Source organism: Bos taurus, chromosome 13, assembly GCF_002263795.3.
Source record: "Bos taurus isolate L1 Dominette 01449 registration number 42190680 breed Hereford chromosome 13, ARS-UCD2.0, whole genome shotgun sequence".
Lineage (NCBI taxonomy): Eukaryota > Metazoa > Chordata > Mammalia > Artiodactyla > Bovidae > Bos > Bos taurus.
This window is the reverse complement of record NC_037340.1, coordinates 3,223,489-3,295,577: the sequence shown is the minus strand read 5'-3', so window position 1 is coordinate 3,295,577 and position 72,089 is coordinate 3,223,489. Positions and strand designations below refer to the sequence as shown.

The 72,089-nt window shown below is 40.0% G+C and overlaps 1 protein-coding gene across 2 annotated transcripts; it reads right to left on the bottom strand.

Moving 5' to 3' along the window:
• Nucleotides 1–15,824: 15,824 nt before the first annotated feature.
• Nucleotides 15,825–43,422, bottom strand: ANKEF1 (ankyrin repeat and EF-hand domain containing 1). Of its 2 annotated transcripts, XM_059892872.1 has the most exons (11): nucleotides 43,185–43,422; nucleotides 40,003–40,538; nucleotides 38,142–38,532; nucleotides 33,742–33,941; nucleotides 32,843–32,992; nucleotides 31,153–31,276; nucleotides 24,125–24,947; nucleotides 20,931–21,157; nucleotides 19,605–19,768; nucleotides 17,179–17,316; nucleotides 15,825–16,140 (listed from the first exon to the last, which is right to left on the bottom strand). In XM_059892872.1, exons 2-11 carry the CDS (start codon nucleotides 40,051–40,053, stop codon nucleotides 15,982–15,984), a joined length of 2,427 nt encoding a protein of 808 aa, XP_059748855.1. In that variant the 5' UTR covers nucleotides 40,054–40,538; nucleotides 43,185–43,422; the 3' UTR covers nucleotides 15,825–15,981. The 2 variants fall into 2 exon arrangements, with proteins under 2 accessions (XP_059748855.1, XP_002692084.1); XM_002692038.6 differs by lacking the exon at nucleotides 40,003–40,538.
• Between the last annotated feature and the right edge of the window lie 28,667 nt (nucleotides 43,423–72,089).

Genomic DNA, 72,089 nt, shown 5'->3' with positions numbered 1-72,089 from the left:
AGTCATTCAGTCATGTCCGACCCCATGGACTGTAGCTAACCTCTGTCCTTGAGGATTCTCCAGGCAAGAATACTGAAGTGGGTTGCCACACCCTCCTTCAGGGGATCTTTCCAACCCAGGGATCAAACCCAGGTCTCCCACACTGCAGGTGGATTCTTTACAATCTGAGCCACCAGGGAAGCCCACGAATACTGGAGTAGGTAGCCTATCCCTTCTCCAGCAGATCTTCCAGACCCAGGAATCGAACTGGGGTCTCCTGCATTGCAGGTAGATTCTTTACCAGCTGAGCTACATACACAGGAGGCCCCTACAGTCTTCTTTACACACTTTCAAAATGGGACTCTTGATCTCAGATGTGCATCCTTCTTAGATGCCTTCCTCACTCTGACTATACAATGCAGTCTCTCCAATTTGTATAAGCCAGAAATCTGGGAAGTGTTCTCCATGCTCAAACCCCATCCACAAGTCCAAGCCTTACTCACATCTCTTTTAGTCTGCCTCCAAATACACTTCAAATCCACCCTCTTCCTTATGTATCCACAACAATGAATAAATTAGTCACTTCTTGTTGCATGATGCATGGCCCTAAAACTTAACACCTTAAAACAATGATGAAGATTTTATAGCTCATATAAATTTTATGAATCTAGATTATGGGAGTGGTGTAGCTACACGATTCTGAGTAGGGGTCTCTCTTGAGTGTTCATGAACTATGGGCCAGGGCTATAGCAATCTGAAAGCTTAACCAGGGCTACAAGATCTGCTTCCCATGTGGCTCACTCACGCGTTTGGAGAGTTTGCCCTGGTTGTTGGCAGGACACTTAAGTTCCTCCCTGCAAGGAATTCTCCAGAGGGCTGCTTGAGCATCCTCACACCATGGCAGCTGCTACCCCATGAGAGTAGTCCATGAGAGAGAAAATAGGAGGCTGCACTGTCCCTTTGGCTTACCTTTGGAAGACACACAGCATCATTTTTGCATGACCTTATCGATTACACAGATCAGCCCTATTTAATGTCGGAGGGAACTACACCAGGATGTGAAAACCAGGTGGAGAGGCTCAGTGGGGCAAATACGGAGACTGGTGGACACAACAACCAACACTAAATATGCCACAATGATTTCTCACCTAGAATATTCCAACATGCTGGTTAATAACTTCACTTCTAACTCTGTTCTTATCTCAGCATTTTCCACAAAGCTGACAGAATGATCTTTTAATAAAGAGAATTGTATCATGTCATTTTTCAGCTTCAATCTTTAATGTCATGATATTGGACTTGGATAGAAATTCCAGGCAAGGTCTTCAAAAGCTAGTCCTAGCCTCCCATTCAGCTCTCTCCTCCTGGCTGCGTTCTTTGTTCAAGCCACTTCAGTCTCACCAAGCCAGGTTCTTTCCCACTAAAGGGTTTTTGCAGGTCCTACTTCTCTGTGTGTAAATTGCGTCCCTCCACTCCATCCTTCAGTCTGGAAGTTTCTGCTCATTCTTTAGGTCTCTGACTAGCTACTCACTCAGAGAGGCCCTCCCAGCCTCCCAAACTAAAACTTCACCCTGTATTTTTCCATGATAATTCATCACAATTTATAGTGAAATTTTGCATTTATTACTGTCTCACCACTATGGTGGAGAAGGAAATGGCAACCCACTCCAGTACTCTTGCCTGGAAAATTCCATGGATGGAGGAGACTGGTAGGCTACAGTCAATGGGGTCGGAAAGAGTCCGACACGACTGAGCTACTTTACTTTCTTTCTTTCTTTCTATAATTCCTTTTGGAAAAGGACATGGCAACCCACTCCAATGTTCTTGCCTGGAGAATCCCATAGACAGAGGGTCCTGGTGGGCTATGGTCTATGGGTTGCAAAGAGTTGGACGTGACTAAGCAACTAACATACACACACACATGCGAGCATGTACACACAAACACACCACTATGGTGGCAAGATCCCAGGAAACAGCAGCTCTGCTTTGTTTAGCATTCTCCACCAAGCACCTAGGATGCTGATGGGAACATAGAAGATCCTCAATATTTATTGAATAAAATGAATGAATGGTTGGGTAGATGGGTGGATGACTAGCAATCTTTAAGAGGATTTCACTTGAGCTCCCCAAATTTTAATGTATGTTTCTCTTAAGCTTTGCCAACACTCTCAATGCTAGAGATGAGAAAGCCAGAAACAACCAGAAAAGTTTAGTTTAAAATAGAACTATTTCTCATTGTATGACATCCCTTATATGTGGAATCTAAAAAGAAATGACACAAATGAATTTACTTACAAAAGACAGACAGACAGAGAGGGAACTTACAGTTTCCTGGGGGTGGGAGCAAAAGACTGGTGGAAAGGATAGTTAGGGGGTCTGGGATCCACATGTACACACTGCCATATTTAAAATGGCTAACCATCAAGGACCAGGTCTATAGCACAGGGAGCTCTGCTCAATGCTATGTGACAACGTGGATGGGAGGTGAGTTTGCAGGAGAATTGATACATGTGTATGTATGGCTGAGTCTCTTCACTGTTCACCTCAAACGATTGCAACATTGTTAATTGGTTATACCACAATACAAAATAAAAGTTTTTGAAAAGTGGAACTATTTCTCCTCTCTATTCTGATCATTTTTTCCCCAAAAAATTTGAAAAGGGTTAAACTTTTTGGACTATTGATTTTTAGAATGAGATTTGAAGTTGTTGTTGTTGTTGTTGTTGTTGTTGTTGTTATTGGTATTGTTGTTTGGCTGGAGTATTTTATTTTATTTTATTTTATTTTTTTCATTTTTTAAAAATTTTATTTTTAAATTTTACATAATTGTATTAGTTTTGCCAAATATCAAAATGAATCCGCCACAGGTATACATGTGCTCCCCACCCTGAACCCTCTTCCCTCCTCCCTCCCCTACCATCCCTCTGGGTCGTCCCAGTGCACCAGCCCCAAGCATCCAGTATCGTGCATCGAACCTGGACTGGCACCTCGTTTCATACATGATATTTTACATGTTTCAATGCCATTCTCCCAAATCTTCCCACCCTCTCCCTCTCCCACAGAGTCCACAAGACTGTTCTATACATCAGTGTCTCTTTTGCTGTCTCGTACACAGGGTTATTGTTACCATCTTTCTAAATTCAATTTTAAGAACATTGTGCTCTACTCCTATAAGCAGAAAAGATGATATAGAAAACCACCAAATTAATGATTGCTTTGAATCAATAAAAATATTTTATATTTTTTGTCAGACATTTCTTACTGATTTATTTGACTGAATAGCTTAGATAATATCACCTGCTCTAGTTTTTTGTGTGTGTGCATTTCTACTCACACACATCAAATGAAAATCCAAAGGCCTCACGAAACAAAGAATTTTGTTGTCAACCAGTTTGTGTTGCTGCAATCCTGTGGGTCCATGAGCCAGAGTAAGATGTAAGGCAATGTGCTCTCATTTGCATCACAAAACACATGGTACATTTAGAGATTAGCACAGCAAGGGTAATTTTAATGCTCCAGAACACATTTATTCGCTGTTGTGTGGTCTCTGCGTACAGTATTTTCATCCTGTCTGCTCTACATCCCATCTTACCTTCTAAAAAGAAAAACTCTTGCAGGGTCATTTGCGAAGAGTTTTTGAGACCATTTGCTTCTTGCTTATTTGACAATAATTCTGAAGAAGTAATGGGATTGCAATTTTTATGAATCTTGGGCCCTGAAATGAAGTTGAGACTCAACTAGGAAGCAACGGGGTAAGGGAGCCCTGCTACCAGTGAGAACTGACTAGAAGCTTCACATGAATAGCTATGTTTTGAGTGGCAAAATAGAAAGCTAATATAGCCTAGTAGGAAGAAACATTCTAAAGAACAGATGCAACAACTCAGAAGTATAACTGTCAGGGACGAATTAGCACAAGAGCAAACTTCTCTCTACATGTGACTAGGCACTAAGATAGCACATGCACACTTTTTAGTCTGTACAATGACTAATTTTAAAATAATTTAAGTTTAGATGATGTTATATTTCAACACAGCAGGAAAATCCCTGAAGGGGCTGTTAAGATAATCATATGGATTTGGGGAACTGATGGTCTTCTACTTGATTCTTCTGATTCCTCCACCATGCTAGGAATCTCCTTGACTTTAGTAATGCTACAGTTCCTGGTAATTCTCAATATCCTTTGTATTTCTTTTTTTATTAGGACTTTTAATGTAATAAGAAGAATAGATTTGACTCCAGATTAGATCTGTTTTGGACAAGGGAATGGCAAATCACTTCAGTATTCTTGCCTTGAGAACCCCATGAACAGTATGAATAGGCAAAAAGATAGGACACTGAAAGATGAACTCGCCAGGTCGGTAGGTGCCCAATATGCTACTGGAGGTCAGTGGAGAAATAACTCCAGAAAGAATGAAGAGACTGAGCCAAAGTAAGTTTTGCCAAGAGAACGCACTGGTCTTGGCAAATACCCTCTTCTAACAACACAAGACTCTACATATGGACATCACCAGATGGTCAATACTGAAATCAGATTGATTATATTCTTTGCAGCCAAAGATGGAGAAGCTCTATACAGTCAGCATAAATAAGACTGAGAGCTGACTATGGCTCAGATCATGAACTTCTTATTGCCAAATTCAAACTTAAATTGTAGAAAGTAGGGAAAGTCACTAGACCAGTTCAGTTCAGTCACTCAGTCATGTCTGAATCTTTGCGACCTCATGGACTGCAGCACACCAGGCCTCATTGTCCATCACCAACTTCTGGAGTTTACTCAAACTCATGTCCATTGAGTCAGTGATGCCATCCAACCATCTCATCCGCTGTCATCCCCTTTTCCTCCTGCCATCAACCTTTCCCAGCATCAGCGTCTTTTCAAATGAATCAGCTCTTTGCATCAGGTATGACCTAAATCAGGCACAGACCATTTAGGTATGACCTAAATCAAATCCCTTAAGATTATACAATGGAAGTGACAAATAGATTCAAGAGACTAGATCTGATAGAGTGCCTGATGAACTATGGATGGAGGATCATGACATTGTACAGGAGACAGGAATCAAGACCGTCCCCAAGAAAAACAAATGCAAAAAAGCAAAATGGCTGTCTGAGGAGGCCTTACAAATAGCTGTGAAAAGAAGGGAAGCAAAAAGCAAAGGTGAAAAGGAAAGATATACCTATTTGAATGCAGATTTCCAAAGAATAGCAAAGAGAGATCAGAAAGCCTTCCTCAGTAATCAGTGTAAGGAAATAGAGGAAAACAATAGAATGGGAAAGACTAGAGATCTCTTCAAGAAAATTAGAGACACCAAGGGAACATTTCATGCAAAGACGTGCTCAATAAAGGACAGAAATGGTATGGACCTAATAGAAGCAGAAGATATTAAGAAGAGGTGGCAAGAATACACAGAAGAACTGTACAAATTTCATGACCAAGATAATCACGATGGTGTGATCACTCACCTAGAGCCAGACATCCTGGAATCTGAAGGCAAGTGGACCTTAGGAAGCATCACTATGAACAAAGCTAGTGGAGGTGATGGAATTCCAGTTGAGCTATTTCAGATCCTGAAAGATGATGCTGTGAAAATGCTGCACTCAAGATGCCAGCAAATTTGGAAAACTCTGCAGTGGCCAAAGGACTGGAAAAGGTCAGTTTTCATTCCAATCCCAAAGAAAGGCAATGATAAAGAATGCTCAAACTACCGCACAATTGCACTCATCTCACACGCTAGTGAAGTAATGCTCAAAATTCTCCAAGCCAGGCTTCAGCAATACGTGAATCGTGAACTTTCAGATGTTCAAGCTGGTTTTAGAAAAGGCAGAGTAACCAGAGATCAAATTGCCCACATCCGCTGGATCATGGAAAAAGCAAGAGAGTTCCAGAAAAGCATCTATTTCTGCTTTATTGACTATGCCAAAGCCTTTGATTGTGTGGATCACAATAAACTGTGGAAAATTCTGAAAGAGATGGGAATACCAGACCACCTGACCTGCCTCTTGAGAAATCTGTATGCAGGTCAGGAAGCAACAGTTAGAACTGGACGTGGAAAAACAGATTGGTTCCAAATCAGGAAAGGAGTACATAGAGGCTGTATATTGTCACCCTGCTTATTTAACTTCTATGCAGAGTACATCACGAGAAATGCTGCGCTGGATGAAGCGCAAGCTGAAATCAAGATTGCAGAGAGAAATATTAATAACCTCAGATATGCAGATGATACCACCTTTATGGCAGAAAGTGAAGAGGAACTGAAGAGCCTCTTGATGAAAGTGAAAGAGGAGAGTGAAAAAGTTGGCTTAAAGCTCAACATTCAGAAAACGAAGATCATGGCATCCAGTCCCATCACTTCATGGGAAATAGATGGGGAAACAGTGGAAACAGTGGTAGACTTTATTTTTTTGGACTCCAAAATCACTGCAGGTGGTAATTGTAGGCATGAAATTAAAAGACGCTTACTCCTTGGAAGAAAAGTTATGACCAACCTAGATAGAGTATTAAAAAGCAGAGACATTACTTTGCCAACAAAGGTTCATCTAGTCAAGGGTTTGGTTTTTCCAGTAGTCATGTATGGATGTGAGAGTTGGACTATAAAGAAAGCCGAGCGTAGAAGAATTGATGCTTTTGAACTGTGGAGAAGACTCTTGAGAGTCCCTTGGACTGCAAGGAGATCCAACCAGTCCATTCTAAAGCAAATCAGGCCTGAATGTTCATTGGAAGAATTGATGTTAAAGCTGAAACTCCAACCTTTGGCCACCTGATGGGAAAATCTGACTGATTTGAAAAGACTCTAATGCTGGGAAAGATTGAAAGCAGGAACAGAAGGGGATATCAGTGGATGAGATGGTTGGATGGCATCACCGACTCAATGCACAGGAGTTTGTGTAAACTCCTGGAGTTGGTGATGGACAGGGAGGTCTGGCGTGCTGCAGTCCATGGGGTCGCAAAGAGACATGACTGAGCAGCTGAACTGAATGGACTAGATTTGTTTGCCATTCCCTTCTCCAGGGGATTTCCCTGACCCGGGATCGAACCCAGGTCTCCCTCATTGCAAGTAGATTCTTTACCATCTGAGCCACCAGGGAAGCCCTCTGTTGCTTTAATGTTTGTATTCTGCTGCTTTTGCTACAAGAATATTTCCTATAGCCTGAAATAAACAGTATTGAACATTCTTGAGGCTCTGACCTTTAAGGGTATAGCATTTTCCCTTCCAAATAAAGATTTAAAGTTGCAGAAGAGAATAACATTTGTCTTGCTGGAGGTTTACAGGAACATTGTAACCTGACCTAGGTGAATAGCTACAAGAACAAAGGATTCCTACACCAAGAAGTTTGCAATAATCAACCATCACTCACCTTGACTTTAAAAAGGGCTTGCTGAAACCCTTTGGGAAATTGGGGCTTTTGGAGGGCATGAGCCACCTGCTCTCCTTGCATGGCCCTACAATAAAGCTTCCTCTGCTCCAAACTCCAATATTCTTGTATTGTTTGGCCTTCCTGTGCATCAGGCACAGAAATCTGCATTCATTCACAGTAACAAAAACCAATTTAATAAAAAGAGAATGTGATGACTCCTAAAGCTTAGAATTTCAGGAGGTGGACTGAGCAAGTTTGGATCTGAGACAGAACTGTTCTCTCTGCTGCGCTTGCTGGCATTCTCCTCCAGCTCCTTGCTCTATCAGCTCTGCTGTCATTTGTGTGAGCTCCAACCTCAGCTGGAGTGTCCCCATAAGGTAACAAAACTGTCCACCAGCAGCTCCAGTCTTACATCCTACTGAAATCCCAAACAAAGAGTGAATCTCTTCTCCAACTGGTCCAGTAAGAACTCTACTAGAAGTCTCAGTAGACCTAGCTTTGACCTCTTCCCCTGCCAAAATTTCTATTTAATGTTTTAATCACACTGCCTTTTTTCCATTTGTTGGATTGGGTCTTTCCTGCAAAATGCTGTTCTTTCCACTAGACTCTTCCCTTCCATCAGGGCCAATTTAATTTTTTCCTCATCCTTCAGATTTCTGCTAAAATGCTATTGCATTTCCCTGATTCTGGAGCACACACTGTAAGTTTACACGTTATGTAAGGAAAGGGTTAATCTTGCAGCTATACAGGGTAACTCTGTACTTATCTCCTGGGATAAGTCTGGTCAAGGGAAGAATGAAATATACTAGCTACAACTTTATAGTGTGTGTTTAAAGTCTGAAATTCCCCTAGAGGCAACCTGTATTGGTTTGTCTGCATGTTTTAGGGATGCACACATTGGCAGTTTGTATCTGGTTTGGCAGGTGATCCAGCCTGGGTTTTTACGGAGCCAGTGCTATAAAATAGCCCTCAACAAATGTGCACCTGGGCTCAGAGTTATCTTGCTGGTGTATAATCTGAAGATGAAGTGTGCCCTGTTCTGAGAAACTAAGAAATGACATCAGGGAGTTATACCTAGAAGTCTTAGACCCAAATACACCCTCTGTTCTACTATATCATTTACTTGTATTAGAGACTTCCTTAAGTATATCCTGTGGAATCTTTTGAATCTTGTGATAATCTTCAATTATCTAAATGTGTGATAGTCACATATGTATTTTGTGATTATTCTATTAATCATTATTTATAAAGGATGAGATGATTGGATGGCATCACCAATGCAATGGACATGAACTTGGGCAAATTGTGGGAGATGGTGAGGGACAGGGAAGCCTGGCATGCTGCAGTCTATGGGGTCATGAAGAGTTGGACATGGCTTGGCAACTGAACAACAAAAAAATCAGGGTCCAACCAGGGAAGCAAAAACCACTCTGAATTCTTCAGAAAGGAAGTTAATGCAAGGATTTGGTGTACAGATGATAAAAAAGTTTGAGGAGTCAACCAGGGCACGGTGAGGTAGCCCAGACATTAACAAAAACAAAGGAAGTTGGTATCAGGCTAAAGTGACAGAGGGAGGAGGTGGTGCCACCAGAGCAGAGGGGCCAGGGTCAGACAGTGGGAGCTGGAACCAGGGCAGGATAGTCAGTTGGCAACTGGATCCATGGGGGAGACAGACACAGCAATCACCTGGGATGCTGTCAAGGCAAAGAGTGAAAAGGAGAACTAGCCTGGCTTCTCCTCTTCTTACTACGACCAAAGCTGGTGGAGGTGATGGAATTCCAGGTGAGCTATTTAAAATCCTAAAGGATGATGCTGTTAAAGTGCTGCACTCAACATGCAAGCAAATATGGAAAACTCAGCAGTGGCCACAAGACTGGAAAAAGTCAGTTTTCATTCCAGTCCCAAAGAAAGGTAGTGCCAAAGGATGTTCAAACTACCACACAATAGTACTTATTTCGCATGCTAGCAAGGTAATGCTCAAAATCCTTCAAGTTAGGCTTCAACAGTATGTGAACCAGGAACTGATGTTCAAATTGGATTTAGAAAAGGCAGAGGATCCTGAGATCAAATTGCCAACATTTATTGGATCACAGAAAAAATGGGAATTCCAAGGAAACATCTACTTCTGCTCCACTGACTACACTAAAACCTTTGACTGTGTGGATCACAACAAACTCTGGAAAATTATTAAAGATGTGGGAATACCAGACTACCTTACTTGCCTCCTGAGAAACCTGTATGCAGGTCAAGAAGCAACAATTAGAACTGGACATGGAATAACGGACTGGTTCAAAATTGGGAAAGGAGTATGTCAAGGCTGTATATTGTCACCCTGCTTATTTAACTTTTATGTAGAGTACATCATGCGAAATGCTGGGCTGGATGAAGTTCAAACTGGAATCAAGATTGCCGGGAGGAATTTCAACAACCTCAGATATGCAGATTACAACATCCTATGGCAGAAAGTGAAGAGGAACTAAAGAACCTGTTGATGAAAGTGAAAGAAGAGAGTAAAAAAAAAGCTGGCTTAAAACTCAACACACACAAAAATAAGATCATGGCATCTGGTCCGATCACTTCATGACAAATAGATGGGGAAAAATGGAAACAGTGAGAGACTTTATCTTCTTGCACTCCAAAATTACTGCAGATGGTGACTGCACACATGAAATTAAAAGATGCTTGCTCCTTGAAAGAAAAGCTATGACAAACCTAGACAGCATATTAAAAAGCAGACACATTATTTTGCTGACAAAAGTCTACCTAGTCAAAGCTATGGTTTTTCCAGTAGTCATGTATGGATGTGAGAATTGGACCATAAAGAAGGCTAAGTGCTGAAGATCTTATGCTTTCAAACTGTGGTGCTGGAGTATATTCTTGAGAGTCCCTTGGACTGCAAGGAGATCAAGCCAGTCAATCTTAAAGGAAATCAACCTTGAATATTCATTGAAAGGACTGATGAAGCTGAAGCCCCAATACTTTGGCCACCTGATGTGAAGAACTGACTCATTGGAAAAGACCAATGCTGGGAGAGATTGAGGGCAGGAAAGAAGGGGACGACAAAGGATGAGATGGTTGGATGGCATCACCGACTCAACGGACATGAGTTTGAGCAAGCTCTGAGAGATAGTGAAGGGCAAGGAATCCTGGTGTGCTGCAGTCCATGGGGTCACAAAGAGTCAGTTACGACTCTTGTTTCAGCTGAACAACTCCTCTCCTTCCTTTCCATTCCTATCTCTTACCAGCATCTGCCATTGTCCTAATCTACCTGGAAGCCAGATTATGCTGAAAACATGGACAATCTGAATGGGTCACAGTCCAGGGAGACACCACAGAAGAGGAGCAAGGAACAACCCCAGGAGTGTCATTATCAGTGCTCAGCAGATACACTGAATGAATTAAAGCAAACTGTGTATAGAACAAGTATCACTGGTTGATTCAAAACTGGTGATGCCAGCCTGGAAAGGCCTAGATCTATAACAAAACACGTGTGTTACACAGACCAGAGGTCCCTGCCCAGAGGAGAACCTGGAGAGACACAGTCAGGTGGCCTGGCTGCTGTCATTTAGGGATGATTCTGTTACTGATCAATCCTCCTCCTGGCTAAGCCTTTCCTTAGCTTTGCAACACACGGCTTTAGCTAGGGATGAATTACTGGTAAATCTTTATCAGTGATCTTCTGTCTATTGGCCATTTCATTTGTTCTGTGTTGACTTCAGAATTTACTTTTTATGAGGTGAGGAAATACTTATCTTACTTCCAACTCTCTTAGGAGGGAAATACACTGGAGCCTGTGTGTCCCAATAACAAAGAATATAATAATCTCCCAAATGTAAAGAATACATGGATATTTCACCTCATCTTGTAAAAAACTAAATCAATGGAAATTAAATTGTCTTTAGTGTATTAGCTCCTCTTCAAAGTCTTTTTTGCTGAAGATACAGAGGAAAGACAATTATTCTAAATTCTAAATAAAACACATACACCACATAATACTCAACTATTTATCTAGGATTAAAAAAATCTTCAGTGACTTCTAGAATGTTAACAGAATATTACGTTCTTCCTTATTGCCCAGATAAAATTCATGATATGGTAACAATTACCTAATGATCTAAGTATATTAGCATGAGCTTATTTGATTTTCACAAATGCCCCATCTACTTTCATTTGTAAATTTCCCCCAGGATCCATTGTTACATAAACACAATTTCAGAAAAAATATATACCTTAGGCAAATATATGGAAAATAATAATGCAGTACAGATGACTATTTACTTCAAATTTATGCCTTTTTGTAGAAGCCTGAATTCTCTTTTCATACTGCTTACTTAAAAACACAGTATTGGCTCAGTGGTTCTCTTGGGGACCTTCATGCTCATAGTGAATCTGCCTAGTTGTCAATTCAATAAAAATTGCTAAGCTGACAGCACTGGGGTGGGTTCATTTGTACCAATTAGACATGACCATATCCTGAGCATGAGGTTGAATACATATTTCTGTCTTTCCTGTTTATAATTTTCAGTGACTGATAATACCAACTCAAGTGTGAAGAATGAGACACTGCCAGTGGGATATGTGAGCTTTCTCTTTTTAAGTTGCTGCTGAATTGGCTCTCACTGCTATTCTTTCTTGTTCTTCGTAATTAAGAATGATTTAGACAAGTTTTCTCCTTTATTTTTAAGGAGAAAGCATGTAGTACAAAATGAACCTCAAGGCATCACCATCTAAAACTTTGTGGACAAAAGCATGCCATTTACAGCATATGCTACAGAGCTACCCAGATTTCCTCTAACTCCTGGAGTAACCATTGCTCAGCTACTACGGTTGGTGGTTGCTTTTAGCTCAGAGTAACCCTCTCCTCGATAAAGAACAGAAATGGTTTGGACCTAACAGAAGCAGAAGATATTAAGAAGAGATGGCAAGAATACACAGAAGAACTGTACAAAAAAGATCTTCATGACCCAGAAAATCACAATGGTGTGATCACTGACCTAGAGCCAGACATCCTGGAATGTGAAGTCACGTGGGCCTTAGAAAGCATCACTATGAACAAAGCTAGTGGATGTAACAGAATTCCAGTTAAGCTATTCCAAATTCTGAAAGATGATGCTGTGAAAGTGCTGCACTCAATATGCCGGCAAATTTGGAAAAGTCAGCAGTGGCCACAGGACTGGAAAAGGTCAGTTTTCATTCCAATCCCAAAGAAAGGCAATGCCAAAGAATGCTCAAACTACTGCACAATTGCACTCATCTCATACACTAGTAAAGTAATGCTCAAAATTCTCCAAGCCAGGCTTTAGCAATATGTGAACCGTGAACTTCCTGATGTTCAAGCTGGTTTTAGAAAAGGCAGAGGAACCAGAGATCAAATTGCCCACATCCACTGGATCATGGAAAAAGCAAGAGAGTTCCAGAAAAACATCTATTTCTGCTTTATTGACTATGCCAAAGCCTTTGACTGTGTGGATCACAATAAACTGTGGAAAATTCTGAAAGAGATGGGAATACCAGACTTGATCTGCCTCTTGAGAAATCTGTATGCAGGTCAGGAAGCAACAGTTAGAACTGGACATGGAACAACAGACTGGTTCCAAATAGGAAAAGGAGTACGTCAAGGCTGTATATTGTCACCCTGCTTATTTAACTTCTATGCAGAGTACATCATGAGAAATGCTGAACTCGAAGAAACACAAGCTGGAATCAAGATTGCTTGGAGAAATATCAATAACCTCAGATATGCAGATGACACCACCCTTATGGCAGAAAGTGAAGAGGAACTCAAAAGCCTGTTGATGAAAGTGAAAGTGGAGAGTGAAAAGTTGGCTTGAAGCTCAACATTCAGAAAACAAAGATCATGGCATATGGTCCCATCACTTCATGGGAAATAGATGGGGACACAGTGGAAACAGTGTCAGACTTTATTTTTCTAGGCTCCAAAATCACTGCAGATGGTGACTGCAGCCATGAAATTAAAAGACGCTTACTCCTTGGAAGGAAAGTTATGACCAACCTAGATAGCATATTTAAAAGCAGAGACATTACTTTGCCAACAAAGGTTCGTCTAGTCAAGGCTATGGTTTTTCCTGTGGTCATGTATGGATGTGAGAGTTGGACTGTGAAGAAGGCTGAGAGCCGAAGAATTAATGCTTTTGAACTGTGGTGTTGGAGAAGACTCTTTAGAGTCCCTTGGACTGCAAGGAGATCCAACCAGTCCATTCTGAAGGAGATCAGCCCTGGGATTTCTTTGGAAGGAATGATGCTAAAGCTGAAACTCCAGTACTTTGGCCACCTAATGCGAAGAGTTGACTCATTGGAAAAGACTCTGGTGCTGGGAGGGATTGGGGGCAGGAGAAGGGGACGACAGAGGATGAGATGGCTGGATGGCATCACTGACTCGAGGGACGTCTCAGTGAACTCCGGGAGTTGGTGATGGATAGGGAGGCCTGGCATGCTGCGATTCATGGGGTTGCAAAGAGTCAGACATGACTGAGCAACTGATCTGATCTGACCCTTTCCTCGGGAGGATTGCCCTTGGTTGATTGGAGGCAACTTGTCAGTGAGCAAGGTGAAAAATCTGAGGTTTCTAATTGCTAGCCTCCTTCCTTCTGGGCAGGGCAAACTCTGTGCTATAATTCATCCTCCAGAGCTCTCCATGGAATCAGGCTAGGGCTAGCTTTCTGTTTTTTAGGTCCTCCTTCTGTTTTATCCTGCTCCCATCATCTCTTACAAGTTTCTCGGGAACACTCCCTCAATAAGACACATGCAAGAGTCTTCAGCTCCCTGTTTCTAGGGAGCTCAGCCTAAGACACTACTTTCATTAGCTAATTGTTCAGCTATATAAAAATTCGATTAGGCTCTCAAGACCGAAAAAATGAACACTGGTTCACTATCCACTAGAATGACTATGACTAAGAATTAATAACTATTTCCATAGCAAATGTGCACTGTTCATCTTTGTCTGATTATCAAAAAATAGACAAAATGTACAGGTTTAAGTCACTTTAGTCAACAGCCTGAAAGTGAATCTTTTACTCTTCTGATTGCCTAGGTTGGGATCCACATCCCTGTGCCTCCTTTTGTTTACTTTGCAGCCAAGATTGAAAGAAGTTTAAAAACAAATCACTTATGGAGCATGAACCACGCAGAGACACAAAACTGGAAACCTTATAGATGTTATTCCATTTGATTCTCACAACAGTTTATTAAAGGGCATATTATTATCCTTTCTTTGCAGATGATGAAATTGAGGCTCAGAGACAATTTGTAACTTGATCCAAAGACATGAAACTAGTAAATGGCAGAGTGAGGATTCAAACATACTAACTACAAAACCACACTCTTAACCAGTTCAGCCAAGTGTACATTTCAAGGTCAGTAGAGAGGAGGGTGGGCTTCCCAGGTGGAGTTAGTTGTAAAGAATCCACCTGCCAATGCAGGAGACACAGGAGACACAGGTTCAAACCTTGGGTTGGGAATATCCCCTGGAGTAGAAAGTGGCAACCCATTCTAGTATTCTTGCCTGGAAGATCTCACAGACAGAGGAGCCTGACAGGCTACAGTCCACGGGCTGGCAAAGACTTGGACATGACCGAGTGACTGAGCACATAGAAGAGGGTATAGAGAACAGTATTTCCCCCTCAATTTCAGCTCCTGTGTATACATTCCTGTAGCACATTCTGTTGGTGACCATCTGGAATCCTGGGTTTCTTTTCCTATGTTGTACACCCAACCCAGCTACTTCCCACTTTCCAGCCAGTCGTTCACACCGTGACCCACCAATTCAATTCGTGGGGCTGCCCTTGAGCACTGGAATCGCCTCACAAGCACTCCCTCTAGTCTGTAACTGATTGGCCTGGGAATCCAGAAGCCCGGCACCTTTCCCTGGCACTCCACAGCTCCCCAAGGGCTCCATGGAAGCTGGGGTTTCATCAGAAAGCTCCCCTGTGCTTGGCTTATTTTCCCTTCCTGGCCTGCTTCCCTCATCTGGCCCCCCAGGAACCAAACCACCTATATCTGAATTTTCTTAACAAACCACTTGTACCTGAATTCTTGGCTCAGTGTTTCTTTTTAAAAAAGTTTTATTTTATTTTTTTAGGGTATAGTTGCTTTACAATGTTGCATTAGTTTCTGCTGTACAGCAAAGTGTACAGGAGAAATGGGTGAAGTGTCAACAGTGTCTACTGGAGGCATCAGTGTTTATTTGACCCCAAGTATCTAATGCATATCATTTATGATAATGTGTGAGAAGAAAACTGCTCCCTTAGTGTATTAAAAAGGGCTTCTCTTCCCTAATATTAAATAGCTTTCATTCAGTTCCACTAAAAGGATATCTTTAACATAATGATGTGCATCTTGTAAATTCTTTGATGATGACACTATGTTTATAACCAAAAATGCCATTGTTGTAAAATATTCTTGAGGAAGATTGAGGAATTTATCCAGAATGGCATGCAATTCCATTGCAAAATAACACATGACTTCTCTAGACAGCTCAGAATATTTATAGTTGTTAAAGCAAAGACAAATATTTTGTTACAATGCTTAACTTGTGAGTTGCTTTGACTTTGATGGGAATCTACTTTCTCCAACATTTGGTCCCTGGGCCTCAAAATGTTGTTTATTCTGAAATGCAACCGCTGTGATTTACATCTTGAAGCTAGCTTCCACTGCTTGTGCTCTCTCTGTGATGTGCTTCTGAAAGGGCATCATGAAGTCATCAAAATCTACCTCATATGTCAACCTCTCCCGGCGCAGTTCCCTCATTCTGATCAGCTCTGCTGTCGTGGCTTCAGGACTCCAGATCTTAAACAAACAACCACATCCAGAGTGAATGTTAGCATGGCAGCCAATAAACATGCCAATATCCAGACAACCTTCAATCTGGTCAATTTAAAACTATCCAATTTACTTCTGGCAAGAGGAGAAGGGATGACAGAGGATGAGATGGTTGGATGGCATCACTGACTCAATGGACATGAGTTTGAGCAAGCTCTGGGAGATGGTGAAAAACAGGGAAGGCTGGTGTGCTGCAGTCCATGGGGTCACAAAGAGACACAACTGAGTGACTGAACAACAACAACAACAAATTTACTTCTAAGTCTATTTTAACTTTTATCTCTTACATGACATTAGTGGTTACATGGCCATCACTCTTTCTGATGGTGACTATTTGAACAACTGAAATACCCTTCAGTTACCTCTCTGATGGCCCTGAGGCCAGCTGCTGTTCATTCTCAGGAGGTCAAAACCAGGAAGCAATGGAATTAATAGACAGCCTTTACATCTTGTGGGGAAGTCAAAATTATTTTCACAGTAGGGGGCAAAAGGAGCTGGTGGTCTATTATTCAGCATGGTTTGATGAGCATTAGCAAGACCACTCTTGTTCTCCAAATATGTCTTCACCTCTTTACTTGTAGATGTTTAAGGAAGCTATTTAATAGATCCAGTCTTGATCAGTATAAAACTCCCAAGTGAGATGGCGATAGTGTGTACAAAGAGGAAGTGTTGGACTTTAAGAAGTACCCAGAGAAAATATCTATAAAATTCAGTGACTACATGGCTACAAGGAATGGCACTGACCAAAGACAACTTCAACTATTTAAGGAAAATTAAGAAGTCAATACAGAAAATAAAAAGACAACATATCAGAAGCTATACAAATTGGACTTACTTAGTTGTAAGCAGGATCTAGAAAAAGGAGAACGTCAAATAACAACTTATCAAAAACACAGCTTATCAAAAGATAAGCTTTGGACAGTTGTTTGGGTGCTCTGCATAAAAAGTATTTGAAAAAAGGCATTAGGAGTTTATACCATGTTACAATCTTTCTAAAGTACTTACCCTCTGTGGGATAAATGTGATATCCACTTTCTTGGTATAACCACTGGTAATCAATGAATTAAGATAAACTACATTATCTTTACGCATCTTCTTGTCCTCCACTATGGCTGGTACAGTGTATATTGCTGAAAGTGTTTCCTGGAAATGAGCAAAAACCCCAAAAATAACTATCAATTTCAAAAACCTGTGTATACTTTCTAATACTCTGAAGTTTAAAAAAAGCTACTATATAAATTATGATTTGAAATGAAATAGAATATTATTATAACTTTGGGTGGGGAGAGATAACTCTTTTGCCTTGTTTAACTTAATTAGTATTAGTGACAGATCACAAAAGTCTTCAAGATCCATCCTTGATCTGTGGCCGTTATTAATCAGAAGGATGTATTCCTACTAAAATGATAATGGTGCATGTGTTAGGAGCTGTAACTGATCAATCTTCCTTCACCTCTAGCTATCCTTCCTCTCTTCCTCCATGCTTGTTACTCTCTACTGTCTGCCGATCATCCCTTCAACTCTGTCTGCTTTCTATCACCTCTCAGTTCAGTTCAGTTCAGTCGCTCAGTCGTGTCCGACTCTTTGCGACCCCATGAATCGCAGCACACCAGGCCTCCCTGTCCATCACCGACTCCCGGAGTTCACTCAGACTCACGTCCATCGAGTCAGTGATGCCATTCAGCCATCTCATCCTCTGTTGTCCCCTTCTCCTCCTGCCCCCAATCCCTCCCAGCATCAGAGTCTTTTCCAATGAGTCAACTCTTCGCATTAGGTGGCCAAAGTACTGGAGTTTCAGCTTTAGCATCATTCCTTCCAAAGAAATCCCAGGGCCGATCTCCTTCAGAATGGACTGGTTGGATCTCCTTGCAGTCCAAGGAACTCGCAAGAGACTTCTCCAAGACCACTGTTCAAAAGCATCAATTCTTCGGCGCTCAGCCTCCTTCACAGTCCAACTCTCACATCCATACATGACCACAGGAAAAACCATAGCCTTGACTAGACGAACCTTTGTTGACAAAGTAATGTCTCTGCTTTTGAATATGCTATCTAAGTTGGTCATAACTTTCCTTCCAAGGAGTAAGCGTCTTTTAATTTCATGGTTGCAGTCACAATCTGCAGTGATTTTGGAGCCCCCAAAAATAAAGTCTGACACTGTTTCCACTGTGTCCCCATCTATTTCCCATGAAGTGATGGGACTGGATGCCATGATCTTCATTTTCTGAATGTTGAGCTTTAAGCCAACTTTTTCACTCTCCACTTTCACTTTCATCAAGAGGCTTTTTAGTTCCTCTTCACTTTCTGCCATAAGGGTGGTGTCATCTGCATATCTGAGGTTATTGATATTACTCCCGGCAATCTTGATTTCAGCTTGTGCTTCTTCCAGTCCAGCGTTTCTCATGATGTACTCTGCATATAAGTTAAATAAGCAGAGTGACAATATACAGCCTTGACGTACTCCTTTTCCTATTTGGAACCAGTCTGTTGTTCCATGTCCAGTTGCAACTGTTGCTTCCTGACCTGGATACAGATTTCTCAAGAGGCAGATCAGGTCTGGTATTCCCATCTCTTTCAGAATTTTCCACAGTTTATTGTGATCCACACAGTCAAAGGCTTTGGCATAGTCAATAAAGCAGAAATAGATGTTTTTCTGGAACTCTCTTGCTTTTTCCATGATCCAGCAGATGTGGGCAATTTGATCTCTGGTTCCTCTGCCTTTTGATAATGTTAAAACTTTTCCTTCCTGAACTTCATACCCTATCCTGTGTCCGCCAAAGATCTTGAGGGATCCATCTGTTTCCCTAAAAGAAGCTTCCGGCCTAGAAATGTACTTAGAGCTTCCTGCTAAGGACAAATTCTTGATGTCTGGGAAACCCCCATAAACAACAATCTTCTGCTGATAATTTAGAGGGACCCAAACCACTCCAGATTACCTGGAACAATTTGGCATCTTTAAAGCCTTCTAGAGTCATTTTTCAGGATTATCCAAGTTACATATCCTAGGGTTCATAATTAAAAAAAAAAATTCCTTGGGAGTTGGGTGGTAAGGTAGGTAGTGAAAGATTATAAAATCAAAATGAATGAAAATCATGCTTTACTTCTTTTCTCATAAATGTTACCCTACACTTCCCTTTTGGGACATCTCATCAAATCTGTATAATTCAGGTCTAAGTGTATACACTTCTAATATAAGTTCTTTTTTCAACATTCTAACGGTATTTGGTTCAACCAACTTGTTCTTTGTGTGGATTCTGTTTGCCAAGACAACTTTTTAGACTTTTCAGTAATAGTAAATTTCTTGCTAGGTATTTCTTTAGAACTATAGGTACTGAAAACATGGACTACATATTATTTGCCCATGAACTGTAACAATAAGTAAATGGTGCTGCAGCCGCACCAGGTACTCATGAGGGGTCAGCTGCTTTTCATACCTCTTCCTTCTTAATCTCGGGGCCTTCAGTCTTCGCTTTGGGTTGTGGCTTGCCTTTTGGTTTTTGATTTTCTGCTGGTTTGGGCAAGTTATCCAGCTTTTCTTTAATCAAACCAATTATTCTACTGTCAGCATAAGCTTTTGCAACATCCATGGCACTATGCCCTGTTTAAAACATAAATTTAGAGTTTCATTAAACAGATTAATAATAAACAATGTAGCAAAATATCAGCTCTAAGTATGTGGTACTAAGGGTGATTACTGAAGCCAGTGATACGTATAAAAGTCACAGATTGGTTCAGATATTCTCTAAAGTGGTCCCAGCTCAAAAATTTTATCATTTAAAGTGTCATTTACCAGCAAGACCATTTCTTCTTGTTAATTATTTTGAGCATGTTTGATAGGAAAGAATGGTAGATTACATTTTGAATATCTGAGTGCTAGTTCTCTTCCCACAGTGTGCACATTCCTTCATGTGTGACAATTTTATGCTTTCCTCCTTCCTGTTGAGGAAGGAGGTATATTCAAAAAGTCTGGGGAAGCTGGAAGTCACAAGTACTCTATGCAGATGGCTGGATATTATGACCCCTGTTACATCCGCAGGCAGGCCTAACAATACTACCTGTGACTCAGAGGCAGCCTGAAGCAGCCAAAGTTATTAAAGCTCCTTCAGATTAAAAAGAAGCAATGAGTCCCACTCTCAAAACACCTTCACTTTTTCATGAAGAAAATTTATGACATAAAGTAGGCTTCCCATTTACTTCCTAGAAGGAGTATTTCAGGAATTACTGTTTAGCTGTAGAAGGAATCTAAAGTCTACAGGGCTTCAAACTATGCCAATTATTAGAAATTGACAGCTAAAACACTGTGATGACTCAAAATGTGATTTGCATACTGGTGTCAGTCTACATATTAATGGTATGGGCTCACAGTGAAGTAAGTATAGGAATTAAAGAGTAAATGTTTAGAAATTTGTATAGCAATTTTATAGAATTTTTGTCATTTGAATCCAAAGATTTTTAAAAGTTTGGGCTTGTATTTCATAGGGTTCTTTTTCCTCTTCATTTTTCTAGTAAATCATTTTTCATTGTGTTTTACAAAAGTCTCAGTCTATAATGAATTACCAACATAGAGAACTGATTCTTTAACACTAGTGATTTGAGAAGCACTAAGTATAAGATAAAGTTCCATAACATTTAACTCAGGTTAGTTTTTGCAACAGTAACTTAAGGGAAAACGTGGTCCTGCAAGAAAAGATTTAGAAGGCTTGGGAATCTAACATAAATCCTCCTTTTCTAGCCCTAATCACCTATAGTTAAACTCATACCTTTCCTATTCTCCAACTGGAATTTAGCACCGATGTCAAGTAGGTATTTTACAGTATCCAGTCTGCAGCTCTCAATGGCTCTACTTAAGGGAGTTGAGTTGTTGATTGAGAGGGCATCTACCACGGCTCCAGATTTAACAAGAAGCTCAACAATATCCTGTTGGCCAGCATGGCATGCAAAATGGAGTGGAGTCCACAGAAAATTATCTGTTGCATTAACATTAGCCCTGTAAAATGAGATAGATACAGAAGCTAAAAATACGGGTTGATTCAAGCACTGGAGGCTAAAAATTCTAAGATTTCATAGCTTTATTAAGTTGTTCAACTGTAAACCAAGAAAGATTTGGGTCAAGCTAAACTCTGTGCCATAATTTTTCTTGAACTGTGTTCTGCATCTGATAGTCAACTTTCTTTGTGTATATATACATTTTGTTTAGTTTAGAAGCTGCTTGGATCCTAGGGGCTACAATTTTTGTTAGATGTTAATATTGGGGAAAATTATAAAACTGGATCCAGTGAAGATCAAAGTTGACAGGAAATAGAAAAGCTACATTATTTCATTTTGTATCTACTTCCTCTGTATGTTATGAATTTATAAATACACCATCATTGTTAAAATTCTAAGCAATAAAATCTATCAAAAATTTTGTATCAAAAATGGTACAAATGAACTTATTTACAAAACATAAACAGACTCATCAGTTCATTTCAGTCGCTCAGTTGTGTCTAACTCTTTGTGACCCCATGAACTGCAGCACTCCAGGCCTCCCTGTCAATCACCAACTCCCAGAGTCCACCCAAATCCATGTCCATCGAGTCGGTGATGCCATCCAACCATCTCATCCTCTGTCGTCCCCTTCTCCTCCTGCCCTCAGTCTTTCCCAGCATCAGGGTCTTTTCCAATGAGTCAGCTCTTCGCATCATGTGGCCAAAGTACTGCAGTTTCAGCTTCAACATCAGTCCTTCCAAAGAACACCCAGGGGTGATCTCCTTTAGGATGGACTGGTTGGATCTTCTTGCAGTCCAATGAACTCTCAAGAGTCTTCTCCAATACCATAGTTCAAAAGCATCAATTCTTCAGTGCTCAGCTTTCTTTATAGTCCAACTCTCACATCCATATATGACTGCTGGAAAAACCATAGCCTTGACTAGACAGACTTTTATTGGCAAAGTAATGTCTCTGCTTTTTAATATGCTGTCTGGGTTGGTCATAACTTTCCTTCCAAGTAGTAAGCATCTTTTAATTTCATGGCTGCAATCACCTTCTGCAGTGATTTTGGAGCCTAGAAAAATAAAGTCAGCCACTGTTTCCACTGTTACCCCATCTATTTCCCATGAAGTGATGGGACCAGATGCCATGATCTTTGTTTTCTGAATGTTGGGCTTTAAGCCAACTTTTTCACTCTCCTCTTTCACTTTCATCAAGAGGCCCTTTAGTTCTTCTTCACTTTCTGCCATAAGGGTGGTGTCATCTGCATATCTGAGGTGATTGATATTTCTCCCGGCAATCTTGATTCCAGCTTGTGCTTCTCCCAGTCCAGCGTTTCTCATGATGTACTCTGCATATAAGTTAAATAAGTAGGGTGGCAATATACAGCCTTGATGTACTCCTCATAGACTCATAGACTTCAAAAACAAACTTCTGGTTGCCAAAGGAGAATGGATAAATTGGAAGTTTGGGATTAATATATATATATTACTATATATAAAATAGATAATCAGTAAGGACCTACTGTTTAGCATAGGGAACACCACTCAATATTCTGTAATAATCTATATGGAAAAAGAATATGAAAAAGAATGATACATGTGTGTATATAACTGAATTTCTTTTCTGTACATCTGAAACTAGCACAACACTGTAAATCAACTATGTTCCAATACAAAATAAAGATTAAATGAAAAAATAAAAAGCAAAAAAAAGAAAATTAATTTTCATTAAAAGCAATTTATCATTCAGAAACTATAAAAAGAAAATAAAATTTCAGTCCCATTTAAAATTCACTGCCCAAAACTTCAAATTATCATTAGTTGCTTTATGTTACCACTTGATAATAAACACATTTAAATCTTTCTTTGACATTAAACATTATAGTAATAATAACAATATCTTTTTGTCAAGTCTGCAACTACTGGGCTACTAAGTGCTTTACATATTTAACTCATTTAATCTTCAAGAAATTCTATGAGCTGAGTTCCATTATAGCCCCATTATTAAAGTGAGAAAACTGAGGCACAAAAAGGTTTAGAAAGTTACACCAGGTTATTCAGGAATGGTAAAAAAGAAGGACTTAAACCAGAGAAATTGCTTCTGATTAAAAAGTTAAATAAAATGTCATGCTTTGTTATCTTAAAGATATTTACAAATGAACCAAGGAAAAGGGAATGAAACAAGCCTACTCATTTAGTCGTTATGTACATGCTAAGTCGCTGCAGTCATGTCTGACTCTTTGCAACCCTATGGACATTGCCTGCCAGGCTCCTCTGTCCATGGGATTCTCCAAGCAAGAGTACTGGAGTGAGTTGCCATGCCCTCCTCCAGGGGATCTTCCCAACCCAGGGATTCAACTGAGTCTCTTATGTCTCCTGTACTGACAGGCGGGTCTTTTCCACTAGAGCCACCTGGGAAGCCCACTTAGTCTTATGGCCACCATCAAATTATTTGATTTGTTGGGATGCCCTCAAAAACAAAACAAAACAAAAAAGCAGATTTAAAAATGACTCCATGTAAAATTAATACATTCTAAAGATCTGCTCTACAATATTGTGATCATAGTTGACAATATTGCACCGTACACTTAAAATTTGTTAAGAGGGTAGATCACATGCTATTTTTGACCACAGTAAATATTTTTAATTTAAAATAAAATAAAAGGCACTCCACATCATCTAGGTAAAGCTCTGAGACCAAATTAAAATTGTTTTGGGAGGCCGGGGATACCGGATCATAAGGCTTCTTCCACCCCTAGAGTGAAAACTTCTCAGCTTTCACTTTGGCATTGTGGTACATGCTCTTAATGTTCCCATTAGCCTGGTTCGCAGTATAAAGTCTATTTGTGGTCTAGACTTCAGGAATGAAGCCCTTTCTTGCCACTATTTAAATTCTAGAGTTAAATGTTTCTTAGTCTTCCTTTCACTTTCTTGAAATGTGAAGGCTCCCAAAAATCTAAATCGCACTCAAGCAAAAGACATACCCTTTTTCAAGAAGAAACTTGACTGCATCAATGTTTCCAGTGGCACATGCAGTCATTAGCGGTGTCTTGTAGTAATTATCCTTCATATCCACAGGTATTCCTGATTCAAAAGCCTTTTTCAGAGAAGCCAGGTCTCCCGCCTTGGTGATAAAATTAATGTTTGAAAAGACCTTCCCTGGATCATCAATATACCAAGCAGAGTCATCCTGAATGGGATGTTCTGGGGGGTGATCTCTGTTAAAGCGGTTGCAATCAGTTACATTCTTGTAGGTTTCGATCATGTAATAGGGCGGCCCACCATCACTGCGGCGTGGAAACACGTGGTCGGGGATGATACAGATGGGGAGGGGGAAAACAAACTTGCCCACTCTGGCTCTTTTGGCCATCCCTTTTTTCTTTTTCTTAGGCCCATAGGATCCCAAGACATAAGACTTACTTAAATATCTGGTCCCTTTAAAGAACTCGTTAATATTGACCCCTCCACCCCGGACTTTTTCGTGAAGTTGCGCTATAGCAGCCAGCTGCTCTGAGTTCACAAAATCTTGCCTCTCCTCCAGGGTCAGCACAAAGTCCTCCTTGGTGACTGTCCCATCGCCCCTGTCCACAAACGAGAAGGCTTCCCGAAGGAAAGTCTCATGTTCTACTGACCAATCGTGAAGTCTCAGGAACAAGTGCGGATTCGGATTTTTGACCCCTGGCCTGGCCAGTTTATTAGCGATTTGCTCCGCCCGCCGTATTTCTTTGCTGGCTGCCTTGAAGCCGCCTTCCTTAGCCAAGTTCCTGGGCGTTTTATGCTCCAGATTCTTCCATTTTAGGTCACATCCTAAAACAGGAAACGTCATGATTATAAATGGTGCTGGGGCATCTGCCTGAGTTCACAAATGACATGCATCTGTTGTTGTTGTTTAAATTTCCAGCAAATAGTCAAAAGTCGGTCCCCAAATTATTTGTATATAGAGGTGAGCAGTTATTATAATTACAGAATTAATCTATGATTACTCTGCTCAAGGTTATGTGGCAACCTGGCTGGAGGGGAGTTTGGGGGAAAATAGATAATACATTTATATGTATGGCTGAGTCCCTTTGCAGTACATCTGAAACTATGATAACATTATTAATAGGCTGTACTCTAATATAAAAGTGATTCCCTGTGGCTCAGTGGTAAAGAATCTGCCTGCCAGTGCAGGAGATGCAAGGGACTTGGGCTGGATCCTTGGGTCTGGAAGATCTCCTGGAGAAGGAAATGGCAACCCATTCCAGTGTCCTTGCCTGGAAAATTCCATGGACAGAGGAGCCTGGTAGACTGTAGTCTGTGGGGTCACAAGAGTTGGACAGGACTGAGCATACACACACTCAACACATATATAAATTTAAAACTTTTTAAAAATTTAATAAATAATTATTATTAACTTATATGCAGAGTACATCATGCAAAATGTCAGGTTAGATGAAGCACAAGCTGGAATTAAGATTACAGGGAGAAATATCAATAACCTCAGATATGCAGATGATACCACCCTTATGGCAGAAAGCAAAGAGGATCTAAAGAGCCTCTTGATGAAGGTGAAAGAGGAGAGTGAAAAAGCTAGCTTAAAACTCAACATTCAAAAAACTAAGATCATGGCATCCAGTCCCATAACTTCATGGCAAATAGATTGGGAAACAATGGAAACAGTGACAGACTTTATTTTCTTGGGCTCCAAAATCACTGCAGAAGGTGATTGCAGCCATGAAATTAAAAGATGCTTGCTCCTTGGAAGAAAAGCTATGACAAATCTAGACAGCATATTAAAAAGCAGAAACATTACTTTGCTGGAAAAGTCTGTCTAGTCAAAGCTATGGTTTTTCCAGTAGTCATGTCTGGATGTGAGAGTTGGACCATAAAGAATGCTGAGCACTGAAGAATTGCTGCTTTTGAACTGTGGTGTTGGAGAAGACTCTTGAGAGTCCCTTGGACCACAAGGAGATCAAACCAGTCAATCCTAAATAAAACCAACCTTGAATATGCATTAGAAGGACTGATGAAGCTGAAGCCTCAATACTTTGACCACCTGATGCAAAGAGCCGACTCATTGGAAAAGACCTTGATGCTGGGGAAGATTGAAGGCAGGAGGAGAAGGGGATGACAGAGGATGAGATGGTTGGATGGCATCACCAAATCAAGGAACATGAGTTTGAGTAAGCTCTGGGAGATGGTGAAGGACAGGGAAGCCTGGCGTGCTGCACTCTGTGGGTCATATAGAATCAGACACGACTGAGCAACATTGTGAACACAAAAACTTAAGCTATAAATTTTTTCTTTCTGTGAGCTTCAGTTTGGTGAATTTTGAGGAAGATATTTTTCCAGTGAATAGTATCCATCCCCAATGGATTAAGAAATCAGTCCCTGTAGATATTTGAAACAAATATCATATTAGAATACTTGCTGAAGAGGCTTCATGCCAAGTGGGAAAGAGTACAGATGGTATTTAAATTTGGAAAGAACCTGGATTCAAACAGCTTAAGCAGGACTTTAGGCATCTAAGATGCTAACTGACTCTTGTTTCTTTTGAACGATTATGACTGTCCATCTGTGTAAAATCTTAAACTATGTTTTATCTGTATTTTCCATGAAATTCATGTAATTTATATTGACCTGCTGTTTTGCAGTAAGGTCATATGAACAGCCTGTAAAAGTAATCTGCTCATCAAATCTGAAAGAATTTCAGTATAAGAGTTGTGCAATAAGGCATTAAAATTCATTTTCCTTTTTTAGTCTCTGACTTAAAATGATGAGACCAACATTATATGTAAGCATTCTCCAAATAAATAAGCTTTTCTGAATGCATCAGGAAGTCTACTTAGTGGTATAAAGAAGGCTGTGTTGTCTGTAATAAGTGTCTTGAGACACTAAAAACCCATTATAAGTCAGACTATGAAGATATTCGTTCTAGTGTTTTGAATCTATGAGGCTCTTTTGTTGCCCTGCCAATATCACATAATCAAAAAAGATTGTCTAGCAATCAGTATCTCTAGCATCCAAAATGTAAAGGCAGCTGCATGTGAAAATATAACATCCCCCTCTAACACTTTATAATTTTATTCCTTATCAAAAAGAAAAATGATTTCAGCATTAATACTTCTGGCATTGCCAAAAATTAAAATTTTATATGAAGGCTGGTATATTTACTAGTGATAGGAAAACTCAAAAAGATTACTTGGGACAAAAAAAATTCTATAATTTTTATATTGGACAGTTTGAAGAATAGTGTGACTTATTGGGAAAAGGACCTGAGCCTTGTCTCCACAGTATAAAAACTCAATAGTGTAATTCCATAGTCATCTTGAGTATGCTACTTTTACTTAGCTTTTTCACTTGCTCGGGATGTCTGGAGGTTTATCTGCCATCTCCCAGTTCACTCGTGTACTCACCCCAGCACCAAGGATCAAAGGGTTTTAAAACTGCTTTATCTTGCCACCTTCTGCTCCTAGTTTCCTCCCAGTTAGCAATTCTGTGTGGAATAAAGACTCCCACATCCCAGCTTAAAGATATGAAGGCATTTTCCCATACTTTTGATTTTGTCTTCTTTTTTATCGTTAGTAAATACAGATCCATTCATGCCCTCTGTGATTTACACTCCTCTGTCGCTGAGATACGTGACTTTCGGCTGACTGCTGTCAAAAGCCCCATGAGGAGATCCCTCCATGGGGTCTTGAAGAGAGCTAATCTAAACTCCCCACCACTCCCCTGGACATGGCCTCACACTGCCTATAGGGAGATGTAAATTACTCCAGGGACAAGATCAGGAACAAAAGTGGAGAGTATTGAGGAAGTAGTAGTAGGAAGTAGTGGGAGAAGAATCCAGCCTTCATATTTAAGGATAGAAGAGGCTACACCCAGGGAGTTTACTCAGAAATGAGCATTTCGTGGCTAACGGTTTCCAGGTGCTCTGACTGCCTTAGATCAAGATTCTAAAGGTGGAAGTATAACTGATAGCACTCCCCTGTGGAACTAGGCCACCCATATAGCCCTGGTGAAGCAGTTGTACTTCCAAAGATGCTAGGGAACTCAAAACATTTTCAGACATTCGTTTCAGAAACAGTCTAGTCTTATGAGTCTGCCAGGAGGATCAGTCTTTTCTGCATCACCAGGCAAGGCCTTTGGCAATCTTTGGCCCTGTACATCTCAATTTGCTTTCTCTGACTTTATCCCAGGAGGACATAAATGGTAGACTATATATTGAGGGACGGAGAAGGCAATGGCACTCCACTCCAGTACTCTTGCCTGGAGAATCCCATGGACAGAGGAGCCTGGTAGGCTGCAGTCCATGGGTCGCTAAGAGTCGGATACGACTGAGCAACTTCACTTTCACTTTTCACTTTCATGCATTGGAGAAGGAAATGGCAACCCACTCCAGTGTTCTTGCCTGGAGAATCCCAGGGACGGGGGAGCCTGGTGGGCTGCTGTCTATGGGGTTGTACAGAGTCAGACACGACTGAGGTGACTTAGCAGCAGCAGCATATATTGAGGGATGTTTGTCCCAATAAGAAAAGAGTCAGCATGTTAAAGTTGAAGAAGCTTGTCTCAATCTGGGCAGATCTCTAGTTTTTAGAAATACACAATGTGAAAAATGAAGTATCAGAATAATCTGCTGGGGGTGAGAGATTTGGAAACAAGATTTGAAAACTGTCTCTTCAGAGACAGTTGATGAGGGCAAAAATTGCATGTGGTACATTTTCCATTATCTCTTTATTTTAGGGGGATGGGGAAAGAATGTGAGCTTTGTTATAAGGTAAAAAAAAATATCAAAGTGAATCAGTTACTACACCATTAGTTATGCAGGCATGTTAGTCTTATTTATAATGTTAGTGACTTCAAAATTTCTATGCCTGCTTAGAAGACAGGAAAATGAAAGTACTTTTTCTGCTCTATTATAGAGCTGCTGAACTTTAAGTTTCTATTTCTCATAAACTGGAAAAAAATAACTCACTACCATAACATTCAGCAGCATGCAGTTCCCTCTCTAACAAAGAGTTAATAACTTTGAATGTCCGTTTAATTCAGTTCAGTTCAGTCGCTCAGTCGTGTCCAACTCTTGTGACCCCATGGACTGCATCGTGCCAGGCCTCCCTGTCCATCAACAACTCCCGGAGGTTACTCAAACTCATGTCCATTGAGTCGGTGATGCCTTCCAACCATCTCATTCTCTGTCAACACCCTTCTCCTCCCGCCTTCAATCTTTTCCAGCATCAGGGTCTTTTCAAATGAGTCAGTTCTTTTAATCAGGTGACCAAAGTATTGGAGTTTCAGCTTCAACATCAGTCCTTCCAATGAATATTCAAGACTGATTTCCTTAAGGCATGTAATTAACACAAAATTAGTAAAAATATTTAAACTTAATTGGCTAATATTGCTATTTAAAATTTTTAAAAATATTACTATTTTAAGGAATTGTTGCTGTTTAGTTGCGTCATGTCTGACTCTTTTGTTACCCCATGGACTGTGGCCCGCCATCAAGGTATTTTCCCAGCAAGAATGCTCGAGTGGATTGCCATTTCCTTCTCCAGGGGATCTGCCCAGTGCAGGTATTGAACCTGTGTCTCCTGCTTGACAGGTGGGTTCTTTACCACTGAGCCACACGAGAAGCCCTTTTTAAGGAATACATTAAGCTATGCATAATATAAAGGAACGGAGAAGGCAATGGCACCCCACTCCAGTACTTGGCCTGGAAAATCCCATGGATGGAGGAGCCTGGTAGGTTGCAGTCCATGGGGTCACTAAGAGTCGACACGACTGAGCGACTTCACTTTGACTTTTCACTTTCATGCATTGGAGAAGGAAATGGCAACCCACTCCAATGTTCTTGCCTGGAAAATCCCAGGGATGGGGGAGCCTGGTGGCTGCTGTCATAGAGTCGGACACGACTGAAGTGACTTAGCAGCAGCAATATAAAGGAAGCCCCAGTGGCTCAGTGGTAAAGAATCTGCCTGCAATGCAGGAGGCACAGGAGACCCGAGTTCAATCCCTGAGTTGGGGAGATCCCCTGAAAGAGGAAATGGCAATCTATTCCAGTATCACATGGACAGAGGAGCCTGGCAGGCTACAGTCCATAGCGTCTCAGAGTCAGACATGACTGAGCAACTGAGCACACACAACATACATAACATAGTTTATATTCTCAAATTAACAGTTATTTAAAATATACAGAAAAATCTAAAGTAATAAATATTACTTTATTTATTCAAATATTTATTCAAAATATTACTTTGAAATATTATATTTCAAATGTTCCATTAAAGTTTTAATTTTATTTAATGCTTTTTAAATTTTATTTAATGCTTCTCCCACAAATATTTCCCCCATAATTTAAAATTACCCAAAATGTTATCTTTGCACTTGACGTGATAGTATATTTTCAAAAATAAAATAATTAAGAATTTGGACTAAAGACATGGTTTCTAGTGTTTGTCCTTTTTTAGATTGATGCTGCTGCTGCTGCTAAGTCACTTCAGTTGTGTCCAACTCTGTCCGACCCCACAGACAGCAGCCCACCAGGCTCCTCTGTCCCTGGGATTCTCCATGCAAGAATACTGGAGTGGGTTGCCATTTCCTTCTCCAATGCATGCATGCATGCTAAGTCGCTTCAGTCATGTCCGACTCTGTGCGACCCCATCGACAGTAGCCCACCAGGCAACTCTGTCCACGGGATTATTCTCCAGGCAAGAATACTGGAGTGGGCTGACATTTGCTTTTCCATTTTAGATTGATATTTACATTTTAAAAAATAAGCATCTGAGTAATTGGTTGACTCATAAATAATTCTCTTTAGATTTTTAATAATAATCTAAAAATACTTGAGAAATGGATTTGTATTACTTTCTAGGTCAGATTTATGTTTTAACAGACGGTAAATAAGAAAAAAATGTAATTTTCTTTCTACATATATATGTGAGATAAGCAACTGATGTTGACATGCTGAAATTCTCTGCTTGTCTACAATGTGGGAAAATCATAAGTTCTTTAGACATGAAATTGGGAGACCATTTACCTCGCTGAGCTATATATTTACAGCAATCTGCGAAACCACCCATGGCAGCATAATGAAGTGGTGTGTTGCCATTCATTGCAATCAACCCCATGTCTCCGTTGTATGCAAAAAGAAGCTTCAATATCTGCAAAATAAATAGTGGATATTGTAGAGGAATAAGAATGTACGTTTACCGGCTGAAAACTCAGGCCTAGACCTGCTATCCAGAGTGTCAGCTTGAATTAAATTGAGAGGAATTAAATAGAAAACAAATTTTAAAAATTCAGTTCCTTACTTCCCTAGCCATAGTTTAAGGACTCAAAAACCAAATATGGTACTGTAATTGTACCATATCGTACAGCCAGATGCAGAACATTTCCATCACTGTCAGAAGTTCAGGGCAGGGATCCTCAGCCTGCAGGATCTAACGCCTGATGATCTGAGGTGGAGTTGATGTAACAATAATAGAAATAAAGTGCACAATAAATGTAAAATGCTTGAATTACCTTGAAACCACAGCCACCCCCTGCTCCTCCCACAAGTCCGTGGAAAATCTGTCTTCCATGAAAGCGGTCCCTGGTGCCCAAAAGGTTGGGGACCATCTATCTGGAGTATAGAAAACTCTATACTCAGATGGGCACTACCATTTTGGTAAATTTAGGCAACTTTAGAATGCATCTGCTGCTGCTGCTGCTGCTAAGTCTCTTCAGACGTGTCTGACTCTGTGCGACCCCATAGACGGCAGCCCACCAGGCTCCCCCGTCCCTGGGATTCTCCAGGCAAGAACACGCAGACTGTGGCAAATCAGGGGAGCAAATTCTTTACCAGACAGATGTGATTTCTACTGTCATTTATACTTTTATTGCAGGTAAGAGACCCAGTGACAAAAGTAAAGATAATGTTAGAACTCAGAAAAGAAATTTTAGATATAATTCAGAATTTTTAAAAATAGGATAGCATTGACTTCTAGTTTGTTTCTGCAGTATCACTATATGTATGAGATATCTTTTGTTGATATATCCAGATAATCAGAATACTTAACAGTTAAAAACTTAGGTGAGTCATTAGATGTACTTGAACATCAAAGAGATGAGATTAGGCCTTGTTCTCCCCCAAATTAGATCATACTGTATTGTAAAAATTCTCATATGTAATGGAGTCATAAAACAGAGTAGTAGTATGTGGCAAAACTTTTCAGTTGTTATAACTGAAAGAAAAAAGTGAAAGTGTTAGTCCCTCAGTTGTGTCTGACTCTTTGCAACCCCATGGGCTGTAGCCTGCCAGGCTCCTCTGTCCATGGAATTCTCTAGGCAAGAATATTAGAATAGGTTGCCATTTCCTTCTACAGGGGATCTTCCTGACCCAGGGCTCAAACCCAGGTCTCCCACATTGCAGGCAGATTCTTTAGGGTCTGAGCCACTAGGGAAGCCCAGTTAAGAATATAGAAAAACAAAACAAAACAAAAAAAAAGAATATAGAAAAACATTATTAGTAATATTAAGAGTAAATTAGCAAACAGATCAAACTGAATAAAGAGCTAAAATAAGCCTTGAAGGATAATATCTGGTATGAAATACAATTCTGGAATTATTTTGGAAAATCAAAATGCAGAAAAAAATCTTATCAGTGTAACTTACACTATATTTTAAGATGCTGAGGAAAAGGAGAATATTTTTAGCAACAAATTTTAAAGAATATAGTAGATTATTACATCAAAAAAGCCTCCTTTGGCGGCAAAATGTGCAGCATGATGTCTGTCATTGTCAAATGCATTCACGTCCCCTCCTCTTTCCAATATCCCTCGAACTAGTTCTGTCACTCCCTCTCTTGATGCTTCCATTAAAGCCGTGCGACCTGTGGACTGGACACGAAACAGACCAGATGCTGTTTATCCCTGTTATACTACATGACACATTCAGTATAGACATGGTCTAAATCCATTTGGCCTTAGAGTCACACTGACATTTTCAGTTTTGTACAGTTTTATTGGTTTCATGTAACAAACAGGAAACATGAAGTCAGTAAAATGGGTCAATGTACAAAATGTGGAATTCTATAATCAGAGTCAAGGTCACACCAGATTTTCCTATGAGAACATCATGCTAAAAAGTGCAGTTTCTTGCCAAGAAAGTAGAGCAAAAAGGGAGAAAAGAGGGTAAAACATACGCTAAAATTAGGCTACAGGTGTTTTCTAATGAGAAGACAATCTATTTTTATTGTTGGGAAATGACAATTAAAAGAAAACTCAATAAAATTAGCCAAGTGAGGAGAGGGAGCAAAATAATTAAGGGAAACAGCAGAGCTACCTATTTTCTTCAGATGATAAATTTTTATTAGGCATCAGGAATATCTTTTCTATTTCCTGTAATGATCTTTTAATATTGTACATAATAAATACCAATTTTTCAAACATAATTAGGAAAACAGGCCATAGAATCATGGCCATGCCATATAAAGATAAGGAAAGTCTATGATTTTAAAGCATTTTGAACAGAAATGAAAAGTCTGTAAGCTAACACGATAATTTTACCACATTCAAGTGAAAAAATACAATAACAGGATTCTGTAATTGAAAAAAAGGAATATTTATAATCAGAGAAATAGTCTTACTGTGTTGATAGCATTTGGATTGGCTCCTTTTTCCAAAAACGTCAGGCACACATCCTTAACATCATGTGCTTCTTCACAAGCTCTAAGGAATATTGGCTTTCCTTCACAGGTACAATTGTTGACATCCGCACCATGTTCCAAGGCAATCAGTGCACACCGATAATGCCGTTTAGTAGGTAAAATGCAGTAAAACAAAATACCTGCAGAAAAATAGAATCCCCAAAGAACAGTTAACTAGTAGTCTCTCTACATTTGAAGCAGATAGGAAGGAACAAAGAATAATTTTAAAATTCATAATTAGCTAGTTGAAGGTGAGATAGAGCAAAGGCATTTATGCCTTGGTTTTCTGTCTGAAATAAACTGAAACACCAAGACAGAGAAACCAAAAAGGAACCCCAACCTCTGATAAGAGCTAGAAAACAGTCATAACCAAAATGTGACAGGATCTTGTTTGAGAAGAATCTGAGTGCTGGAATGTGAGCCCCTGTTGACCTTGGATATTTGGCATCCTACAATCTATACACCAGCATCCTCCTTAGAATATGCAGGAGTGTGTGTGCCCGAGGGTTACTGGTGGATCCCTGGACCCCCTTTGAAACTGCAGAGTGGTAAGGGAGGTAGTACTGAATGATGAATTGTGTACACTAGCCACGTTTACAGGGAGCAGGCTGCCTGTGCAGTTGCAGTGAGAAGAAAATGTAGATGGCAATTTGTTCACTGCAAAGAGAAAAATGCTAACTCCTCGTATCTGGTATCCGTGACATACAGACCCTCAACATAATCCATGTCAAAAATGTACTACAGACCAGGAGTACTGTTTATAAACCCCGGTCAGAGTTTTCTTAAGAAACCCAAGTAAACAGCAGACAAACTCCAAACTGACTTTGTAATGACTTCAACTCTAAAAACAGACTTCATTCCAATAGGAACAGTAACCAACAAAAAACCAGCATACGACCTATGAAAAAAGTTACTGAAAGAAAAGGAAAGGAAGCTGACAAACACTAGGCAAAAATTATATTATCAAACAACTATACCACATGAAAATCATTGACTGATCCATTACTGATAACAAAAATTTAAATATAACTTTTTCTGAAACAAATATTTGGCAAAACTAATACAATTATGTAAAGTTTAAAAATAAAATAAAATTGGAAGAATAAAAAAAAAAAAAAAAAAAAAAAAAAATGTAAAGGTAGACCAAACCAAAAAGATAAATAGAAGGAAAAGGTGAATTTGAGCAAGTATATATTATAAAAGAAATGGTAGAGAAAAATAAAACCACTAAAGAAATGAAAGTCACATGGAAGCAGGAGAAAGGAGAGCAGACACTGCCAAAACCATAGTCAGGGACACGGAGGAAAACGTTGAAAGAACTTGAAAAAGATCCAAGAGTTTAAATGGTCTAGAAAGGCAAATAATACTTAACATGTATGTAATTGGTGTTCAATAAAAGACTAAATGGGACAGAAAAATGGAAAGATATAATAAAAGAAAACCCTCTTGAAGCAAAAACCTAGATCTAGCAGCAATATACTGGATCTCAGGAAAAACTGATTAGGAACAATACATAATACGTGCCTAGACAAAACTAGATAAACAAAGTGTCCTGTAAGCAGCCAGTTAAAAATTCAAGCCCTCTCTAGAGAGAAAATGTCAAGTTTGGCTGCAAGACTTTGGCACAGCAACATTCAGTGCTAGAAAATAAGCAAAGGAGTTTTACAATGTCACTCGGGAAAGAAAACAGGGAATTTTTAACACTCAGTCAAGCAATTGTTTATATAGAAAAGAGATGAACATATAAACTTAAAGATGCAAGAAATCAAAGTATATAAGCCCAAAGGAGTGAGCTAAACTACTCAATGACAAAAATGAGTCTAACAGGAGATCAACAAGGAATATATGACTAAAAGACCCATGATAGATGCTGAATCCCTTCAATCATTGAATCAAAGCTCAATCACTTTGGGAATTCTAGATACAGAAAATAAAATTGTAGTTCACAATGAGGGAGGTGGGAGGGGGGTTCAGGATGGGAACACGTGTACAGCTGTGGCGGATGCATGTTGATGTATGGCAAAACCAATACAATATTGTAAAGTAAAAATAATAATAATAATAAAATTAAAAAAAAAGAAATAATAGGGAAATTTAACAAAACTTGTAGGGAAGAGAGGAAAGAAGAGAGTTTAAGCATTCAATTTTCTTTATCTTTTATTGCAGGAGTTTTGAGATATTATTAAAAACAGACAAAAGGTATGAAAAGAATCATTGAAAGAACTAAAATGATTATAATTTACTAAAATTAGATACTGGAAAGGAGGTGGCGGGAAGAATTCTTGTACCAATCTCATCTTTCATAGAAAAATATCAATGAACACTGTTTAGCATGCTGATTTGATAAACAGAGGTTTATGTACATGTAAAGCTGTCAAGTTAGCCATTAAAAGAACTAGAAACAGACCATTAATTTTAGAAAATATGAGAAGGAAGATATACACACATATAACAAAACAAAGATCATATGGACCATAGAGAAAATTATTTTTGCATGTATTTATCTGTATTTATATAAATTAAATATATTATGCTTTTATAGAATAAAATAAATGACAGTTCTACAGAGCATTTGGAAGGAATGATGCTAAAGCTGAAACTCCAGTACTTTGGCCACCTCATGCGAAGAGTTGACTCATTGGAAAAGACTCTGATGCTGGGAGGGATTGGGGGCAGGAGGAGAAGGGGACGACAGAGGATGAGATGGCTGGATGGCATCACCGACTCGATGGACGTGAGTTTGGGTGAACTCCGGGAGTTGGTGATGGACAGGGAGGCCTGGCGTGCTGCGATTCATGGGCTCGCAAAGAGTCGTACATGACTGAGCGACTGAACTGAACTGAACTACCATTAAAATAAAAATACAATTTATGTGAAAATCAAAACTGAAATATATTTCATATAAACACGCATCTGAAATAGTTACTCAAACAGTTAAAAACAGAAAGATGGTCAAGGATATGTTGAAAATCAAAGACAGAGAAGCCATAGCAGGCAAGAGTGAACTGACACAACGACAATGCAGCAAGTCCAGGTTTTGCTGTTGTCATTGTTGTTTTGGTTCACTTTTGCCTGTTATGACTTCTCTGTCTTTGATTTTGCATTTTCAACATGTCCCTGACCATCTTTCTATTTTTAATTGTTTGAGTAACTCTCATTTTTCAATCTTCATGTATTTTTATTTTAATGGTAGAGTTTATCCAGTTTACATTTATCTAGATGCTCCATAGAACTGCCATTTGTTTTATACTATGACAGCATCACTTGCTCCGTTCCCCCACCTCCCCAGTCCACAGAAAAATGGTCTTCCACAAAACCAGTCCCTCGTGCCAAAAATATTGGGGACCACTGTTGTATAGGGCTTTGAAAGGCTTCTGGGTTTTTTTAGAATGAAAACATTAAAAAATACATTTGACTCATGAGTGCATTGAATAATTGAATAGTTGTTCCTTTTCTTTGTCCTCTTCTCTTGTTATAAGCAAGTCACTTATCAAATACCATGTCCACAGAGAGTTATGAAAGCAGATTCTGTTCCTGTCAGAAAACATTAATTAATGGTATAAAATAGGATTCATTTTCTAATGTGGGACTGATGTTAATGGCTTTGTACTTGAAGAAATTCTTTGGAACAACTGATTAAATCTACCAGTTTATGTTAAGCCTGGTGGTAATTTTCTTAGTAATTTTCATGAGGCTGCATCATGAAAGATGATGCACAACCTTGAATTGTTTGGATAAGAAGCTTCCAGATCGTGGTCTTAAGACGGGGTTTGGGAGGGAAAGAGTGAGACAGTGCTGGCTCGCCTGAATAATCACAGACATGTCATATTTCTATGATTAAGTCATATTTCCAAATATAGTTTTAAAACAACTGATAGAAAGTTTGGAGCTTATGTCAGAATCCACCTTAGTTCCTCAAGTTCTCAAATGCAACTACTTTCTACATAGACTGCTCTTGAGAGCAAAACCCTAGCTCAAGTATTACTTGAGGTTCTAACATGTCAAATTCTAAATGGATTTTATATTTTACAATAAGTGATTATGATTGTGGAAATATCAGTGTGTCATGTTGAAAGTTCTCCACATTAAAAACAAAAAGATTAATTCTAATATTTTTTCTCAATGAGAAAGTTCTCAGAACTGGTTTTCCTAAGAAACATCTACACTGTTTTCAAATTATGGGAAGATATGAGAGTGAGAATCTAGCCTCTCAATACTACATGCCATGAGTAACTCCCTTCTAAAGTCTGAAAGCAAACAATGCATTATATTGACTTCTAAAGTTAAGAAAAAATGCAAATCGAATTGCATTTACTAGATAGAATGCTAAGAGTTTTTACCTTTTCCTTCATTATCAACAACAGTCATATCGGCTTTTGCTTTGGCTAATATTTCCATGGACAATTCGTGGCCCAGTTCTGCAGCCCTCATAGTCGGAGTACAGCCCATTTTGTCTTGCACATCAGGGTGAGCACCAAGGCTCAGGAGAAAGCTGACCATGTCGATGTCATTGGAAACTGAGGCTAAGTGCAGAGCACTGTTTCCATTGACTGGGTCTGTGAAATTGATGAGTTCAGGATATCCGAGCCTGGTCAACTTCTCTATCTGCTTCTTGTCTTTGTTCCGAACACACTGAAGAACTTTGTAGATCTGCAGGTTCTCGAGTCTCTTATCTGCTAAAGCCATATCTGACCAGCTTCTTGCAAATGCCTTTGTGGGCCAAACCAAAAACTACAGCAGCAAAAATCAAAGCAAAACATAGAACTCAGAGTTACTTTTTTCATCTTGATTTTGACTACACAGTATTCTAAGGCTTCCCTAAGAAGAGATGCTGTTTCCTATGAAACATTATTACCATAATTTATTGTAACTAATTTCATGAAAGCAGAAATTACACATAAGCACAAAAATACTCAGCTAGCATAATGTTAAAATATTTCAAAACAGATCTTCCATCATAAAGTAAACTGGGTATGCAGTTTTCTTATTATCTCATTTAATCATCCCTCTTTGATACAGCCTTACCGTTTACCCATGAAGAAGGTGAGGTCAACTAAACTGCCAAGCTTCACACTACAATGCTCTGTATCAGCACATCTCTCACAGTGTAGAGAACACACAGATTTCAGCACTTTAAAAATGCTCTAAAGATTGTGTAGAAATGTGAGCTGCTCATTATAAACAGGAATCTCTTGAGCTCTGGGAAATACCAAAGATGTGACGGATGATTCCTATTTTATCTTATGTGGGAATGAGGCAGGTAAATGATTGAGACACAACTGTAAATTTTCATAAATAATCCCACTAAGTTGCAATGAGCCTTCTAATGCATAATTTTATCTCTTATTGCTTATTCAGTTCCCAAACACGTTATTTTGGGTCAAGTAGTAGACCACGTTGTTGTTGTTCTGTTGCTTGTGTCCGAATCTTTGCGACCCCACAGACTGTAGCACGCCAGACTTCCCAATCCTTCACCATCTCCTAGAGCTTGCTCAAACTCATATCCATTGAGTCGGTGATGCCATCCAACCAACTCGTCCTCTGTCATCGCCTTCTCCACCTGCCTTCTATCTTTCCCAGCATCAGGATCTTTTCCAATGAGTTGATTCTTCACATCAGGTGCTAAAGTACTGGAGCTTCAGTTTCAGCATCAGTCCTTCCAATGAATATTCAGGACTGATCTCCTTTGCTGCTGCTGAGTCACTTCAATCGTGTCTGACTCTGTGTGACCCCATAGATGGCAGCCCACCAGGCTCCCCCGTCCATGGGTTTCTCCAGGCAAGAACAATTAGGATGGACTTGTTGGATCTCCTTGCAGTCCAAGGGACTCTCAAGAGTCTTCTCCAACACCACAGTTCAAAAGCATCAATTCTTTGGTGCTCAGCTTTCTTCACAGTCCAACTCTCACATCCATACATGACTACTGGAAAATCCATAGCTTTGACTAGACGGACCTTTGTTGGCAAAGTAATGTCTCTGCTTTTTAATACACCATGTAGGTGTGTCATAGCTTTTCTTCCGAGGAGCAAGCATCATAATTTCACAGCTGCGGTCACCATCTGCAGTGATTTTGGAACTCAAGAAAATAAAATCCATCACTGTTTCCATTGTTTCCCCATCTATTTGCCATGAAGTGATGGGACCAGATACCACGATCTTAGTTTTTTTAATGTTGCGTTTTAAGCCAGGTTCTTCACTCACCTCTTTCACCTTCATCAAGAGATTCTTTAGTTCCTCTTCACTTTCTGCCATAATGGTGATGTCATCTGCATATCTGAATTTATTGATATTTTTCCCTGCAATCTTGATTCCAGCTTGTGCTTCATCCAGCCCAGTATTTCATATGATATACTTTGCATATAAGTTAAATAAGCAGGGCGACAATATGTACTCCTTTCCCCATTTTGAACCAGTCTGTCATTCCATGTCCCATTCTAACTGTTGCTTCTTGACCTGCAAACAGGTTTTGCAGGAAGGAGGTAAGGTGGTCTGGTATTTCCATCTCTTTCAGAATTTTCCAGTTGTGATCCACACAGTCAAAGGCTTTAACGTAGTCAATGAAGCAGAAGTAGATGTTTTTCTGTAATTCCCTTGCTTTATCTACGATCCATTGGATGTTGGCAATTTGATCTCTGGTTCCTCTGCCTTTTCTAAATCCAGCTTGTACATCTGAAATTTCTTGGTTCACGTGTGGTTGAAGCCTAGTTTAGAGGACTTTGAACATGACTTTACCAAGCCTGTGAAATGAGTGCAATTGTTAGGTATGAAATTAAAAAACTCTTGCTCTTTGGAAGAAAAGCTATGACCAACCTAGACAGCATATTATAAAGAAGAGACATTACTTTGCCACCAAAGGTCTATACAGTCAAAGCTATGGTTTTTCCAGTAGTCATGTATGGATGTGAGAGTTGGACCATAAAGAAGGCTGAGCACTGAAGAACTGATGCTTTCAAACTAGGGTATTGAAGAAGACTCTTGAGAATCCCTTGGACAGCAAGGAGATCAAACCAGTCAATCCTAAAGAAAATCAACTCTGAATATTCATTGAGAGAACTGATGCTGAAGCTGAAGCTCCAATACTCTGGCCACCTGATGTGAAGAGCCAACTCAGTGGACAAGACCCTAATGCTGGGAAAGACAGAAGGCAGGTGGAGTAGGGGATGACAGAGGATGAGATGATTGGATGGCATCACCAACTCAATGGACATGAGTTTAAACAAACTCTGGGAGGTAGTGAAGGACAGGGAAGCCTGGTGAGCTGCAGTCTGTGGGGTTGCAAAGAGTCAGACATGACTGAGGGACTTCTACTTCACTTCACTTCCTGCCCCTGGAACCTCTTGTTCCCTCTGCCTACAGTGTTCTTTGCTCAGAATTTCTGTTGGCTGGCATTCTCACCACTCAAATTGCAGCCACAATGTTACATCATCCTTTTGGTTTATTTTCTTCACAATATTAAGTAAAACATTTCTATATATAACATCTAGAGACCTGAAAATAGAGATATATTCCATTTACGTACTGTTTGTCTCTCCCACTAGTAGCCAGTATTCATGGCATAGAAGCTTTATATTTTGATTATCATTGTCTCTCCATCACCCAGAACCTGACTTCTATGAGGCAGCCAATAAATATTTGCTCAATAAATGATGACTGAAGGTTAAAAACTTGAGTGGAAGAAACAAAGAAAACGCCTAAGTTTCTGGTTTGAGCAACCTGACTCTGAGATGGAGTACTCAGGATGGGATCCAGATTGGTTACGGAGTATAGACGGCTAGCCTTTGAACATGCTGAATTAGACTTCACAAGGGGATGGGAAACCTTATTCAGGCAGAGATCTGAGTCTGGTGCATGGGAATGATGAGGTTTTTGGCAGTTGCAATCAGTCCAAGACTGGGTGAGGGCAAGGAGGAAGGTGTTCCAATAAGTGACCACCACAGTCAGATTTGTGCTGGGGCCCTTCCTTTCTTCCTCCTCTTCTGCCTGCTGTTTATACTTTGTGCTTCCTCTTTTGCTGTGGAAAACATCAGCTATCACATGGCGTGTGGCTTTAATGTTCTGCTTGCTGTAGCCCCTCTGTTCCCTTCTAATCTGTTTACAATGTGTGATGGACTAGGAATTGATGAGGCAGTTTGTTAGCACCATGTGTATAAATAGGCTCCCATTAAGTCCCAAGCTGCTTGAGAACTCATCCTCTTGGCCTTTGTTGCTTGGCTTGGTGACATTTATTTTCGCTGGCATTTATGGTTTGTTGCATTATTATTAGCCTTTTATGGTTAGGTGCACGGTTGTCTTACCTCATACATACATCACATACAGAATAGGATAAGATGCTCCTCTAAAGCTTATTGCTTACACTGAGTTGATGCAACCTCATTTGTGAGGATAGAGACATGCTTCAGGGTTGTCTCTGAGTGCAATGCCCCTACAAATAACTAGCAGCATATGGCCTTGTCCAATTAAGATACAAGGATGACTTAAGCAGCCCATAGGTCAGTTTTATGGCTTGCATCTCTTGGCGAAACCTTGGAGATGCTGAGGAGAGAGCAAAGGCCTTGTGTAGTGCTCTTTGCTACCAACTGATAAGACTGACCTCCTTGGGGGAAACAGAAATCCTGCCCTCTTAGTCCTGGGTTGCTCGTAGATTGTATAGCATCTCTGATCCTCAGGAGGGTCACAACATACACTCACATCTCAGTACGTCTGTGTGGCCCTGGAGCATCTTGGCAAACCCCTATCTAAACATCCCTGTGGACAATCTCAAAAGGAAGTGGGAATAATGGAATTCCTCAAATAGAAGTTCATGTTTGGAGTCTGGATATTCTGAAATCATGTGGACATCTACAGGGTGTGTGTGTCCAGGTAAATTTTTCCCTTGTAGGGAGAGATCCACAGAGCTCACGAACTTCTCAAAGGAGCCTATGAGGCAAGAGTGATTGGTTACAAAGAGGAGAGGTACAGTGAAAAGGGTGTATGATGGGAAACCAGATCTGTTGCTCCCCCGCCCCCACCTTGTGTTTCTTCCTCCTCTGCAACATTATCTACACAAAGGAGTTGAATAAACCTTGACAAGTCACCGACCTAGTTTGTGCCTTGGTCTCTTCATCTGTGAAATGGGGATAAGAATACTGCACACTTCACGGACTGTGTGAAGCAGAAATGAGGTCAGCTTTGTAAAGAATTTAGCCAAGTCTCTCCACACAGGCTGGCCATGAATAAATCAAACATCTGTGGGTTTCAGCTCATCCATAAGCCAAGGCTTACATTTCGGGTGTTCTTTACTGTCCCCTACAATTTTAAGTCTCAGAACAATCTAGAAGGGAGGGAGGGTATGATGTAATTTCAAAAGAAAGTCCAGGTGACAGGGACGAAGGTGCCGAGCTCACCTCTTAGTCGCCTCGAGGATCAGGAGCCAAAGATGTCATCGCTCCGACGCTCCTCCTCTCGAGGGGGCGGGTTTTGGCGCGGGTCCCAGACGCGACCCTGGGCTCCCCCAGCCCGGCTTGGGCGGCCAGTCGTGAATGGTGTCCCTTTGGGTAGAGCAGTCTAGCAGGCTCGCGGGCCAGCGGGGAAGCGAGTGTGTGTGTCCTTGGGCTCCGGACCCGCCGAAGGCGAGCGCGCGGCCCGGTCTCCGCAGGGGGCGGGGGAGGGGCCAGCGGCCCCGGCCGATTGTGAGGTCCGGCCAAGCGAGAGAGGCCTGCTGCCACGGCAACCGGCCAGGTGCGCGGGGCGGGGCGGCCGGGGCTCGTCTCCGCCCACCGCCCGCCGCCCCGCCCACGGGGTGGCCTGGTCCTGAACTGGGGGGCCCCGACAAGGATGCGAGGAGGTGTCAGCGCTCACAGAGCGGTTGGCGGGAGCCCTGCGGCCCTTGCTGCCGTCTCCAGGAGGCCTCCCTTCCTCAGCCTCTTCTCCCACCTCCTGCTCTCATTCAAAAAGTAATTTAATCAGAAAGGTAAAGCTCATATAGCATGTTAGCCGCTCAGTCGTGTCCGACACTTTGCGATCCCATGGACTGTGGTCCGCTAGGCTCCTCTGTCCATGGAAATCTCCAGGCAAGAATACTGAAGTGGACTGCCATTCCCTTCTCAGGAATGGAAGTCAGGTTTGGAACCCAGGTCTCCACTGCAAGCAGATTCTTTACTGTCTGAGCTACAGGGAAGCCCCAAAGCTCATATAGCATTGATTAATTAAATTAGTTAATTAAACAGTAAAGTTAAATGAAAATACAAGGAATTATACAATAAAATGAAAAGGAAATCTGCCTGTCAGAGGAGACAACTGCTGTAGATTCTTACAAATTTTCTTTCTCATGGATCCTAGAAATGTTCTTCTCATACTCTAAGAAACACACACACACACACACACACACACACACACACTTTAAAAGATTTATATACAAATGGGACAAAATATATCATAGAGATAATTTTATTTCAGGGCCTACAAAGTTGCCCTAATATCCCTACCCACCCCCAACCTTCTGACACATTCACACTATTTTGGAGGCAAAGTCTGAAAGTTTTATTTGTTTGTGTGAGTATAAAATATGTATGCTTTTTAAAATAGTATGTAATAGCTTCTGATGAAAAGCAATATTTCCTTACCCCATCTATCTTCTAGTTTACACTTTATTTAAAAATATGATTGAGGACTATTCCATGAACACAAAACAGCAAGCAATTAATATATAACACATGAAAAGTATGAAGAAAGAAACCATACCATGGCTAAGGAGAAAGCAGTCTGCCTCGATAGCCTGGGTTTTTTCCTGCTATACTGCATCTGCCCTTTTCTGACCTCAGAGGTAACCACTATTGTGAATTTTGTATTGATCACCCCCTGGCTTTTTAAAAATGTGTTGCTTTATATGAAGACTTCCCTAAATAATATGTATTTAATATTGCATGTTTTAGGAATGTATAAAAATGGTATAGAATAGTGTATTATTGTTTTGATGATTTTTTTCAACATCTTATTTTTGAAATGTATATTTTTTGATAGGTTTAATTGTAGCTCCTTTATCTTAACAGCTGTAAACTCTTCCATTGTATCACCATTCCATTCCCCTTCTAAATCTGTTCTACTACTGTTATGTATTTAGGCTGTCTCCAGTATTTATTATTAAAAGCAATGATGTTATAATCATGTTTGTACATGTCTTTAGATTCTCAAGTTCAAGAGTGTCTTTAAGGTATATACCTAAGAGTGAAATTTCTGGGTCATAAGTCATTTATAAAGTCAAGATAATGTCAACTTGTTTTCCAGGTGTGTATAGCAATTTAGACTCCAGTTACAAGTATGTGTCTTAGCCAAACTTTGCTTTTGTTACACTTTTAACTTTTTGCCAGTCTATTTCATGATTTTATTTTGTATGCTCTGATTACTAATTGTTAGTCTAAAAGCTTGATTGTGTGTATCTATTTATTGGAAAGCTACACTATTCACCCTCAAGCAGGCACCACACAACTCAGATTATTTTAATAGAATCAGGGCACCATTTCTTTTATTACTGTTTCTCAGTATAGGGCTCACATTTGGGTTTGGCTTGTTAATCTAGTGGGGTTTGGCAGTGAAGAGGAAGTCAGTCACTTGTCTCAGTTTGTAAAACCAGAATATTATGAGCTACCCTTACAAGCCATAAAGGAAGTAGGCTTAACATGAATGATCTCGGGAATTCCCTGGCAGTCCAGTGGTTAAGACTCGTGTTTTCATTGCCAAGGGTGAAGGTTTGATCCTGGCAGGGCACGAACCACAAGATGTGGCCAAATATAAAAAGCAAACAAACAGAACAAAAAAAACAATTAATGAGCTCATCTTGGCTCCGGTGGACAAATGTGACTGATTCTTGGGGAATACTTCAGTAGATGAACAATTCAAACTCTCTATTACAGGTCATCAGGGGATTTTTTTATCACAGTAGTATTCCTCATTCTGGAGACAAAGTTGATGTTGATGTTCAGCTCTGGAGAAGGTTCCTAAAGTTATTTGAGGATTTGGTAGGTTTGGGAAGAGACACACCTTGAAGTCCAAGGGAACAGACTAATCATGTGTAAACTATGCTTGGATTTATCAGAACTCTTAGCAAATATTCTGAGTAGAAATTGGGCAAATGTTTGTTAGTCGATCGAGACCTTGGAGATAAACAAAGCAGTCTGATTCACTCTTATAAGATGGTTTCAGGGAACATTTTCCCCTGAAAGGGTAATCCCTGGGTTCAATAAAAATTCTCTTTGATTTTATGAGCAGGTAGCTGAAAAGTAGCTTGGCAATGGATAATCATGTTTGATTGTAACCTTTTTGTAGCTTAGGGAGGTTAGTTTGGCTGAGCAGTATATTGGTAAATACCAGCTTCCTCTAATGAGGCAGCAGGCATACAAGGGTAAAATTTTAGAAATCTCACATGTTAGCAAATAGGCAACCTTTCCCCCTCTTTCACCAGAGATCTTAAAAACACAGAAAAGTTCTTAACTTGAACTTTATTTTTTTGTGCTTAGCCATTTGGCAGCAGAGTTGTCAGAACTTGGGTAACACAAAGAAAAAAACGAGAGGAAAGGGCCTTAATAGAATATAAACTAATGAAAACTTGACAGAAAAGTTTATGGCATTCTTACTGTTGGGTAGGAAAAGCCTTTCCTCTACCCTTCTATGGAGAAGGCAATGGCAACCCACTCCAGTACTGTTGCCTGGAAAATCCCATGGATGGAGGAGCCTGGTAGGCTGCAGTCCATGGGGTCGCTAAGAGTCAGACATGACTGAACGACTTCACTTTGACTTTTCACTTTCATGCATTGGAAAAGGAAATGGCAACCCACTCCAGTGTTCTTGCCTGGAGAATCCCAGGGACAGGGGAGCCTGGTGGGCTGCCGTCTCTGGGGTCCCACAGAGTCGGACATGACTGAAGCGACTTAGCAGCAGCAGCAGCAGCAGCTACACTTCTAGGTCCTTCTGAGTAGTCTGAGAATTAAATTGACATGAGACAGATTAACAGGAGAAAAGCAAAAGTTTAGTAACATGTATACAGGAGAGACAGTAGGTGTTGCAATAGGGCATCAGAGGGCAAACACACTGAAACCATACTCACAGAAAACTAGTCAATCTAATCACACTAGGACCACAGCCTTGTCTAACTCAATGAAACTAAGCCATGCCATGTGGGGCCACCCAAGACGGGCAGGTCATGGTGGAGAGATCTGACAGAATGTGGTCCACTGGAGAAGGGAATGGCAAACCACTTCAGTATTCTTGCCTTGAGAACCCCATGAACAGTATGAAAAGGCAGAATTATAGGATACTGAAAGAGAAACTCCCCAGGTCAGTAGGTGCCCAATATGCTACTGGAGATCAATGGAGAAATAACTCCAGAAAGAATGAAGGGATGGAACCAAAGCAAAAAGAATACCCAGCTGTGGATGTAACTGGTGATAGAAGCAAAGTCCGATGCTGTAAAGAGCAATATTGCATAGGAACCTGGAATGTCAGGTCCATGAACCAAGGCAAATTAGAAGTGGTCAAACAAGAGATGGCAAGAGTGAATATCGACATTCTAGGAATCAGCGAACTCAAATGGACTGGAATGGGTGAATTTAACTCAGATGACCATTATATCTACTACTGCGGGCAGGAATCCCTCAGAAGAAATGGAGTAGCCATCATGGTCAACAAAAGAGTCCGAAATGCAGTACTTGGATGCAATCTCATAAATGACAGAATGATCTCTGTTCGTTTCCAAGGCAAACCATTCAATATCACAGTAATCCAAGTCGATGCCCCAACCAGTAATGCTGAAGAAGCTGAAGTTGAATGGTTCTATGAAGACCTACAAGACCTTCTAGAACTAACACCCAAAAAAGATGTCCTTTTCATTATAGGGGACTGGAATGCAAAAGTAGGAAGTCAAGAAACACATGGAGTAACAGGCAAATTTGGCCTTGGAATACGGAATGAAGCAGGGCAAAGACTAATAGAGTTTTGCCAAGAAAATGCACTGGTCATAACAAATACCCTCTTCCAACAATACAAGAGAAGACTCTATACATGGACATCACCAGATGGTCAACACCGAAATCAGATTGATTATATTCTTTGCAGCCAAAGATGGAGAAGCTCTGCACAGTTAGCAAAAACAAGACCAGGAGCTTACTGTGGCTCAGACCATGAACTCCTTATTGCCAAATTCAGGCTTAAATTGAAGAAAGTAGGGAAAACCACTAGACCATTCAGCTATGACCTAAATCAAATCCCTTATGATTATACAGTGGAAGTGAGAAATAGATTTAAGGGCCTAGATCTGATAGAGTGCCTGATGAACTATGTACAGAGGTTTGTGACATTGTACAGGAGACAGGGGTCAAGACCATCCCCATGGAAAAGAAATGCAAAAAAGCAAAATGGCTGTCTGGGGAGGCCTTACAAATAGCTGTGAAAAGAAGAGAAGCGAAAAGCAAAGGAGAAAAGGAAAGATACAAACATCTGAATGCAGGGTTCCAAAGAATAGCAAGAAGAGATAAGAAAGCCTTCCTCAGCGATCAATGCAAAGAAATAGAGGAAAACAACAGAATGGGAAAGACTAGAGATCTCTTCAAGAAAATTAGAGATACCAAAGGAATATTTCATGCAAAGATGGGCTCGATAAAGGACAGAAATGGTATGGACCTAACAGAAGCAGAAGATATTAAGAAGAGATGGCAAGAATACACAGAAGAACTGTACAAAAAAGATCTTCATGACCCAGATAATCACAATGGTGTGATCACTCACCTAGAGCCAGATATCCTGGAATGTGAAGTCAAGTGGGCCTTAGAAAGCATCATTATGAACAAAGCTAGTGGAAGTGATAGAATTCCAGTTGAGCTATTCCAAATCCTGAAAGAGGATGCTGTGAAAGTGCTGCACTCAATATGCTGGCAAATTTGGAAAACTCAGCAGTGGCCACAGGACTGGAAAAGGTCAGTTTTCATTCTAATTCCAAAGAAAGGCAATGTCAAAGAATGCTCCAACTACCACACAATTGCACTCATCTCACACGCTAGTAAAGTAATGCTCAAAATTCTCCAAGCCAGGCTTCAGCAATATGTGAACTGTGAACTTCCTGATGTTCAAGCTGGTTTTAGAAAAGGCAGAAGAACCAGAGATCAAATTGCCAACATTTGCTGGATCATCGAAAAAGCAAGAGAGTTCCAGAAAAACATCTATTTCTGCTTTATTGACTATGCCAAAGCCTTTGACTGTGTGGATCACAATAAACTGTGGAAAATTCTGAAAGAGATGGGAATACCAGAACACCTGATCTGCCTCTTGAGAAATCTGTATGCAGGTCAGGAAGCAACAGTTAGAACTGGACATGGAACAACAGACTGGTTCCAAATAGGAAAAGGAGTATGTCAAGGCTTTATATTGTCACCCTGCTTATTTAACTTATATGCAGAGTACATCATGAAAAACGCTGGACTGGAAGAAGCACAAGCTGGAATCAAGATTGCCGGGAGAAATATCAATAACCTCAGATATGCAAATGACACCACCCTTATGGCAGAAAGTGAAGAGGAACTAAACAGCCTCTTGATGAAAGTGAAAGTGGAGAGTGAAAAAGTTGGCTTAAAGCTCAACATTCAGAAAACGAAGATTATGGCATCCAGTCCCATCACTTCATGGGAAATAGATGGGGAAACAGTGGAAACAGTGTCAGATTTATTTTTCTGGGCTCCAAAATCACTGCAGATGGTGATTGCAGCCATGAAATTAAAAGACGCTTACTCCTTGGAAGGAAAGTTATGACCAACCTAGATAGCATATTCAAAAGCAGAGATATTACTTTGCCAACAAAGGTTCGTCTAGTCAAGGCTATGGTTTTTCCTGTGGTCATGTATGGATGTGAGAGTTGGACTGTGAAGAAGGCTGAGAGCCGAAGAATTGATGCTTTTGAACTGTGGTGTTGGAGAAGACTCTTGCGAGTCCCTTGGACTGCAAGGAGATCCAACCAGTCCATTCTGAAGGAGATCAGCCCCGGGACTTTCTTTGGAAGGAATGATGCTGAAGCTGAAACTCCAGTATTTTGGCCACCTCATGTGAAGAGTTGACTCATTGGAAAAGACTCTGATGCTGGGAGAGATTGGGGGCAAGAGGAGAAGGGGACGACAGAGGATGAGATGGCTGGATGGCATCACTGACTCGATGGACGTAAGTCTGAGTGATCTCCGGGAGTTGGTGATGGACAGGGAGGCCTGGCGTGCTGTGATTCATGGGCTCGCAAAGAGTCGGACACGACTGAGCAACTGATCTGATCTGATCTGATACAGGAGAGAGACCCAGGAAAACCAAGGTAACTTGCCAACTTGGCAGGAGCCCTCACCTTAAATGCCGTCTTCAGCCAAAGAGAAAAGAGATTGTTGGGGATAGGGGTTTGGGCTTCAAAAGGGAGAGAAACAATTCAAGTGGTGATGAAAGAGCAAATATTTGGTAAACAAAATGTTTGTTTGAAGAAACAAGATAAAGAACAGGCCCTTCTTCAAATTATTCAGTCTGTGAAAAGAGTGAAAGTATTAGTTGCTCAGTCCTGTCCGACTCCTTTCGACCCCATGGACTGTACGCCAGGCTCCTCTGTCCATGGAATTCTCCAGGCAAGAATACTGGAGTGGGTTGCCATTCCCTTCTCTAGGGAATCTTCCCAACCCGAGTCTCCTGCATTTCAGGCACATTCTTTAGCGTTTGAGCCAGAATGGGGAAGTCAAAAGAGGCCTTGATTGCTTTTATCTCAAAATAATCTACCTTACAGAAAGATACTTGGGGTGGCAAATTTTGCTACCCTATGCCTGAAGTCATGCTGCATAGAGTTAACAGAAGGTTATAAACTAACAGAAATTCTTGAGCTTGTCTTACAGAACAAGAGATAATCTAAGGAACAGCTTGTTAAAACCCCCTTGCTTGTAAACTGCCTTCATTAATTAAGCTCGCTTTAGTTATTTTCCTTCTTTTTTTCTCTTTGATTGCATTCCTTTCCAGGTTCACACAGCCCACTTGCTTATAGAAACTTGGATCTGGCCCAGTGCTAGGCAGCTAGTTGGGGTCATCAATCCTAAAACAGTCCCTGGGCAGGTGTCTGATGGTGGCTCATTGACCTCAGATGATGGGAAATCACCCTCACATGCCTAGTGGCTACATTTTAAGTACACAGAAACATGTAACCCAAATACACAGGCTCAGAACTTCAATTACCTCACCTTTCCCCTTTCTTCCAAAAATCATACCCTGTGCCCTACTTCTTCCATAAATATCCCCAACCCCTTGCCTTCAAGGGGATGGATCTGAGACTAGTTCTCCTCTCTCTTCACATGGCTGCCTCATGAATAAGCTTCAGTTACAAACCTCTGTGTCTCAGCCTTTGGCTTGCTGAGAATCAAGCACATAGATCTGGTTTGGTAACACACCTCCATTCCCAACACAAACTGGGAGACAGATGGGTACATTGGCTAAATTCTCTGTCCATAATCTAACTCGTGCTTCACTCTTTATCTGATATTAAATAAAACTTTGTCATTAAATTACAATTATGTAATTTAGTACTTCTTACATAGTCCCAGGCTTTCTGCAAAATGCTTGATAAATAAAAGTGATTCTACTGAATTATCTCACACATCTTTTTTTTTTTAATTTTATTTTTTTTTAAACTTTACAATATTGTATTTGTTTTGCCAAATATCGAAATGAATCCACCACAGGTATACATGTGTTCCCCATCCTGAACCCTCCTTCGTCCTCCCTCCCCATACCATCCCTCTGGGTCGTCCCAGTGCACCAGCCCCAAGCATCCAGTATCGTGCATCGAACCTGGACTGGCGACTTGTTCCATATATGATATTATACGTATTTCAATGCCATTCTCCCAAATCATCCCACCCTCTCTCTCTCCCACAGAGTCCAAAAGACTGTTCTATACATCAGTGTCTCTTTTGCTGTCTCGTACACAAAGGTTCGTCTAGTCAAGGCTATGGTTTTTCCTGTGGTCATGTATGGATGTGAGAGTTGGACTGTGAAGAAGGCTGAGCACCGAAGAATTGATGCTTTTGAGCTGTGGTGTTGGAGAAGATGCTTGAGAGTCCCTTGGACTGCAAGGAGATCCAACCACTCCATTCTGAAGGAGATCAGCCCTGGGATTTCTTTGGAAGGAATGATGCTAGAGCTGAAACTCCAGTACTTTGGCCACCTCATGCGAAGAGTTGACTGATTGGAAAAGACTCTGATGCTGGGAGGGATTGGGGGCAGGAGGAGAAGGGGACGACAGAGGATGAGATGCCTGGATGGCATCACTGACTCGATGGATGTATCTCACACATCTTTATTAAAGCAGACCATAGAGTAGTTGTTCCATAGATGCAATTATATCAATTAAATTAAATGTGAAAAATATTGAAATATGAATTAGTAATCTGTATGGCATGTCAGAGGGTGATAGAACATTTAATTGGAAATAAAACTTATTGAATCATTGTGGATCTTTTCATAAGATGAAAACAAAGTAGAGTTTGTTGTTATTCTTATATTTTCACAAATATTTACAACTTTCATCTTTTATCACATCTGTGTGTTAATATTTTTCCCCTCTAAAAATACTAAACCTCTCAGGGTACCTCTGTGTTGTGGGGGAGGTTATTTACTATTTTACACTGCAGATTTAAAATTTTTGTGTTATACAAGTAAATGATGGATCGATAACAGGTATTTAGTTGTTTCTTTCCAAAAGGGAAATGAAAACATGTCAAATAGCTTTGAAATGGAAAATAAATTAGTTGACAATGTAGAATTCCATTTAATGCTTCTGGAACCAAGTCCCCCTAAACCTGAGCTCCTCTGCTGAGTTTATGATTAACCTCTGTCCAAAATTGTATTCACTTTCCTGCTGTGCCCCTGTTCCCCTTGGGATTGAGGAGAATCAAAGAAAAGAGGGGGTTGAAACTGAGCAGGACCCTGCAGGGCCCCCCTACAAAAGTCCCCACTTCTTGTTTGTTGAAAGCAATAACAACAAATTCCTCTAAGCTTTGAGTTCCAAACAACAGTCTCAAGCAGTGAAGGAACACACAAACAAAAGAAAAGCAGTTAAGCAAGAAAAGTAGTGAGAGCTTAAGCAATAGCTTAAACAACAATTTGACCACAAAACAGAGTTCTAGTTCCTCTTCAGGAGATAGACATAATACCATGCCTTATCTTTGAATTGTTCTGCAGAAACTAAGACCCCTCCCTTCCCACCAAGGTGGAGGATGGTGGCTTCCTGCTGACCACAGCATATAGACCCCAGACAGTTTGGCATCAGAAAGCTGATTAAGATTCCTGAACATCACCTTGTTACCTCACCACCAACCAATCAGAAGAAAGTCCATGAACGGCCATGTGGTACATGTGTGTGTGCTCCATGAACTGCCCTGCCTGTGTGCTCAGTCGTGTCTGACTCTTTGCAACCCTATGGACTGTAGCCCACCAGGCTCCTCTGTCAATGGAACTTTCCAGGCATTTACTGGAGTGGGTTGCCATTTCCTTCTCCAGGGGATCTTCTCAACCCAGGGACTGAACCTGCGTCTCGTCTCTTGCATTGCAGAATTCTTTACCACTGTGCCACCTAGGAAGCCTTTTCCCTTGCTTCAGTTCAGTTCAGTTCAGTTGCTCACTTGTGTCCAGCTCTTTGCAACCCCATGGACTGCAGCACGCCAGGCTTCCCTGTCCATCACCAACTCCCAGAGTTTGCTCAAACTCATGTCCATCGAATCGGTGATGTCATCCAACCATCTCATCCTCTGTCATCCCATTCTCCTCCCGCCTTCAATCTTTTCAGCATCAGGATCATTTCAAATGAGTCAGTTCTTCACATCAGGTGGCCAGAGTACTGGAGTTTCAGCTTCAGCATCAATCCTTCCAATGAATATTCAGGACTGATTTCCTTTAGGATGGACTGGTTGGATCTCCTTGCAGTCCAAGGGACTCTGTTTCCTTGCTTGGTACCCTGCAAATAAACACTATATTTTTCTTCACTACAACCTGGTGTCAGTAGATTGGCCTTGCTTTGTGGTGGCAAGTGGACCTGACCCAAGTTTGGTCTGTCAATGCTTCCATTAAGGATTTAGCTTGATCCATGTACATTATAGCAATTATCAAACAATCCCTGAGTTGAAATATTGAGCAACTATTCTTTAGAATATGAGCAGTTTGTGGATAAATGTATTTATATCAGGATCTGCACTTTTCTCTGACATAAAGCCTAAGATCACATGCGGAAATGATTGTGAATCTGAAGTAAACACCTCAAAAATTCTCTTGATCCACAGTGTAGAAAGAAGAGCAAAAGGATGTTCCCTACCCCTTGATTGTATTAGGGGTAAGATGTAATCCACTGCAGTTGCCCACCAACAGTGCACTCTGAGAGGAATTCAGGATGAAATATGACAAGACACTCTGTGCTTTGGATAAGCAGTCCTCTTAGATAGTTTGATGTATATTTGAGGAAGAATCGTAATGAACCTAGATTCTTGCATCTTCCCATACATAGGCAAACACTAAAATCATTAACTCCACATATCTGTTCTTTGTGATTAGCAATAATCTTTCACCAAGATGTATGCTTGACTGCATGGGTTCCCTAGCCACAAATCATATATAAACTTGCTTTCTCCCTGTCTCTTTGGAGCAGTTTCTTTGGGACTAACTGAGTCATTGTCTCCTAGGTTATAGTCCTCAGTAGGATCCTTAATAAAACTTAAACTCACAACTTTTATGTTGTGCGTTTTAATTTGACATCAGCATATTTTCATTATTCATAGGCTACTAGTATGCTAAATTCTTAAAGAGTTAGGAATATCTGACCACCTTACCTGTCTTCTGAGATGCTTATATGCAGGCCAAGAAGCAACAGTTAGAACTGGACATGGAACAACAGACTGATTCCAACTCGGGAAAGGAGTACATCAAGGCTGCATATTGTCACCCTGCTTATTTAACTTATATGCAGAGTACATCATGCAAATGCCAGGCTAAATGAATCACATGCTGGAATCAATGCCAGGAGAAATAGCAACCTCACATATGCAGATGACACCACTTTAAGAGCAGAAAAAAAGAGGAACTGAAAAGTCTCCTGATGGAGGAGAGGAGAGTGAAAAAGCTGGCTTAAAATTCAGCGTTCAAAAATGAAGATAATGACATCTGGTCCCATCACTTCATGGCAAATAAATGGGGGAAATAATGGAAACAGTTACAGGTTTTAATTTCTTGGGCTCCAAACTCAGTGCATATGGTGACTGCAGCCACAAAATTAAGATGCTTGCTCCTTGGAAGAAAAGCTATGACAACCTAGACAACATGTTAAAAAGCAAGGATATCAAAAATAAAGGCAATGGTATAATTAAGGTAGAAATGAAGTAACGTATGTAGAAAAAATCTTTCCATATTAATTTTTGAGAAAAGTCATAGTAAAACAGAAGGATTATCTTATAGTACTAGGGTGGGAATATTAAGTTATTTAACTCCTTATTTGTGTTTATTAATGATTACTTAACATATAATCTAAATGACATATATATTAAGCTTTTCACATATACTTTATGTACATATATGTGCATGTGTGTCCATATACATGTATATATACCTATGAAAACAAAATTGTATTTCAGAATCTGTTAGTGCCTTTGTTCTAAAATTTTACTTGGAAGAAAATACAGCTCATATTGTATCCTTGTAACAATAATAGACGTGTTGATATAAATAATAAAAAATTTTAACAGACATTAAAAAAAAGAGAGAGAGAAAAAAAAAAAAGCAAAGACATCACTTTGTTGACAAATGTCCACATAGTCAAAGCTATGGTTTTTCCACTAGTCATGTATTGATGTGAGAGTTGGACCATAAAGAAGACTGAGCAGTGAAGAATTGATGCTTTCAAACTGTCGTGTTGGAGAAACACTTGAGAGTCCCTTGGACAGCAAGGAGATCAAACCAGTCAATCTTAAAGGAAATCAACCCTGAATGTTCATTGGACGGACTGATGCTGAAGCTCCAATACTTTGGCCACCTGATGTGAAGAGTCGACTCATTGGAAAAGATCCTGATGCTGGGAAAGATTGAGGACACGAGGAGAAGGGGGTGACAGAGGATGAGATGGCTGGATGGCATCACCGTCTCGATGGACACAAGTTTGAGCAAACTTTGGGAGATAGTAAAGGACAGAGAAGCCTGGCATCCTGCAGTTCATGGTATAGCAAAGAGTCAGACATAACTTAGCGACTGAAAAACAGCTGGTATTACTTAGATCCTACTGTTGGAGGGAAAGAAAATTTTCCTCACCCCTCTAAGTTCTTCTGGATGATCTAAGAATTAAATTGATATGATATAGATTAACAACAGAATATAAATTTAATTTAATACATATGGGAACTACACATACATGAGAGGGTCAGAGAATCTCACATATATCAGAGGATCAAAAATAGAAGTGTAAAATGAGTTCTATATGCCATCCTGAGCTAAGGAATGGGATAGGGGCTTGGGGCTTCTGAGGACAGAAGGGTCTTTCACAGGATGATACGAAAAACAACAGATGTTTGGTAATCAAATTGCCCTGCTATATAGATGAGGCCACTTAGATAGAATATATCTGTAGTAATAACTCTTTCCTGGGAAGGAGTCCCGGCTTAAATTCATCTAGGTAGTTAAAGGAAGAGCAGCAGTTTCTCTTAAACCCTCAGGATCTTGATTCCTTTTGGCTCAAAATAATCCTCATCCAAAAGCACATATTTTAGGGGAAGTTCATTCTGAGCCTCTACACCATGTATTTGGTTATTTTTAAATTCATGGTATTGATCTTTTAGAATATATTAAATTTCTTGCATAAGTATATTTTTATCATTTGTCATATTCCTATTAATTTTTGCTTAATGTGTTTAGCTGCCATACTGCTTGTTCATATAAATTTATGACATATCTGATGCCTAACTTCTGCTTTTTATTGTTAAATAATGTCTCTTCTTTTCTTGGATGGTGTTCATAACTTTTCCTTCTTCCTAGCTCAATATTCAATTCTTTTTTGTTTGCTATACCTCAATCTCTTATTTTTAAACTTTTATTATCAATGTATTTGGTTTATTCTGCTATGATATCTTTTTCTTTATTTTTTGGGTTTATTTAAATTCCTCCAAGCTAACTATGAAATCTGATAGGCTTTTCTATGCGATTAATAACCACCTTCCATTTTCAGTCACTAATAATCTATTTTTTTATTTTATAAAAATAGTATAACTTTCCCCCACCTGTCTCCATATGTTCTGTTCGCTTATGCTTCCCTTAATCTAAAAACAATTTCACTTCCCCATTTTACTTTTCCACCCTAGATGAGAGCTTGGGAATGATCTTATTATATCCCTCCAGTCTTCTTAGAGAGATTCCTTCAAGCCCAATTGCAACTCTTGAGTTGGCCAAGATAATTTAGACTTTTAAATCTCAGACAGTTGTATTATTGACAGTATGAATCTTCTATGTCAACACATATGACATAGTCCCAAGAAATCAATCTTTTCTCACTGAAAGGCCAGTTTCATGTTATGCTTATGAGCTTGGGCACCAGAGTCATTATCTGGGCTTGAGTCTCAGCTTCCTTGCCTGCTAACCATGTGTGATATTGTGATTTATAATATCTTTGGTCTTCATCCCCATTTCTGGCACAGAGCTCCTGAAACCATTGGAATTCCTAAATGATGAGAGAAACAAAGATGTATTTTTGTTATATTAATGAGGTGACTTTTGAGCCCCACCTAAGGATGGGGACTGGTTTTCAGGAGAACCAACCTTGTGATTAGCAGGTTGGATCTTCTAGTCCCAACTCTCCACCTCCAGAGAGGGAAGAAGGGTTGGAGGATGAATCAATCACTAATGGCCAATTAGTTAATCAGTCACAACTATGTAATAAAGCCTTCATAAACTCCCCAAAAGGATGAGATTTAGAGAGTTTCCAGGTAGAAACAAAGTTTCCATGTGCCACTGTGCAGATTTTCAGACTCCACAAAAACAATAACTCATTTGTCAGGACTCAGGACTTCACCCTATGGATCTCTTTATCTGGCTATTGATTAATATCCTTTAATACTGTTTGTAATAAACCAACAATGTAGTGAGCAGACAGGCTTCCTGAGTCTTTTGAGCCATTCAAGCAAATTAGCCAAATCCAAAGAAGGGATCATGGGAACCTCCAAAGCAGTTTTGTCAGAAATCTAGGTGACAACTTTGACTTACTATTGGCATCTGAAGTGAAGGGCAGTCTTGTGGGAATGAGCCCTCTACCCATGCTAACATGGGTAGATAGTATCAGAATTGAGTTGAATTGTAGAACACCCACTGGATTCTCTTGCTTTTTCTATGATCCAGTGATGTTGGCAATTTGATCTGGTTCCTCTGCCTTTTCTAAATCCAGCTTGAACATCTGGAAGTTCTCAGTTCACGTACTGTTGAAACCTCACTTGGAGGATTTTGAGTATTACCTTAGCTAGCTTGTGAGATGAGTGCAACTGTGTGGTAGTTTGAAGATTCTTTGGCATTGCCTTTCTTTGGGGTTGGAATGAAAATGGAGCTTTTTCAGTCCTGTGGCCACTGTTGAGTTTTCCAAATTTGCTGGCATATTGAGTGCAGCACTTTCATAGCATCACCTTTTAGGATTAGAAATAGCTCAGCTAGAATTCTTCCATCACCTCCCCCAGCTTTATTCATAGTGATGCTTCCTTAAGCCCACTTGACTTCACACTCCAGGATGTCTGACTCTAGGTGAGTGATCACACCATCGTGGTTATCTGGGTCATGAAGATCTTTTTTGTATAGTTCTTCTGTGTATTCTTGCCACCTCTTCTTAATATCTTCTGCTTCTGTTAGGTTGGGAAAGGAGTACGTCAAGGCTGAAAATTGTCACCCTGCTTATTTAACTTATATGTGGAGTACATCATGAGAAACTCTGGGCTGGATGAAGCACAAACTGGAATCAAGATTGCCGGGAGAAATATCAATAACCTCAGATATGCAGAAGATACCACCTTTATGGCAGAAAGCAAAGAAGAACTAAAGAACCAAGATGAAAGTGAAAGAGCAGAGTGAAAAAGTTGGCTTAAAACTCAACATTCAGAAAACTAAGATCATGGCATCTGATCCCATCATTTCATGACAAATAGATGGGGAAACAATGGAAACAGAGAGAGACTTTAATATTTTGGGCTCCAAAATCACTGCAGATGTTGACTGCAGCCATAAAATTAAAAGATGCTTGCTCCTTGGAAAAAAAGTTATGACAAATCTAGACAGCATATTAAAAAGCAGAGACATTACTTTACCGATAAAGGTCCATCTAGTCAAAGCTATGGTTTTTCCAGTAGTCATGTATGGATGTGAGAGTTGGACTGTAAAGAAAGCTGAGCACTGAAGAACTGATGCTTTTGAACTGTGGTGTTGGAGAAGCCTCTTGCGAGTCCCTTGTACTGCAAGGAGATCAAACTAGTCAATCCTAAAGGAAATCAGTCCTGTATATTCATTGGAAGGACTGATGCTGAAGTTGAAGCTCCGATACTTTGGCCACCTGATGTGAACAACTGACTCATTGGAAAAGACCCTGATGCTGGGAAAGATTGAGGGCAGGAGAAGAAGGGAACAACAGAGGATGAGATGGTTGAATGGCATCACTGACTCAATGGGCATTAGTTTGAGCAAGCTCTGGGATTTGGTGATGGACAGGGAAGCGTGGTGTGCTGCAGTCCGTGGAGTCACAAAGAGTCACACATGACTGAGTGACTGACTGAGAACTGCTTGGTGGTAGCAAAGTAACCCATCCCACCCCAACACACACACACATGCACACACACACACATTGGAGTCGGACCTTTACCATGCAAGGTTAGTCAACTTAAATTTCTTTTCTGTGCCTCAGTGAAAAGAATAAAAATGTTGTGGTGGTTTAAAGTGTCTACTTGTTCTTTGATCCTCGCTTCAAAAGAAGTGGAGCTGAATTCCCCTCCCCTTTCACAGATCCAGGATTTGATCTTTCTTGTAATGACTAGAATATAATGACTGACAGTGTGTGACATCTAAGATGAGGTCATAAAAGATATTGTGGTTTCTGATACACTCCTCTTCAGAACATTCCAATTACTGTAGACAAAGTCAGCTGCTCTGTTACAAGGACACTTGGGAAGCCCAGGGTGGGGCCTGTGTGGCAAAGACCTGGGGCCTCCAGCCAGCAGCCGTGTGAGTAAATGATCTAGGAAGTGGATCCTTCAGCTCCAATTAAAACTCAGATGCCTGAAGCCCTGCCTGCAGCTTCCAGGCTTTTTCCTCTGTTAAGATCATCCCCCAGCCGTATGCCTCATGGCCAGTTTTAATGGAGACCCTGCCATAAAATGCTTGATCTGTTCCTATCCCACCCCCAATCATGCCACAAGAGGTGTAAATAGGAGATTGTGGAGAGAGAAATACACTAATGGAGGCAGAATTTGGGGAAATCAGAATTTGGTGCCTGAACACTTCCTACATCCAAGGGATCAGTCAAGATGGATAGACGCCTGAACATAAGACTTCTGAAATTTGCGTGTGTGCTGGACCGTATGAATGATATCTGCTTCTCATAATCAGGAGATTTCTAAAGACAAGAGACCCCTGGCCATATCCCGAGCCAATGGGACATGGCAGGACCATAGGGTAAGCAGAATCACCCACCCTCTCTTCATTCCCCAAGCTCTCAAAGGACAGTGAATAAGACCCCACAAGTTTCTCCACTTCCAAAGGAGAGAGATGTCTCAGTTTAGCCAATGGGCAGAAGTTATGAGCCAGCCTGGAGCAGTGGGACATACCACTTAAAGGGAGTGTGCATGATTTATGGGCTCCAAAGGGAAACACAGCTGAGATTTGGCTAAAAGGGCAGGGGGAGTGACTAGAAAAACATGTCCACCAGCTATGTTGAAACCATCACATCAGTAATTACTAAAAAACCAGATTCTTACTACATGCCAAGCAGCTGGTGATCCCAGCAGAAGACAAGCGTGATCCAGGTTTGTCCACCAAAAGACCATCAGTCACCATCACTTATCCAAGAAGCTTCTCTTTCCTGCCTTCCCTTCCTTCCCACCAGCACACACTAGTAATGGACAACGTGCTAATACCGATTACTTGGATTTCATTAACTACTCGTGACTGCTATCACAACAGAATTAGAAAATCCCAGATTAGATTATAGAATAGAAAAACATTCAATTTTTCTATCACCAAGCAAGAATGCGGGATTTGCAAAGAATTTGACTGTTTATGGAAAGGGTGAACACACGCCAGGGGTTTGACTGGACAATCAGGTTTATGCCTTGTGTTAGGTTTCACTGTTAGGAGATGCTGCAGCATCTTCTGGCCATGAGGGAGCAACCTTCTGCACAAAAGCCAGCCAGCTAAGATTAGCAGAAAGAATTATAAGAACTTGAAGCTTTAATGCACCTGAATTAACTTGAACTTGCCCTACTTCTGACTTCAGACTGAGATAGTAGTTTCCTATATTTTTAAGCCACGTGTGAGCACTGTGACCCATGCACAGTTCAAAGGACTCTAGTGGAACAACATTTTGGAGTTTTTGTTTGTGATTCCTTCAGGGCTTAGAGTCTACCTCTAGGGATCCTTCAGTTCAGGTCAGTCGCTCAGTCGTGTCCGACTCTTTGAGACCCCATGAATTACAGTAAGCCAGGCCTCCCTGTCCATCACCAACTCCTGGAGTTCACTCAGACTCACATTCATCAAGTCTATGATGCCATCCAGCCATCTCATCTTCTGTCATCTCCTTTTCCTCCTGCCCCCAATCCCTCCCAGCATCAGAGTCTTTTCCAGTGAGTCAACTCTTTGCATGAGGTGGCCAAAGTACTGGAGTTTCAGCTTTAGCATCATTCCTTTCAAAGAACACCCAGGACTGATCTCCATTAGAATGGACTGGTTGGATCTCCTTGCAGTCCAAGGGACTCGCAAGAGTCTTCTCCAACACCACAGTTCAAAAGCATCAATTCTTCGGCACTCAGCTTTCTTCACAGTCCAACTCTCACATCCATACATGACCACAGGAAAAACCGTAGCCTTGACTAGATGGACCTTTGTTGGCAAAGTAATGTCTCTGCCTTTGAATATGCTATCTAGGTTGGTCATAACTTTCCTTCCAAGGAGTAAGCGTCTTTTAATTTCATGGCTACAATCACCATCTGCAGTGATTTTGGAGCCCCCAAAAATAAAGTCTGACACTGCTTCCACTGTTTCCCCATCTATTTCCCATGAAGTGATGAACCCAGTGGAAACAGTGTCAGACTTTATTTTTTTGGGCTCCAAAATCAATGCAGATGGTGATTGCAGCCATGAAATTAAAAGACACTTGCTTCTTGGAAGAAAAGTTATGACCAACCTAGATAGCATATTGAAAGGCAGAGACATTACTTTGCCAACAAAGGTTCATCTAGTCAAGGCTACGGTTTTTCCAGTGGTCATATATGGATGCGAGAGTTGGACTGTGAAAAAGCTGAGCGCGGAAGAATTGATGCTTTTGAACTGTGGTGTTGGAGAAGACTCCTGAGAGTCCCTTGGACTGCAAGGAGATCCAACCAGTCCATTCTAAAGGAGATCAGCCCTGGGTGTTCTTTGGAAGGAATGATGCTAAAGTTGAAACTCCAGTACTTTGGCCACCTCATGCAAAGAGTTGACTCACTGGAAAAGACTCTGACGCTGGGAGGGATTGGGGGCAGGAGGAAAAGGGGACGACAGAGGATGAGATGGCTGGATGGCATCACCGACTCTATGGATGTGAGTCTGAGTGAACTCCAGGAGTTGGTGATGGACAGGGAGGCCTGGCGTCCTACGATTCATGGGGTCGAAAAGAGTTGGAGACGACTGAGCGACTGAACTGAACTGAACTGAAGGTGACAAAAATAACCTGATGCTGCATTCTGACAGCAACATTTGTAGTTTTTATCAAATAAATCTTGATGTCTATCTTGCTGTGTAATGTAAATATGGTCTGAATATCCAGCCAGAAATTACAGCTGGTTTGCAATATATAATTGTTATGTGGCTTATATTTGTAGTTATTCTTAACTCTCTTTTACTGTTCCATATATACACGCAAAGTAAATTTACATTGTTTTGTTGATTAGACAAAACATAGCAGAAATCAACTGTTAGGAAAATTAAAATGAAGGAAGTCTTTTTCAGGCTTCAGAGACCAGAAAGCAGAGCAGGCCTCTGGCCTTGGTTTTGACCTGCCTGGAGCCCTGACTACATGCCTGCTCATGAGTGCACCAATTATTACCAGTAAGCTGAACGGCACTGTAGGAAGTGAGTCTTGAAATTTTCTTGAGCCCCTGGAGATTTGTCCAACCCCTGCGGTCTGGAAAATCTAACCACTCAGGAGATAAAACAAACAGCATTGTGAAAAGATTAACATGAAACCAGCCTGGGATTATAAGTGGGAGCCCCCAAATTGCAATTTGAAACCTCAGTGTGGGGTGGATGCACTGCCTGAGACCCTGTCACAGCTGAGACTTCAGATCGCTGTTACATGGGACTTCCCAGCGCCGTCTGAATCTCGTTGTTAGTTGGCCCAGTTCTGTGATGTATGTGCTGTTAATTTCCTCTACTGTTTCTCTTTTCTTTTAATGATTGTATATGGAAAGTAAGTTAGATAATTCTCTATTAAATATCGAAATTGTTTATGTATCACGAGTGGTTTCTTTTGTTAACAAATCCTTCAAAACTGAAACAAAAATTAAAACTTTCAGCAAAACATCAGTTCACTGTACCTTTATTTCAATTATGGGAAAATCCAAACCTTTCTCTCCTGTTTAATATGTCCCTAGGTAAGCAGATGAAATAAACTAGTACAATTCTAAGTTGATTTGTGCAATAGATAGATCATAGTACAGAGATGAGCCTCCAAAAAATACAGGCACGACTTTTCTACAAATTAGGTCCTCATTAAAAACAAACTTAAATGATTAACCTCAAGCCAATTAATTATTTTTATGAATTGCATCCTGAGGCAATGTTTCTTTTCACTGCTGCAATAATTAAAATATAATATATATTCAAATAGGTAATTGAATTAGTTAAAAGAACATGCTCAGTTCAGTGAAGACTTTTGAATAAATAGAATGTAAGTATTATATTTTCATGATTCATAACACTTTCTGTATCTTAGTTTTAAAGACTACCATGTCTGGTACTATAAGAAAATCTAATTTAGAATTTATTTTGCACTATTCACAGGCTCATATACATGGATTACAGCCTGTGTATGGATTACAGCCTGAGAATTTGGTAACTACAGTTGAGATGAGAAATTCTGTAGACACAGTCTGATTGGTTTTGCACACTTTCATATTTTCTACCTGTTCAGCTTTGCCAGTAAGATCCATAATATTGGTTTTTTTTTTTTCTTTCTTATAACCAAGCAGTAAAATGACTAATGCATTGGGAATGTTGTTTTCCTGTGCTAAGTTCTTAAAATAACTCATGTTCAGTACAAGGAAGACATTTAATAAGATGGTTTGGAAAAGAAACTTACTTTTTTTTTGTCTTGCTATTCTCAACATGTTAGTAATTTTAAAGTGCCTTTTAGGAATGAATATGGATAAAGTAGGTGGAAATTGAATCCAAATTCATTTAACTTTCATTGGTATTACAGAAATTCATTCTTCATTCATTTTTTTCTAAGGGCTCTTGAATACTTGAACTATTTTAAACAATTTTCTATTCAAAAGGATTTAAAATTTTTATTCCATTAAAAATCATTATTAAGCACATATCTATTATATGCCAGGCACAGTTCTAGATGCTGTAATTGTTTCTGCTAATGGTTCACAGGTGCCCTTTCTCCTGAGACTTCCCTGAGCTATGGAGTCCATGTACCAGGAGATACCTAGGAGGTTACAGCCCACCCACTCACCCATCAAATGGGTGCACGCATGCACAACTCTGTGGCACTCTTCACACTCCAGAGCTGTCCCTGTGCTCAGGCTGAAGCTAGATTTTAGCTACATTTCCAGATGCTTAGCTTCCTTCTTGGGCACTCTGCCCCTTTCCTTGGTCTCTTACGGGTCACCTCTGAGAGCACTCCCTCAATAAATTACCTGAATAAGAATTCCTGGCTCACACTCTGTTTCTAGGAAACCTGAAATAAGACATAAGGCATCAAAGTGCTGAATACTAAGTACTTGCTGAGTACTCTTCGGCCAGTGATACCATAGACAGATATGTATTATTATTATTATTTATATATTCAGATGACTGACTTCATTTATCAGGTAACTAATGTGTATCATGAGTGTATTATCTATCCCATAGGTACACTGAGAAAAGCCAGCAGTACAATCTCTTCAGTGATTGATGATATCAAAGGAAGAAATAATTTTTATAGTTTTCTGAAAATAGATTTTGTCAAAGGCAGAATTGTTAGCAAAAATCTTGAGATGCTTACTATATAGTAAACTGTTAGTAAGTTGGCCTGGGTAAGAAAGCTAACTTGAATTAATAGGCAGGAAAGACAAGTATTATTAAACGCTTCCTGTTTGAAGGCTTCTTATCAAAATATTCACTTCATCTTTGGAAAGCATACTGTTAATTCTTCATGTTAATACAGTAATTTACACATTGATTCTTATTAAATTATTAGAGTGAATTGGAGGAAATAAAAACAAACATTAAACATACAGGAAAGGGTTAATTTGGGGAAGGCATGTGTAAATAAGTATTTTAAAATAACTTCAAATGACTCTCAGTATAAGTTCTTTGAACGACATTTTGTTTGATTTGTTTCATTACTGTTTGCTAAAAGCACATTGCAAGTGGAGAGAATATATTATGATCATAAATGTTGTGTTGAATTTTATCTACAGCTGTATCTATCTATAAAAATGTCAGACCACAGACCCTTCATTCTGAATCATACTTTATATTATTCATAAATTACTGACTGTAATACACTGTTCATAAAATTAAATGGTATGTTCAGACATGAGAGAAATTCAGAGTTATCTAGTGTAGCTGCTCAAAGAGTGAGATACTAGAGGAATCTACTACAGTTTCTTCAGTTTTCACTTGAGGAAATTGCAAGTTTGAAAAGCTAAGTGATTTCCTGAAAGTCATAGCGGTGATTAGTGTCATATCCAGGAGGAAATTGCAGGTTTGAAAAGCTAAGTGATTTCCTGAAAGTCATAGCGGTGATTAGTGTCATATCCAGGACCAGAGGGCTTCCCTGGTGGCACTAGTGGTAAAGAACCCACCCGACAATGCAGGCGGCTTAAGAGCTGTGGGTTCAGTCCCTGGGTTGGGAAGATCCCCTGGAGGAGGGCGTGGTAATCCACTCCAGTTTTCTTGCCTGGAGAATCCCATGGACAGAGAAGCCTGGTGGGCTGCCTTCCATAGGGTCGCAGAGTCAGGTACAACTGAGTGACTTAGCACGCAAGCATGCTATAACCAGAACACAGAACAGCGTGTAGCAAACATACTCATTATAAGGTATAACTGCTGTAATTGTTGCTAGTATTGAAAAAAGAATGGAAAATACATTAAATGAAATGGAGAATTGATAATTATCAATATAATTATTTCAAGTGGTTCACTTATCCACATAACTCAAGCAAGTCAACATTGTAGTTTCCTTCTAAATTAAATGGATATTTAATACTGTTTTTCATAGCATAGAAATTAAAGCAGAAAACTCTGTATTATCTAGTTACTTCCTCTTATTTAAAACATTTACTTCACTTAGTTAAGTAGTATCTTTGGACCTGCCTCTGTTTCCCCTAAACAATGCTGCTTTATGTCACTTCTTATAGGAGAGCTAGCAGCTTTAGGAGACAGAATGGCAGTGTAGGGTGGCACATTATTTGGGCTGAGTTTGTTAAACAGAGTAGCAGTTCACAAACTGTCAAATACATAAGAATCATCTGGAGGGCTTGCTAAAAATGCAGATTTTTAAAGTGCAAGGCCAGGAAATGAAATTAACAATTCAGTTTACAATAGAATCAAAAATTAATACATTTGGGAAAATTTTAACAAAGAAAGCGCAAAACTTGTAACTGAAAAGTACAAAATATTGTTGGCAGAAATTAAAAACCTAAATAAATGCTGAGAAAGCCCATGTTCGTGGTTGAAATATTTAATATTGTTAATATGGCAGTGCTGCCCAAACTGATTTACAGGTTCAACATGATCCTTATCAAAATCGCAACTCTCTTTTTTTCAGAAATTGACAAACTCATCCAAAAATTCATTTAGAAATGCAAGGGACACAGAATAGCCAAAATAATCTTGAACAAGAACAGAGTTGGAGAACAATTTTAAAACTTACTACAAAGCTACAAACAAAAGGGTATGGTGTGTGTGAGTGGGCTCAGTCACTCAGTCATGTTTGACTCTCTGTGACCGTTTGGACTGTAGCCCACCAGGCTCCTTATAAGGATAGACAAATAGATCAATGGAATAAAAAATGAAAGTCCAGAAATAAACCAGTACATCTATGGCCAAATGATTTTTTTTAACAAGGTTACCAAAACACATCAAGGGAGACAGAATAGTCTGTTAGTAAATGATACTGGTACAGCTTGATATCTGTATACAAAAGAATGCATTCTGCCTCACATCTTACACATAAAGTTAATTCAAAACGGATCAAAGACCTAAATATAAGAGGTAAAACTATAAAACTTTTAGCAAAAGCTTTAGCTGTCACGGGAGCCCAGGAAACACCCTATGAGTGTCAACCCTCAGAAATGTGCCGCCTAGAACAAGGGAAGGAGAGAAAATGAAGGGAGGGAAAATAGACTCAAGACTGGCACGAGACCTTAAGGGAAGTGTAAATTTGTAATTTATCGTCATGAATGCCAAGGAATAACAAAAATAACAGAGTGAGGAAGTCCTGCCTGAAAAGGTATTACCTTTCATGCATCCTAACTGCCTGCACGTTAGAATCACTGAGATGATTTCTAAAATCCTCTGCCAGGCTGCATCTCAGACTGATTACATCAGAATCTCTGAGAATGAGATACAAACATTAGTGTTTTTTTAAACTACTCAGGAGATTCCAACACACAGACAAGCTTAAGAACCACAACTTTAGGAAAAAGGATTGGGCAGACGACGTTATGTAGCTTTCTATTAGAAATTATGATAACAGAGGGCATCATTTTTCTACTAGCCTTATATTATTACAGTAGCAAATAATTATAGCAAGAGAAGAAAGGAAGGAAATAGGGCAGATAAGGAAATTTTATAAATGGGGTTATTTTAATGGTGAATATACTATTTTAGACAGACATCTAAAAGGAGAAGAAAATATTGAGCTGCCTATCTTGACCAAAGTGGGTAATTCAAAGGGAGAATCTGATTAAGGGGAAAGAAAGTATCAACATTAGCTAAGGGAAATGAGAGAAGTTAAGGTAATAAATCCAAGACAAATGAGAAAAATCAGCTGTTCACTGCAGAGAGCCACAAAGCAAGAAATGAGGCAGAACTGCAGAAAGGATTGAATTCTTTCAACCATAAAAGTGAGAGCATTCAAGAATGTAAAAGGAAAAACATAAGTAGGGCCCAGTCACCACTCATAGTGCACAGTGCTGTTTTTGTTGCCCAGGCAACAGGAACCTGGTCCTCATGTTAATGAGAGGAAAGCACATAGTAAGGGAAAACCCAGGCAAACACAGTGCTAAATAATCAGAGTGGAGTCACACCTGGGGCAGGGGGCTTCCTATGGGGAAAGCTAGGTAAGAACTGGGCTGGGATTAAAGTGAGAGGTTGTGAAGGGGATGGATTTATGTGTGAAAGCAGGAAATTGAAGCTTCTCTAGTGTCTATGGAGCTAAGTCGGTGGTTATGTCTCTCGGTGGTGATGTCTCCGTGTTGTCTCTTGACGTACCTTACAGTTCCCCTGGGAATGGAGAAACAAGTCAGCTGAGACTTGGCTGCCTCTCCTCTCAGGAAGGGGAAACACTGAATTAAAAAAAAAAAAAAAAAATATATATATATGGATAATTGCTTTACAGTGTTCTCTTGGTTTCTGCCAAACCTCAACATGAATCAGCCATAGATATACCTATGTCCTCTCCCTCTTGAACCTCCCTCCCTCCCCCGTCCCCATCCCACCCCTCTAGATTGATACAGAGTCCCAGTCTGAGTTCCCTGAGTCACACAGCAAATCCCCATTGGCTATGTATTTTGCATATGGTAATGTTAGTTCCCATGTTACTCTCTGCATACATCCCACCTTTTCCTTCCTCTCCCACTTCCGCTGTGTCCATAAAGCTGTTCTCTGTGTCTGTGTCCCCATTGCTGCTATGCAAATAGATTTATCAGCACCAACTTTCTAGGCTCCATATATATACATTAGTATACAATATTTGTTTTTCTCTTTCCGATTTACTTCACTCTGTATAATAGGCTCTAGGTTCATCCACCTCATTTGAACTGACTCAAATTCACTCCTTTCTATGGCTAATACCATGACAGAGTGACTAACTCATTTTGAGTCTTCCCTAATGGTTCAAATAGTAAAATATTTGCCTGCATTGCAGGAGACCTGGGTTCAATCTCTGGATCAGGGAGATCTCCTGCAGAAGGCAATGGCTACCCACTCCAGCATTCTTACCTAGAGAATTCCACTGGCAGGCTACAGCCCATGGGATCACAAAGACGTGAACACAACTTAGCAACTAACATTTATGGCTGAGTAATATTCCATTGTATATATGTACCACAGCTTCTTTATTCATTTATCTGTAAATGGACATCTATGTTGTTTTCATGTCCTAGCTGTTGTAAATAGTGCTACAATGAATATCAGGGTACATGTGTCTTTTTCAATTCTGGAAACAATGATTTTTGATGCAGGAAAAATTACAATTTACAAAGTTCAACTTACACTCCTTGAAATGTGCTAATATTGGTTTCTGTTGTTTTTACTCAGTTATCTTGCTTCTCTAGATACTGAAAAATTCTAGTTTTGTATTTAACATTTAAAATATTTTTAATATTTTGTGAAAAGAATTATTGTGAAAGAATTATCATTACAAATTGTCTCTGATAATTGAAGGTACTTTCATTTTTCACATACTAGGAAAAAATTAAAATGTTTTACCTTTAAACAGTTTCTTTTTCAATGATTAAAGCAGAAATCAAAATGCTTAATGTTTTGGAACAATATTACTGAAACGTCCCTGCACTCAAAAATTGCCTGGGAATTTAATACAGATTCTACTGGTCTGAGGGAAGGCCTAAGATTCTGCATTTCTAGCCAGCTCCCAGGTAATGCCATTGCTATTTGCAAGAACTTCTAGCTACTTTGAGCAGCAAGAATTTAATTCATTATGGTAGATGCCAGAAAATAGAAATGATAATTTGGTGCTTAAATGCTGACCAAATATAATACTTTTGCTTTGTGCATTTTTCTTCATTTTGGAAACAATTTTTGTCATATTTATTTTCTTCTTATAGATTACTCAAGTAATGTGTATTATAAAATATTCAGTTAATCTTAATTATGTTGAATAGATTCATAGTGCCTATCAGGTTTACTATATTCTTCTACTTTTCTGTATATTATTTCTATCAAGTTTTTAGAGTTTGATATTGAAACTCCAACTAAAAAATTAATTCATCCACTTAAAAAATTAATTGTAATATATAGTGGAACTATATGTAACTTTGTTCTGTATTTTCCAAGTCTCCTGTAAATGTCTTATACTTTCATAGTTTAAAAAATAAAAAAGAAATAGAAAAAAAAATCACTAATTGTAAAAATGGATAGAATAAAAATGTAAATTGTAAATCACTAATTGTAAAAATGGATAGAATAAAAAAAAATGGCTGTCTGAGGAGGCCTTACAAATAGCTGTGAAAAGAAGAGAAGCAAAAAGCAAAGGAGAAAAGGAAAGATATATCCATTTGAATGTAGAGTTCCAAAGAATAGCAAGGAGAGATAAGAAAGCCATCCTCAGCAATCAATGTAAAGAAATAGAGGAAAACAATAGAATAGGAAAGACTAGAGATCTCTTCAAGAAAATTAGAGATACCAAGGGAACATTTCATGAAAAGATGGGCACAATAAAGGATAGAAATGGTATGGAAGCAGAAGAGATTAAGAAGAGGTGGCAAGAATATACAGAAGACTGTACAGGAAAGATCTTCATGACCCAGATAATCACGATGGTGTGATCATTCACCTAGAGTTAGATATCCTGGAATCTGAAGTCAAGTGGGCCTTAGGAAGCATCACTATGAACAACGCTAGTGGAGGTGATGGAATTCCAGTTGATCTATTTCAAATCCTAAAAGACGATGCTGTGAAAGTGCTGCACTCAATATGTCAGCAAATTTGGAAAACTCAGCAGTGGACACAGGCCTGGAAAAAGTTAGTTTTCACTCCAATCCCAAAGAAAGGCAATGCCAAAGAATGCTCAAACTACTGCAAAATTGCACTCACATGCTAGTAATGCTCAAAATTCTCCAAGCCAGGCTTCAGCAATACTTGAACCATGAACTTCCAGATGTTCAAGCTGGTTTTAAAAAAGGCAGAGGAACCAGAGATCAAATGGCCAACATCCACTGGATCATCAAAAAATCAGGAGAGTTCCAGAAAAGCATCTACTTCTGCTTTATTGACTATGCCAAAGCCTTTGACTGTGTGGATCACAATAAACTGTGGAAAATTCTGAAAGAGATGGGAATACCAGACCACCTGACCTGCCTCTTAAGAAACCTGTATGCAGGTCAGGAAGCAACAGTTAGAACCGGACATGGAACAATAGTTCAGTTCAGTCGCTCAGTTGTGTCCGACCCTGTGACCCCATGAATCACAGCAGACCAGGCCTCCCTGTCCATCACCAACTCCCGGAGTCCACCCAAACCCGTGTCCATTAAGTCGGTGATGCCATCCAACCATCTCATCCTCTATCGTCCCCTTCTCCTCCTGCCCTCAATCTTTCCCAGCATCAGGGTCTTTTCAAGTCAGTCAGCTCTTCGCAGCAGGTGGCCAAAGTATTGGAGTTTCAGCTTCAAAATCAGTCCTACCAATGAACACCCAGGACTGATCTCCTTTAGGATGGGCTGGTTGGATCTTCTTGCAGTCCAACAGACTGCTTTCCTGGTCTGATGGAACAACAGACTGGTTCCAAATAGGAAAGGGCGTACGTTGAGGCTGTATATTGTCACCCTGCTTATTTAACTTATATGGAGAGTACATCATGAGAAATGCTGGGCTGGAAGAAGCACAAGCTGGAGTCA

Excerpts from the sequence above, each read along its gene's own strand:
- ANKEF1 (XM_059892872.1), bottom strand. The coding sequence starts at position 40,053 with ATGGCAGAAAGTGAAGAGGAACTAAAGAATCTCTTGATGAAGGTGAAA. Across the intron at positions 31,277-32,842 it reads CCAAAGGAGGCTTTTTTGAT|ATATTGAAGCTTCTTTTTGC; the intron begins GTAATAATCTAC and ends TTTATTTTGCAG. Across the intron at positions 21,158-24,124 it reads AAGTTTCTTCTTGAAAAAGG|GGCTAATGTTAATGCAACAG; the intron begins GTATGTCTTTTG and ends CTCATTTTACAG.